The sequence below is a fragment of the Lactuca virosa genome, chromosome 7, assembly GCF_052849685.1.
Source record: "Lactuca virosa cultivar CGN04683 chromosome 7, Lactuca_virosa_CGN04683_v6, whole genome shotgun sequence".
Taxonomy (NCBI): Eukaryota; Viridiplantae; Streptophyta; class Magnoliopsida; order Asterales; family Asteraceae; genus Lactuca; species Lactuca virosa.
The window spans coordinates 30,513,293-30,569,395 of record NC_136432.1 but is presented as its reverse complement, the minus strand read 5'-3'; the positions used below and the strand labels follow the sequence as shown (position 1 = coordinate 30,569,395).

General features: G+C 39.2%; 4 protein-coding genes across 4 annotated transcripts; all 4 read left to right on the top strand.

Moving 5' to 3' along the window:
- The first annotated feature begins 25,961 nt into the window (after positions 1-25,961).
- LOC145126501 (uncharacterized) lies at positions 25,962-26,741 on the top strand. The gene has a single exon (XM_079061859.1). It carries the CDS (start codon positions 25,962-25,964, stop codon positions 26,739-26,741), a length of 780 nt encoding a protein of 259 aa, XP_078917985.1.
- A 911-nt stretch (positions 26,742-27,652) lies between these two features.
- Positions 27,653-30,987, top strand: LOC145124528 (O-Glycosyl hydrolases family 17 protein). Its single transcript, XM_079059917.1, has 4 exons — positions 27,653-27,859; positions 28,099-29,379; positions 30,493-30,520; positions 30,835-30,987. Exons 1-4 carry the CDS (start codon positions 27,793-27,795, stop codon positions 30,977-30,979), a joined length of 1,521 nt encoding a protein of 506 aa, XP_078916043.1. The 5' UTR covers positions 27,653-27,792; the 3' UTR covers positions 30,980-30,987.
- A 5,518-nt stretch (positions 30,988-36,505) lies between these two features.
- LOC145126500 (uncharacterized) lies at positions 36,506-37,147 on the top strand. Its single transcript, XM_079061858.1, has one exon. It carries the CDS (start codon positions 36,506-36,508, stop codon positions 37,145-37,147), a length of 642 nt encoding a protein of 213 aa, XP_078917984.1.
- Positions 37,148-45,721: 8,574 nt separating this feature from the next.
- LOC145123683 (endonuclease/exonuclease/phosphatase family protein) lies at positions 45,722-47,779 on the top strand. The gene is made up of 4 exons (XM_079058884.1): positions 45,722-46,274; positions 46,472-46,623; positions 46,810-46,920; positions 47,037-47,779. The coding sequence occupies exons 1-4, from the start codon at positions 45,749-45,751 to the stop codon at positions 47,613-47,615; spliced, it is 1,368 nt and encodes a 455-aa protein (XP_078915010.1). The 5' UTR covers positions 45,722-45,748; the 3' UTR covers positions 47,616-47,779.
- The last annotated feature ends 8,324 nt before the right edge of the window (positions 47,780-56,103 follow it).

The window sequence follows — 56,103 nt, the reverse complement described above, 5'->3', positions numbered from 1 at the left end:
TATTAATAGTTCTACCTTTTATAATAAAAGAAATTGAGATGATACCACCCCTACTAAAACCTCCCTGGATACCACCCTTTTCTTTTCCTTTCACTAATTCTTCATCTCCACGCTCATCTCTCTCTCCCTCTCTCACACACACACACACACAATAATGCTTCATCTTTGCCTCTCACCTCCATCTAACCCATCAACACCAAACGTCGCCGCTAATCCTGATGACGATCTCCAATCCAAGTCACCCAATCCCTCATGAAAACAGGCCCAAGCAAACGGTGATCGCAGAGAAAAGAATCTTGGACGAAGGTTGTTACCATCAGTTATGCAAGTTTGACAGTTCCCACAGTTTGGATGGTTTTCCAATTTTAGATATAAGTTTTTGATCTATTTAATGTCCCTGAAGAATAACAGTTCCAAAATTTAGACCAACCACAATCATTGTTACTTCCATCCCTTCATACCTAAACAAACAGCCCGAACGACGTTGGAGTTTAAGCCAATTTTTCCTCAGATCCTTTCCAACTTCGAACAGTCATATCTTCTTCGTTTTAACTCCGTTTCGACGATCCTTATATCCACGGAAAGGTAATGAGAAGCTCTACAATCCTATAAACTCTCATTTTCCTTAGAACTTCCAAAATTAAAATCCAATATTCAAAGAAGCCCGAACTGCCACTTTATAGATATACCCTTGGGCTCTGCAACACCATCCAACTCTTGGATCATCTAATCTATAATACCCACATCTAAAAAGGGCCAAATCCTTTCTTCCCCAAGACCCTAAGCCTTATGATAATTGATGATCAGCCACAACCCCGAATAATGAAACGATTCGAAACCGAGTGTTACAATTAAGCATAAAGATAAAAGTTTCTCCAATATGAAAGGAAAAGAGAGTACTTTAGTATCATGTTTTATGACCATCTCAATGATTGTGGATTTATATCATAATTGATCCTTGAAGAACATCTTAGTGCAATTGTATGACTGAGAAGAGGAATCATATATTATTGGAAATAGTTCGATCAAGATATGAGTCATACTTCATTCCAAATGAAGTTGAAGAGTCATGCTCTAGTAACTATGAATCATATCTTGAAACTCTTTTCAAACTAAGAAGGTTGAAAACACCTCGAAATATGTGGAGTAATTTTTTTTCTTACTCTAGCACATATATAATTGGAGTTGTGATGTTTTCGTTAATCGAGAAACAAAAGATAAAATGAGACTTATTATATGAAGTGTTTTCTCGTCGGTAATAGACACAAACTTTTGAATATTTGTTTTTGCTCGTCAAGGAATGTTCCTTGAGAGAAAACTCATATGTCAATAAGTCAGTGGGAGTCGTATTGATCTTGAGAGTTTCAAGAGTCAACCGATAATAAACCTTTTAGTTATCACTAGCAAGCGATTTGAGGTTGATAACCTTCGTGTTTGGTTGACACATTCTTATTTATGTGCACTTCTAGTTGAGTTGGCAAGCTTATGAGTTCTATATTTTTCATTTAACTACAAAAGCAAAGCACGTTGGTCAATAAAAGTGCATTGATCAATATGGGTGACTTGCTAACAACATGGAAGCACTAGTAGGCCCTTGAGCCACCATAGGGCAAGAAATTTAGAATAGAGAAGTTTAATCCATAAAGGAAAGCTAAATTTAAATTTGGTTTTGTCTTAAACCTTGTCTTATGATTGTAGGTTGGAAATTATAGATTCACATGGATGGGAACGTATGCACCATAAAATCTAGGTGGCAAAGTTTTCGCTCTAATTCATGAGAATGATTATGAGGAAAAACTTTGGCTGATGGATTTTAAAGATCTGATAAAGATCAATATGGATGTTGGTTGTGTTAATTGCAATCTCAAATTCACAATATGATTACGACATCCGTCTTTATATTTCAAATTTTGAGGAATGGCAAGGAATTGTTTGAATTTTCATGACATATATCTACAAGTTCTAAAAGGCTTTAAACACACACAAATGCTATCCAATGAAGGTGTATAAGCTTAAGAATTCTAGTTGGAGACTTATCGAAGCATCGTGTAACAAAAATTGTACTTCAGTAAGAAAGTCAAGAGTATTGATTCCTAGAAGTCCAGTTGATTTCTGGGTACATGTCAAAGCTAGTGGGAGCATAATTATTATGCTAGTATTGCATATTGACAATATTGTTCGTTGGGAACAATGTCTCTAATTTGCAAATTGCAAAGTTTGGGAATTGTTTCACTATAGTAGACTTAAGGGAGAAGACAGTCACACTTCTTTTCGGTTCTAAAGGTTTAGATCATATAATTTAATAGAACATAGTTATGTACGTGTATGAATATCGTGTTGAAATGGTTCAACATAGGAAATTCCATATATGGAATATTATAACAAGAGATTGAACATATATCAGATCCTTATATAAGATATTGATAATGTCTATTTTATGCATATATTTATGATGTATTATTATTATTTTATACTATGTTTTTATGTTATTTAGAACTAAAAGATACTTAATATGTTTTGAAATATTCAATTAGAGTTAAAATGGGAGCTGGAATGCAAAAGAAAGAGAATGGAGCTGAAAAGATGCGAAAAGGATATTGTTGGCAGATTGACCCATCTTCAGTGTTTCGGGTATATCTGATGACTCGTAAGTCCAATTGACGAGAATCAAAATGTTCTGAAAACTAGACGAAATTTCCTACGACTTATGTGAGAGGGTATTTATGCTAATTCGGCATTTATGTTATCCAAAATCGGCCTTGAAGATGAAGCATAAAAGCTGGACGGAAATTCCCTCCAAGTTACTTATTCTACAAGCACCACTTACCTTATTTTTATTTGCTTAATCCATAAGCCAACATTATTTTCCTTATTCCTATCCAACTCTAATATTCCATATTAAGTCCATCTCCATTCAACTATAAATACCCCATATCATTCACCCATTTTCATAATCTATGATATCCCACTTCGACTTGTGCGACAAGAAATCTTCATAGCTGCCGTTTTGAGGGTCTAGAAGGAGGCCGGAGGGCCGTTAAGCTGATATGGAGCAAATATCTAAGGGATTGGAGATCGGATTCGTGTCGGTAATCATGTGGTTTGTTATCGTGACCATGTTTAGCATTCCATTGTGATGCCACTATGTGTTTACTTTTTTATTTTGGTGTTAAAACCATTTGCTTTGTGTTTATGATTAGATGAAACATTGATTTATGGATTAATTTCTATTTGGATTGTTTTATTCGTGTTTAATTTATCTTGTTAAGCTTGTTAAAGATCCTTATGTATTGATGATAATTATTTTCTGATAAATATTAAGTTATTGAGTTGCATGAACATCTTCTTAATTCCTTGAATCATATAGTTTTGTGAACATAAGATTATATGCCTAGGAATAGTGAACATGAAACTAGGGTTAACTAGAAAATAAGTAAATTAATCTGTGTGAGCAAGTGTGATGACCAACCACATATAAGTTGATTGAATTGACAAATTTAATTAACTATTATTACAAGTCTTGCTTGATACGAACTGAACACTAGGAAACATGTTAGTTTAATCAATTGATCACTGCTTGAATTGACTTGTTTGCTAAAGGATTAGTAGTAGTGAACATGAATCTAATCATTTTAGAAATCGGTGAACATGAATAAACAAATCTGTGTGTGCAATTATCTATGATTTTAAGATGTAATCTATCTAAACCAAGGTACCTAAAGAGATTTGTCTTCTATCAGTTTATCGAGATTTACTATTTAATTGTTTGGTTGAGATTTAATTTAATAAAACTTTTCTTATTACTTTTGTGCCTTTTTATATAACCTATAATCAAACATTCTAATATTAATTCACTACCGTTCCCCTTGAGTTCGACACCCTTGCTTATCAAAGCTATACTATACCCGATCGGGTTCACTGCCTGTAAGGTGTGGTTTAAATGCGATAAAATAGGAATTATAAATAAAAAACTAGTGCATTAAAAATACACATCAGATATAATGAGTCTAGTCCCATATTCTTCGGATATAGGATCGATTATATATGCTATAATATTCACTTATTCTAATGCTCAGAGCATTATGAGAAAAAGGACTAAAATTTGTATGACTAAAGTTGTTAAACAACTGTCAAGAACATTCTAAGGTTATACCAAAAGACTGGTTACTTGTGGACAGTTAGAAATATGATATTAATTTGCATGGACCATAGTGACATAATTCTGGATTGAGATGGTTCTTGATCAGAACTGATGGTCCTATGGAAATATGGAAATGTTTCCATAATAGGAGATAATTGAAAAGTCTACATGTGAGTTGAAAACTTTAATGCAAGAGAAGTATTCAAGGAATGTACCTTGAATTTGAACATTCATTACCATGGAATTGTTTCTAGTAACAAAGTTCCAATAGGGTATTCTGTAATATCAAAGAATCAGTGTTTGAGACTTTGGAATCTTGATATCACAAGAGATTGATGCATGTTAATGTGGAATTCCATCACATCTTGGATAATGATAAGAATTTGGAATTATAAAATGAGCATCATTGGAATAATGTCTACTTGATATGTTCACAAAGGAAGGACCATAGAGAGACATGGTATGCATGACATGACTGATGTTTAATTCAAGTGGTTAGTTGATTACTCGAAACATTATACAATGAATAAATTCGTAATTATTTTGGATATTAAATAATAGATATTATTTATATTCAATAGTTTTGAGACCATATTTAATTAGTTTATTATTGTGTTTCACTCTGCATGTTTTACTTCTTGAATGATTTGATTATTCGAAATTTCACAGTCGCTCATACTTTTGGAAGTAAGTAGTGAATTAAGACGGTCATTAATTGGATTGTAGATTGCCTATGGAGATTAGACATTGCAATGGTTGCTACAATATTCATGAGTATTTAGAAAAAATGGAGATTTTGAGTATTAGATGAACCCACACTCAGAGAATTACTTCATGGATTTTATCATGAGTGATTTTGAGAAGATAATATCTTATATTCTTGAAATGGATATATATGAGTTGTAATTTACAAGTCGGTTGTGCATTGGTGTTACAAAAACGCATCAGTAACATGATGTTATAAAACATAGTGTCATGCATGATTTGATGAGTAAAAGATACAAGCATATAAGTCGAAGTTTATTCGTTCCTTTTGCCCTAACAGGAAAAGAAATATCTTTGGTCCCCTCGATGATTTGATGTTGACATCTGATGTGCTTGGCCGAGCCCGGACTGAACTGATGTGTTTAATTAGTAGTCTGAATTCAGTTGTCATAAATCGGGAAATCGAGAAATAAAATCTTGGACTATGAGATTGATTATGATCCATGTCTCATGTTCATACGATATCTTGAAGAATGAAGGAATATTTGATCACTTATCTTAGGTCCAATGTCTGATTAATTCAGAGTTCGGCAGTGGCCTTGGAAATTACTATTTGTTGTTTGGTTATACTTGTAATTGTAGTCCTTTTAGGTTGAAAATAGAAGGAATATTTATTGTGGGATATTGGTGTCTAACTCATAACTAAATTGGTATAAACTTGAACATAGAAGAAAAGTCCTTTTAGGTTGACTTCATAACCGGAAATAGCTAAAAAATGATATTGGGAGAGAGACAAAGAAATGTTTTGTTAATATATATTATGTGATTAATATATTAATTGGGAATAGATAATTGATATGTTAATTTGTCACGTGATTAATAATGTAACATGAGATCAATAGTTAAATAATTGATTTGTTAATTTATATGGTTAATATATTAAAAAGAAATCAATTAGAATTAATTAATTATTAATCAGAATTAATCTGGAATTAATTGGAATTGATTAAAGGTGGAAGGGGTGAATTATAATTTTTCAATAGTTGAACAAAAGATGCAATTGTAGAATCATCCAAGGGGTGAACTAAATTGGAGTCTTTCTAGGGTTTCCAGAAGCCTCCTGGTTGCATAAAAGGAAGAGATTTGAATAAGGATTAAATCTATTATTTAATCAATTCAGATTCTGCTTTGCTTGTGAAACCTCCCAAAAATACAGTCCAAAAATTTCTTTTTAAATTCATTAATAAAACCAGAATTCAACCATCATCATATAGAAAAATCCATAAATAGTGTATCTCAAAAACATCATATCGAATATTGTATCAAAATCATGTAAAAATATCAGAGTCAATTTCCTAGGCTAGAAATATGTGGTGTGTGTCATGCGATTATCCCGAGCCCTTCCCTTTGCTAGCTGAAGTACCTGAAACCAAACTGAAAACTGTAAGCACGAAACTTAGTGAGTTTCCCCCAAGCTACCACATACCATATAGATAATCATATACTGGGCCTAGCCTACTGCATCGGGCCCCGCCACACATTGGACGAATCCGCCATCGGGCCCCGCCCGACATTGGACCGAGGTCCGGCATAACTTGGGCCTATCCCCTGCATCGGGCCCCCCTGCATCGGACCGAAGTCCCGTATACATAACATATCAAAAAGCATAACGTAAACATAAGCATAAACATAACATGAAAGCTAACATTCCTCGGGCTTGCCCCGACATCGGACCAAAATCTGGAACATAAAATCTACATCGGGCTAGCCCCGGCACATACAATCATACATAAATGGGTCGGCTTTGGTGCCTTAGACCCGTTCCTATAGGAGAAGACTCACCTCTCAAACTGAATGTTGAACTCGTGCGTGAGGAATCTCTGTTGGCTGCTCCTACAACTCCTCGGCTACCACTATATAATAATACTTAGTTAGAAATCTGGCAAATCTTGCTTAGGGTAAAATGACCATTTTACCCCTGGTCAAAGTCAACGTTTTTGGTCAAAGTCAACCTTCCAGGTTGACCTAACTCGCCGAGTCAACCTATTGACTCGTCAAGTTATAAAACTCAGAAACCCTAAATTCGCGACTCGGCTCACCGAGTCACCCTATGACTCGTCGAGTTCCCAGGATACCCATCATCGCGACTGGACGAACTGACTCGTTGAGTCGTCCTCAGACTCGTCGAGTCCTAGCATAGTCAGAAAAGGGACAAGATACTCCAACTCGTCGAGTTCCTTGACAACTCGCCGAGTTTCATGAACATCATCGAGGATCGTTGATCAGACTCGCCGAGTTCCCATATGAACTCGTCGAGTCCCTTGCAGATCTAACCTAAACAGCTGATTTCACACTTCTAAGGCTCCAAAACACATATCCAGATCGTTTCCATGGCCCATTTCTATAAAGTTGGAGAGTTTATGGCTTTGCACACCTCAAATGGACCCAAACTCAAGTTACATCAACCTACTTCCATGAACATGACCATTGCTTGGACAAAAACGGGTTCAAGACCTCTTTTATGGTTCTAGAGGCTGAATATCACAGGAAAAAGGGATTGCTTGGCATACAACCCATGGAGAGTAACTTATCCTTCTCAAAGGGATCAAAAAGACCCATAAATCAACACTAAAAGAGATCTAAGTAATGGGTTTTCAAGCTAAGAGCTTTTTACCTCAGAAGGTTGCCAAAGATGGATGAAATCCTGGATCTTGATATTCTCCACAAGCTTGATGGCTCCAAGCTCTTCCAAATCTCTTCTATATCACAAAAGCACACTCAAAACCTCAATAATCTCTCAAGGATGAAGCTCACAACGAATTAGGGTTTTGGAGGACAGGGAGGCTGGTAAGGGAGGCCCAAAAGGGGGTTAAGTATCTTAAATAGGGTGCAAGACCCCGAAAATAGGGTTTCGTCCTGACAGATCTACTCGTCGAGTCATGGCTTCGACTCGCCAAGTAGATCATTTAAATCTCGCGACCAAGCTGGCATCTACTCGACGAGTTAGGGCATCCCAACTCGTCGAGTAGCTCTTACAAAATAAATACTTTAATAGATTAAATGTGTACCAGGAACGGGGTGTTATAGCTTGCAAGTTACCTAAACTATAAATAGGACCCCAAGGCCATCAATTTTCGTTCATGACATTCCTAAGAGTATTAGGAACGAAATTTCCTACTTCTCCTTCTCTCTCCTCTTCATTCTAGGGTTTCTAGGGTTTTGGGTGTGATCCATCAAATGCATGAGATTTCTGGTGCTTGCTTTCTAGAGCTTGTTCAAGAAGGATTTTATTGATTATTTATAACAATAATCAAAAGGTATGTAAACCCTAATTCCTTTATTAATTTTAAAAATAGTAGGGTATTCCTAGGGTTCTTGATGTTCAATTGTTTGTTGCAATCAATAGAGAAAACTTAGATCCAATAGGTTGCATGTGAACTTAGGATTAATTTTTTTCCGCCACCTATTTTTTTTTTGGAACCTATAAAACCTATCATTACCATCACTTGGAATTAATTCACAAATTGAATGGATAACACAAGAGGGATGGCTTGGACGAAGGTGCGACGGGGACGAAATTCCTTTCCGTCCGGTCGTTTCAAGGACGAAGATTGGAGAAAAAGTTGTCCTTCCATTACTTCAATATATGTCTCCAACCTTCCTGGAGATGTATTGAATACATAGATTTGGAAGCCATGTTCATTTCTAGGCAAGTTGGTTGACGTGTACATTGCTGGTAGGAGGGATGCCTCTGGTGCTTTTTTTTTTGCTTTCGTTCGATTCTCTGAGGTAACTCATCCTGGCACCATTGAAAGAAGCATGAATGAAGTAATTTGCAGGGGAAGATGACTAAAGGCGAATTGTGCAAATCATCCTCGCACTGATGTGAAATCCATTCCCATCAGAAATCCATTTGTTGCTCCTATTTATCTTAACAATGAAACTAGAGACTCTAGGTCTTTTGCTGACGTTGCTATGGGGAAGATGAAGAATGATGCTATTCCAAAAATAACCCTTTCCCCATTCATGAGGTGCAGAATTGGACTTCCTGATCAGTTCTTGTTGGAGAAGCAAAGAACTTTGACATGCTCTATAATTTCCTGTCATTGTTGGACTTATAAGGATTTGACGTGGTGGAGTCTGAATACCTTGGAGGCATGAAAATCATCATCAAATTCAAATTAGATGGGGCAGCTCAAGTGTTCATGGAAAATAAAAGCATTTGGTTGAAATGTTTTAACTAATTGGATCATATAGGGAAGAAAACGGTTCGTTTTGAGAGAATTTCGTGGGTCAAGATCACTGGCATTCCACTTCAAGCTTGGATGAGTCTAATTTTGAAGATGTCGCTTGTAATTTTGGGAAGGTGTTGGTAAACATAGGTTCATTTTGGAATCATAATGATGTTTCTTATGGAAAACTCTGTATTCTAACTGTTGCTAGGAAGAGGATAAACGAAGAGGTGAATGTTGCCTTTGATGGACTTGCTTACACAATTGGCATAATTGAAATTTAGGATAATTGGAGTCCATTAAATTATTCTCACAAGAATCAAATGAGGAGTCGGATGACGAGTCTGATGATGATGTTGACGGAGTTTCTGACACTTGGATATAGGGTAATATAGACCTTGAAGCTGGTGAGATCGATCCAAAAGAAAACGATCAAATAGGAGGGTGTCAGGTAACTCCGATGGCCGCGAATTCTCCGGTGAGTATTGGAATGGACGAGACCATGCATGTTCATGCGGAAAACGAAGAGATGCAGTTTAATAAGTCTCCATGCATTGATGATGGGGGCCATACAACGCATTCCAACGACTCTAAAGGTGATGAAAATAATTTCGTAGGGTTTAATCTAATGGGGTCCACTCAGGATGGGTGGGGATGTCAACTTGGTGGTATTAGTGTTGGGCCGAACTCGCCTGGACCTAATTCTAGTCAGCAGTCCACTGGAGCACAAAGCAACCCAAAGTTTGATATTGGTACTTCTGCCCTTAAACGACGTCGTAGGACGAAAAAGAATGGAATCAGTGCTCATGACCAGTGTATGTCTCCAATTTCCTGATCCGTTGACTTAAATCGATTTGTTGGATGTCCATCTGGTGATCAAAAAAATGATGATCCTGTTGATTCACCCTCAAAATCTTTGTCTTTTTCTTCATGCGAGTTAGATGCACCATTGATGTCGGTATTTAAGTGGGGTTTCAAATTGACAGTGGAAATCTAGTTTTCTTGGAAGCTCTCAATGGAGATGGTGTTATTAGGAATTCCTCATGAATCTTCTTTCTCTAAACATTATGGGGGTGAGTGAATCACATAAAATTGATTGGCTCAAGAGATTGAAAATGGAGAATAAGGTCTCTTTTTGTGGTCATCAAGAATCGAGATTGGCTGTTCTTCATTTTGATTTTGGAGTCTGGTGGGGTAGCTATGATTATGGGTTCGATTTTGTGGAATCTTTTGGCAAATCTGGTGGCTTAGTTAGTTTTTGGGATAAAAGCATTTTTGATGCTATCACAATAATGACGTCTAGATTTTTCCTGGCTGTTGTTGGTTGTTGGAAAAGCATCATTGGGGAGACTATTTTTGTTAATGTCTATGCTCCGCAAGCGCCAGCTGAGAAGAAAACTCTTTGGGGAAAACTTCTTAATCTAATGAACTCGAGGACCAGGAGTTGGGTTATTTTCGGTGACTTTAATGCTTTCAGAAGACCGGAAGAAAGGCTTAATTCTTTTTCTACCCTAAAATTACAGCTGCCTTCAACAAGTTTATTCCTGATGATGGGCTTCTCGATCTTAACATGGGAGGTAGACGTTTTACTTATTTCTGTGATGATGGTTGCAAATTCAGCAAGCTTGATCATATTTTTATATGTTCGAATTTCATGTATGCTTTCCCCAACACTTTTATGATTGCCCTTCCTAGGGAATTTTCGAATCACTCCCATATCCTACTGCGTACTCATTACATGAACTTTGGTGCTCCCTCGTTTAGATTCTACAGTTCTTGGTTATGTCGTGATGAATGTGACTCAATTGTTATGCAAGCTTGGAAAATTTTCAATGGTGGTCGAGCTCCTGACAAATATCTTTCTGATAAGTTTCATTTTGTCAAAAATGATATTAAACTTTGGAGAAAGGCTGAATTTGAGAAGGAAAATTAGGCTTTGCTTAAGCTTAAAAAGTGGTGAACGACTTGGATATGAAGGTCGAAAGGAGGCTATTAACCTCGCTGGAGATAGCTAAATTAAAAGAAAATAGAATCAGAATCATCGATATGGAGAAACTAAAAAAGGATGATTTAATTCAAAAATGAAAAACTAAATGGATAAGTGATGGAGATGAGAACTCTAGCTTTTTCCATAATTCGCTCAAGATAAAAAAAACAAGAGAACTTGGATGAATGGGCAAATGATCAATGACAATTGGGTCACCGATGTCGAATGCATTAAGAAGGAAGATTGAAATTGTTTTGGATATAAATTTCATGAGAGTCAATCTACCATACCTTCTTTCATCAATCAGAATTTTGTGAGGCTTTCTGATGAGGATATAATTTGTCTGGAAGTCCCATTTGAACTTGAAGAGATAAAAACTGCTATTTAGATAAAAACTGCTATTTGGAACTGCATGAACGAGAAGGCACCTGGACCCAATGGCTTTTCTTTTAAATTCTTAAAACATTATTGGTCTATTATGAAAGATGATATCATGCAGTTTGTTAAACACTTTGAATCGGTTGGGAGTATTTATAGAGGAAGCAACTCTTCTTTCATTACCTTGATTACTAAGGTAAATGACCCTCTTTGTCTAAATGATTATCAGCCCATTAGCCTCGTCGGGTGTGTCTATAAAATTGTAACACCGTAAATTTTCAAACAAATTTTTCGTTTTCAAAATCACATAATTCTCCATATCACATTTCAAAAACCCCAATTGTTAGATTGTCAAAAACACAAATTCATAAATTGTTTGATAAAATCTAGGATCCTCAAAACATAAACTCCATCTTGTGTGTACAATCAAGTCGGCGTCTTCCCGCGATCCTGAGAAGTACCTGAAACACATATCACATAACACGGTAAGCACAAAACTTAGTGAGTTCCCCAAAATACCACACACATCTCATTAGCCTCTCATGGATATGTCTTGATAAAGACTCTCCGGTCAATGTGTCTCAGTGGAGACCCTCCAGTCCCACAACTCGGGTTGGACCCTCCAGTCCTAACTCAATAAAGTTCGGGATAATACACAGCATAAATCACAAAGACATAATACATGATATCACATAACTCAGAATAAGCATACAAGACCCTCCGGTCACACAATGTTACCACTCAGGTAAGTATAGTGAGAAGACTCACCTCGTAAGTAAGCAAGTAAGCCTCGTACCCCTCGAACAGTCTAATCTCCACCTACATGCCATAATCATCTCTAATTAACACTTATAACCACAAATCTAAATAAATTAAGCTAACCCCTCACTCTAACTCTTGGAATGGGTAAAATACCATTCTAACCTTCCATGGTCTCCATAATCCATGTCTTCACCAACCCTAAAGTCAACAGAAGTCAACAGTCCATGTTGACCCAACTCGTCGAGTGCATCTATGCGACTTGGTGAGTTCCCTCGTTTCCTCAGAAATGTCGTGAAAATCCAACTTAACTTGTCTAGTTGTCTCGTTAACTCGCTGAGCTACAACGCGTCCAGACTCATCGGGGAAAACCCTAACCGACTCGTCGAGTTGGTTCACCAACTCGTCGAGTCCCTTCAGTCCGTTTTCTTATTCAGACGATTTCAGGCAGAAATAAGGTCTCATACTCTGGATCTAGCCTTTTAAGACCGAATCATCACGTAAAGTTGCAAGCTTTACGTTCATGCATGGCATCTAGGGCTCAAAATGCCAACACAAGCTCCATAAAGGTTTTCATGCATGGAAACTTGCCCAAAGCTTGATAAAGCTTGGATCTTTGGGCTCATGGGACCTCATTTTGTCCAGCTATGGAGTCTCAACCGCATGGCAAGCTCCAGCAACTCAAGAACCACAAGATAAGGGGGGAAAGCCCTAAAACTCCCTAGAAAGTGATCTATCAAAGACATGATCAATGTGGTAGCTTTTTACCTCCAAATTGAAGCTAGCACAGAAAAACACTTGATCCACATGCCTCTTCTCGCTCCAAGGCTTGATGCTTTTCACTCCTTTTCCAAATATGCACTAAAACACCCAAAGTTATCTCCTCTCTCTCTCACAAATGGATACACACGATTAGGGTTTCTCACAGAGGGTTGGGATGATAAGGGAGGCGGAAATGAGGGCTTAAGGTCCTTTAAATAGGACACAAACCCTGAAAATTAAGGTTTTTTCACCCAGCTCCTACTCGTCGAGTCGGGGTCCTCCGATTCGTCGAGTAGACTCTAAAATCCCGCGGCCATTACACTCTCTACTCGGCGAGTTGGTGCTCCCAACTCGTCGAGTTGCCATGTCAAAATGAATGAAATTAATTAAATAATATATTGGGACTCGGGATGTTACAATTCTCCCCCACTAGAATCAGACTTCGTCCTCGAAGTCATCTTCCGGAAACAACTCGGGGTACTGTTCTCTCATCTCGGACTCCGGCTCCCAAGTCCACTCGGATCCCTTCCGATGCTGCCAATGAACCTGGACCAATGACACCTCTTTGTTCCTCAAGACTTTCACCTTCCTATCCACGATTGCTATCGGTCTCTCAATGTAATTCAAGCTTTCCTCAACCTGAATGTCCTATAAAGGGACCACTGTCATCTCATCGGCTACACACTTCCTCAGCTGGGATACGCGGAAGGTGTTATGAATTTGGATCAACTCTGCAGGCAGCTCTAACCAATAAGCTACCTTCCCCACGTGACCGATCACTCTGAATGGACTGATATATCTAGGACCCAACTTTCCTCGTTTCTTGAATCAGATCACCCCTTTCCATAGGGATACCTTCAGGAGGACAAAATCTCCGACCTGGAACTCCAGTTTGGATCGACGCCGGTCTGCGTAACTATTCAGACGACTCTGGGCCGTCAGTAACCTCAGTGCTCCCCATCACCCTCTGCCCTACCTCTCCCCAACAAATGGGAGTTTGGCATCTCCTCCCGTATAAAATCTCGAAGGGAGGCATACCGATACTGGAGTGATGGTTGTTGTTGTATGAAAACTCAGCCAAGGGCAAATATGTGTCCCAACATCCATCAAAGTCCATAACACATGCATACAGCATGTCCTTGAGCGACTGTATCGTCTGCTTACTCTGCCCGTCTGTCTGTGGGTGATAGGCTGTACTGAAGTGCAGCCGGGTATCCAAATCCTCATGAAATTTCTTCCAGAACCTGGAAGTAAATCGCACGTCCCGATCTGACACTATCGATGTTGGCACCCCATGTCGTGCCACCACCTCTCGAACATAGATCCCGACTAATTTTTTAGCAGAAGAGCTCTCACTAATCGCCAGAAAGTGAGCACTCTTCGTCAACCGGTCTACAATCACCCATATCGCATCAACGCCTCGTGCAGTCCTCAATAATTTGGTGATAAATTCCATAGAAATTTGCTCCCACTTACACTGGGGAACCTCTAAGGGCTATAACTTGCCATGAGGACGTTGATGCTCCGCCTTGACCTGACGACAAGTCAAGCACCTCTCGACTACCTAAGCCACATCTTTCTTCATACATGTCCACCAATAATCCCTTTTCAAGTCCAAATACACCTTGGTGGGCCCCGGATGGATCGAGAATCTCGACCGATGGGCCTCCTCCATCAAAATACGTCGAGCTCCACCTGTATATGGCACCCATATCCGCCCACGAAAGGTCATAAGCCCTCGACCATCAATCTCAAACTCAGAAACCTGCCCAATCATCCGCTCTCTCTTATAGTTCTTTGGTCTCATGGCCTCCACCTGGTCCTCTCGAATGGTATCTAAGACTGGAGTCATCAACGTCATCCTCATGCACACGTCTCGGATCGGAGCACTCACTGTTCTGCGACTCAGGGCATCGGCTACCACATTAGCCTTGCCAGGGTGATACAAAATCTCACAGTCGTAGTCTTTCACCACATCCAACCACCTCCTCTGTCTCATATTCAGATTGGGCTGATCCATAAGGTACTTCAGGCTCTTATGGTCCGTATATATGGTACACCGGTCACCATAAAGATAGTGGCGCCAAATCTTGAGGGCGAACACCACCGCCCCCAACTCCAAATCGTGGGTGGGATACCTCGTCTCGTGAGGCTTCAACTGCCTCAATGCATATGCTATCATGTGCCCCCTCTGCATCAACACGACACCCATTCCTGATATCGATGCGTCACAATAAACTACAAAGTCTTACACTCCCTCGGGGAGAGCTAACACTGGAGCTTCGCACAGTCTCTAGCGAAGAGTCTCGAATGATGCCTGCTGCTCAGGCCCCCAAACAAAAGTAACACCCTTCCTGATCAATCTGGTAAGAGGAACGACAATCTTGGAGAAATCTCTTATAAATCTCCGGTAGTAGCCTGCCAGGCCAAGAAATCTCCTGATCTCGGATGGGGACCTCGACACCTCCCATCACATAACTGCCTCAATGTTGGCCGGGTCGACCAAAATCCCATTCTGGTTAACGAGGTGTCCTAAGAACTGGACCTCTCATAACCATAAATCACACTTGGAGAATTTGGCATAAAGCCTCTCTGGACCTCGAGTACACCAAAATGTCGTCGATAAACACGATCACCGACCTGTCCAACATGGGCCTGCACACCCGGTTCATGAGATCCATGAACGCTGCCGGTGCGTTGGTGAGCCTGAAAGGCATCACACAAACTCGTAGTGCCCCTAACGAGTCCTAAAGGCCGTCTTCTGGATATCCTCCTCGTAAACTCTCATCTGATGATACCCAGATCTCAAATAAATCTTAGAAAACCAAGATACCCCCTGTAACTGATCGAATAAATCGTCAATCCTCAGTAATGGATATCGGTTCTTGACCGTCAGCTTGTTCAACTCCCGGTAGTCGATGCACATCCGGTGTGAACCATCTTTTTTCTTGACAAAAAGGATCGGCGCTCCCCATGGTGAGCTACTTAGTCTGATAAATCCCTTCCGCAACAGCTCCTGAAGCTGTGAGGATAACTCCTGCATCTCGGGCGGTGCAAGGCGATAAGGTGCCTTGGCAATAGGCGCCGCACCCGGAATCAAATCGATCCAGAACTCCACCTGCCTCTTGGGAGGCACACCCGGTAACACCGCAGGAAAAACATTTGGGAACTCGCACACTACCGGAACATCGGAGATAGAATCGGCCTCTCAGTGGCAACCCTCGTATCCATCCCATATGTTAAAAAACCCATACATCCCTACCGTAAACTCTGTCTCGCCCTGGCAGCAGAACAGAAAGCTGACCCAGATCTGGTCCCTTCGCCATACACTGTAAGTACTCCCCTACTAGGGTCTCGTATGGTCACCATCTGACGCTCACAGTCAATCACAGCTCCAAACTGACTCAACCAATCCATGCCCACTATGACACAAACATCACCCATCGCTATCGGTACCAGATCTATCGGGAAATCAACACCAAAAATCTCTAATACACACCCCCGGAATACATCAATGGCAATAATCGCATGCTCATCGGCTATAGAAACCCTCAGAGGTCAACTCAACGCCTCACGTCTGAGACTAATGTGACGACTAAAAGACAAGGACACGAAGGATCGACTCGCACCCGAGTTAAATAACACCAAAGCAGGCACATAATTCAAAAGAAAAGTACCTATATATAACACAGTATAAGCATAAACAAATCTCAAAATAACAGGAATAAGGAAATATGTACCAGCCACGACATCAGGTGCTGCGCGAACCTACTCTGCTGTCAGCTGGAAAGCTCTCCCACGAGCCCTTGGGGTCTCGGCCTTCACCGGCCGACTATCAGTAGCACGTAAAGCAGCAGGAGCAGAACCCTGGGCCAATCCCTGAGTGAGCTGAGGGCACTCGGCCTTCCGAAGGCCAGTCTGGTTGCAGTGAAAGCAAATTGCAAATCCCTTAGGACAATCCTTCGCCACATGTCCCTCTTTGTCACACTTGTAGCAAATTGTAACATCCCAAGTTCGGAAGCAAGAAGTTGAAGGGTGCTAAGTGAAAATAAAGGAAGGGACTCGGCGAGTAGGTCTCTTGACTCGCCGAGTCGAAGCGGGTGCGTGGCACGGGGTTAAGTGGCCTGACTCGGCGAGTCGGCGGCTGGACTCGACGAGTCAGTGCTGGTCGAGGAAAAACCCTAATCTTCGGGGTTGCACCCTATTTAAAGGACTTAATGTCCTCCCCTCAGCTCCCTTAGCCCCCTTTGAGACCCAGAAACCCTAGAATCGTGAGTGAGAGCCATTGGAAGAAAATTGGAGCATTGTTAAGTGTTTTGTGAAGAGATCTTGAAGATCAAGAAGCTTGGATCAAGGAGATTTATGGAGATTCAGATTACTCTTCAGCAGGAGGTCGTTTTGGAGGTAATGAATCGTTATCCTTGGCTTTCCCCTTTCTAGATCCATTTTCATGGAAGTTTTAGGGCTTGTTTGGAGATGATATGATGAGATCTTGGTGTATAAGTTAGATCTGGAGTTGAAACTCCAGATCTGAGCTCTATTTGGATCAAAGATGCAGAAAGCCCTTTTGGTTGCTATGCAAAAGCCTTTCCCCAAGAGTTAAGTCCCTTTCTAGCTTGGTTTTTGGTATTATGGGGCAAGAAGCACGTAAAGGTAGCAACTTTATGTTGTTAATGGACTCTAGAGACCCCGATCTATTGTTTGGAGCAAAGGAGTAGCTCTGTGTCTCGAGATTTTGGGAATGCACGTATGGACTCTACGAGTCTGGGAGATGACTCAGCGAGTCGGGCTAGAGATCAGACTTTGAGTCACGTAGTAACTCGGCGAGTCGCATGGGTGACTCGGCGAGTCTTATGATGATGAGCTTGGACTCGACGAGTTGGAAGAACAACTCGGCGAGTCTGTTAAAGATTGCCTTGGACTCGACGAGTCTGTTCTTGGACTCGGCGAGTCTGGTCGCAGAACCCCTAACCTCTTTTGGTTAAGATGCAGATCAGTGAGTCGAGGGGTGACTCAGTGAGTTGGACAGGATGGGACTCGGAGATCGTTGGACTCGACGAGTCTTGGGGTGACTCGGCGAGTAGACTCGGGTTATGGGAATTTCTGAGTATAGGGACTCGACGAGTCGACGGGTCGACTCGGCGAGTAGAGTCAGTCAGGGAGGTTGACTTTGACTGAGGACTTTGACTTTGACCAAGAGTTGACCAGTTTGACTTCCAAGGGTATTTTGGTGATTTTGGTGTTTATGGAATTGGTTCTTTGGTAGTGTTCGGTGGTGGAGTTCGTGTCGGTGATCGGAGCAGCTGATCTTATCCTTTCAGTCGGCAATTGCGAGGTAAGTTATCCTCACTATATCGACAGAGTCTACGGCACCAAGGTCGGCCCTTTATCGGATGGAAATCCGGGTATTGTTGTTATGTTATTGTTTTGCTAGATCTGCATCCTGGTATTTAGTATGGTGTTATGTTAGTGACCTGGTTAAGGTCGGTACCCGGGATATAGGGTAATGTTATGCTAGTGACCGGTTAGGTCGGAATCCTGGTTAGGATGTTGATATGTTATGTGATCTGTTAGACTATTTGTCTGGTTGAGGATTGTTATGTGATTGATTGTTTTATGTGCACATGGTTGTTTGACGGGGGTTGGGTTGAGGTGGGTCCTGCTTTGTGCTGAAGGCCAACATACCCAGGGCGGACCGGATATTCCGAAGGCCCAGCGAGTGGTCCGGATAGGCTGAAGGCCCCAAGAGGGCGGACCAGATATGCCGAGGCTCGGGGAGTGGACCAGGCCGACTGAAGGCCCGGTGCGGGCGGACCAGTCATACTGTAGACTCAGAGAGTGGACCAGGTGGATTGAAGGCCCGGTGCGGGCGGACCAATCACACTGTAGACTCGACGTACATGGCTAGACTCGGAGGGTGGACCAGGTGGACTGAAGGCCCGGTGCGGGCGGACCAGTCACACAGTAGACCCGATGTGCATGGTTGTTCTATTTATGATATGTTATGAGTATGATATGTGTGGTTGGTATTTTGGGGGTAACTCACTAAGCTTTCGGGCTTACAGTTTCAGTGTATTGTTTCAGGTACTTCAGGAGATCGTGGCAAGGCGAAGGCGTGATCGTACCGCTCCTCATGTTTTATGATTTATATGATATGGTTCTGGGGATACTCTGATGTTTAAACTATTTTGAAAACGAGTTGTATGAACGTAATGGTTTTTGAATGATTAAAATGTCTTAATTTGGCTTAAATTTTATGGGTGTTACACAAATACATGCCCGGCATGATCCCTCATGACTCTTGCCGCACTTGCCACAAGTGCGGCCCTTCTGGCCCCCAACTCTCCTATCAGCGGGCTTAGCCCGCTTCGTCGCCGGCTGCGATTGCATTGGTCTCCGGTCCTTCCCCTGAGACTCTCCCTCCTCTCTAGCCTGTAGCTCTAGCTCAATCTCCCTCCTCCTGGCATTGGTCTGAAGCTCAGTCAAAGTCTGGTATGACGAGTTCGCCACGGACTCCCGTATATCCCTCCTCAATATGCTCAAATACCGGCGCACACATACCTGCTCAGTAGACACGTGCTCAGGGCAAAACAGCGCCCTTTCATGAAACATCCTCGAAATCTCTGTCACAGTTTTTGTCTTCTACTTAAGAGACAGAAACTCCTGGGCTAACCGTTCTCTCTCCACCTAGGGAACATACTCATCTCGGAACAATCGTTTAAACCTCTCCCATGTCGCTGCAACATGGTCTCCAGGAGTAAAGCTAGCAGTCATGAACTTCCACCAGTCCTTTGCTCCCAAGCGAAGCTGGTTCAGCGTAAACCGAACTCTCAGGTGCTCTGGGCATGAACACATATAGAAACACCCCTCAATGTCAGAGATCCATATCATGGCAGCAATTGGATCCTGTTTCCCATCAAACTCTGGTGGCTTCGTGTTGCTGAAATCCGGTAACAACATCGAGTCATCTCCATGTGGTCTAGCAGCAGCCAAGGCTGCGGTGGCTGCAGCAGTAGCATCCTCAGTAACAGCAGCGTATCGCTCATCGAATGTCTCAATCAACATGGTCTTAATACACCCAAACATATTTGGTATAGCCTCCCTGATAGTTGCGGCCACCTCCTCATGTATGATCATGCAGATCTCCTCGTCACTGTTCCCACTGCTCCTGGAGTTGTGGCGAGTAACCACCATAATGTCTCTGAAACACAACACAAAAATCATTAGAGACTAGCTCAAGCACACACACTCGATTACCTGACCCTACATGATCCTTAGCATCCTAAGGACTCTCACTTGGGTCGCATACGGATCGGGTGCTTTTAGTAGTACGGGCCCAATACTACCTTCCACACCAACCCGTAGTCGTCCCAAGTCCTCCTCCTAGGATCCTAATTCACAGTACTCTATCCCTCACTGATCTCAAACTACTCTATCGGTAGATTCCTTACTGATCTTCTAGGTATCTCTCCTAGATTACTCAAAGCTCTCCCTAAAGATTCCTACTATGTTTCTCCCTACTCAGTACACACATAGAGCAATTAGCAGATAAGATCAATCAATAGCATACCCTAGGCTAAGGCATCATGAATCACGCAACTCTAGTCCTAATTTCTGAAATACTTAGCCTATCCCCTAGCATGCAACTCTAACATCTCATAAGTATCTCATAATATAACAAGTGATTGTATTTTGGGAAATCACCGTTCGGGCTCTGGCTGATTGTACACACTGCTCCGTCTCGTTTTCTCTTTAAAACTCATACTCATTTTTATAAAAAAAGATCATTTATTTTCAGAAAAATCGTCTTAAGCCCTCAGTTTGAGTCCAGACATACCCGAGGGTACGTACGAATCCCTCAAACCAAGGCTCTGATACCAACTTATAACACCGTAAATTTTCAAACAAATTTTTCGTTTTCAAAATCACATAATTCTCCATATCACATTTCAAAAATACCAATTGTCAAATTGTCAAAAACACAAATTCATAAATTGTTTGATAAAATCCAGGATCCTCAAAACATAAACTCCATCTCATATGTACAATCAAGTCGGCGCCTTCCCACGATCCTGAGAAGTACCTGAAACACATATCACATAACACGGTAAGCACAAAGCTTAGTGAGTTCCTCTACCACACACATCTTATTAGCCTCTCATGGCTATGTCTCGATAAAGACCCTCCGGTCAATGTGTCTCAGTGGAGACCCTCCAGTCCCACAACTCGGGTTGGACCCTCCGGTCCTAACTCAATAAAGCTCGGGATAATACACAACATAAATCACAAAGACATAATGCTTGATATCACATAACTCAGAATAAGTGTATAAGACCCTCCGGTCACACAATGTTACCACTCAGGTAAGTATAGTAAGAAGACTCACCTCGTAAGTAAGCAAATAAGCCTCGTACCCCTCGAAGAGTCTAATCTCCGCCTACATGCCATAATCATCTCTAATTAGAACTTATAACCACAAATATAAATAAATTAAGCTAACCCCTCAATCTAACTCTTGAAATGTGTAAAATACCATTCTACCCTTCTATGGTCTCCATAATCCATGTCTTGACCAACCCTAAAGTCAACAGAAGTCAACACTCGAGTCAACAGTCCATGTTGACCCAACTCGTCGAGTGCATCTATGCGACTCGTCGAGTTCCCTCGTTTCCTTAGAAATATCGTGAAAATCCAACTTAACTCGTCGAGTTGTCTCGTCAACTCGCCGAGTTACAACGCGTCCAGACTCATCGGGGAAAACCCTAACCGACTCGTCGAGCCGGCTCACCAACTCGTCGAGTCCCTTCAGTCCATTTTCTTATTCAAATGATTTCGGGCAGAAATAAGGTCTCATACTCTGGATCTAGCCTTTTAAGACCGAATCATCACGTAAAACTACAGGCTTTACGTTCATGCATGGCATCTAGGGCTCAAATGTTCTTATTGAATGTTGATTTTGATAAAGCTTTCGATTTCATTAACTGGAATTATTTGGATTCGGTGATGACGCAAATGGGTTTCGGTGATAAATGGTGATTATGGATTAAGGAATGCCTCTCATCTTCACGTGCTTCGGTCCTCTTAAATGGATCGGCTACAAAGGAATTTCCCATTACAAGGGGTGTTAGCTAAGACGACCCTCTCTCTCCATTCTTGTTTATCATTGCCATGGAGGGTTTAAATTGTAACATTCCGTCTAAATTAATTAAAATAAATAATAAAACTGGTACCCCAAGATGTAAATTTATAATTTATATTATTTTATAGTGGCCCTAAAATCAATAATATTTAGCCGGGTGTTGGTTTCGGGGAGCCAAAGGATATAATTTTGATTTCTGAGGGTTAAAACTTAAATTCCGGATTACTTTGTAAGGAATTTTGAAGGTTGAGGGTTGTTTAGTAAATTATGGGTTTAATTTGAAAGGATTTTTGAAGACAGGGGTTGTTTGGTAACTATTAGGACTTAAAATGAAAGGAATTATGGAAGAGAGGGGCTGAATGGTAAATATTGGGCTTAATTTGGAAAAGATCTTATGGGGAGGGACCAGAAATGTAAAATGTGCCAAACATTGAGTGGACACGGGATTAAACTCGTTCCTTCCCCCTCGTCGCATAGGAAAACCCTAACCCTAATACTATTATACTCAGCCGCCACCTTATGCCCCCATCCCTCCAGCCGTCGTCACCACCCAACTCCCTCTAGTCCTTCCGATTAGTCGAAGCTCCAAGCCATCGAACATCCACCGCCAGCCCATGTTGCCGACAATGACGAAGATTGCTAGGAACTCGGGGACGTCGCAACAGTGGAAGATCGATCATTTGCGGTTGTTTCCGGTGACGGATAACCACCACCTCCCCGCCGTAGTCACTTATTTTTCTTCTTCTTCTGTTCCATCGACCATCGGTACCATTCGACGCCTCGTCACCATGGTGAGCCGTCGTCTTGCTCATCGTATTTTTCGTGGCCGACGACGACTAGGACGCAAGTGAGCAGAGGTTCTTCCATGTCGCCGCTACTGCTGCACTCGCAAGGAAGTTATCGTACCCTTGCCAATGTTGCCGCCCCGAGCGGTCGCCGATAGTGGTTGCCAACCGCCATGTCCGCCGTACGCCACCATATAGGAGTGGATGAGTTCGTAGGTCGAAAGCGGGTGTGTATGCTGCTGTATTGTGCTAATCTTGTGGGTGTATTTATGTACGAGTATGTGTTGTGTGTGGTGTTTATTTGGCCGGAAAAGCCACCACCACCGCCTTGAGGTGGTGGCTGCCACCACGTACCACCGCCGACCACCACGAGGGTGGTTGTGTGTGTGTGTGTGTGTTTATCTTAGTATGTGTGTGTGTGTTTAATTGGGTTTTTGTGTTGTATATTGTAATCGAGATGAAATAATGAAAGGAAAACTCGTAACCACCACCGTGAGGTGGTGGCTGTCGCCTCCTACCGCCACCAGCCGCCGTGTTGGGTGGCAGTGTGCTTTGTTGTGCTTAGACTTCGTTTAGGATGCTTGGACAAAAATGGACTAAAACCATGACCACCACCGTGAGGTGGTGGCCGCCGGCGTGTGCCGCCGTTGACCACTACTACCCGAGGTGGTAGTGGGTGGTGCCCGACTTAGGAAAACCCTAATTGTCCTAATGAAACCCTAATGGGCCTAAGGACTTAGCGTTTGGGTCTAATGGGATTGTAATGGGTTGGAAACCCTAATTAGGGTTTAGAAAACCCTAATTTTGGAATTAGTGGTTTGGACTTATCGGGACCCGCATTTTGGACCATTGGAGTGAAGATATGACTTAAGCCTGATTTCATTGTATGTTTGGACTTAATAGATTAAGTCTTTAATGGGTTAAGTGGGAACACTTAACCCTAATCATCATTTTATGTGAAAAACCCTAATTGGATTTGAGTTCTTATCGGGATATTTATTGGACTAAGCTGCTATGGGCCTTTGTGGGCTAATGGGGAACACATTTATGGACTAAGGAGATTATTGGGCTTTAGGATAAGACCCATTAGAGAGGCTTGGGCCCAATTTGGAAAATTGGACCATAAGTGGGCCATAATTGGGCCTTAAAGATTATTAGCTATTGGGCCATCAGAATGCCAATTGTTTGGACTAGAATAATTGGTTGGGCCTTAAAATAAGTCAATGTAGAGGTTTGGGCCCAATTTGGAAAATTGGGCCATATGTTGGGCCTTAGTTGATTATTGGGCTTTTGGGCTTTCCGAGTTTGAGTTTGGGCCTTGGTTTTGAACCAAGCTAGGTTAGGGGTAAAATGGTCCATTTACCCCAAGTGTAGATTATGGTTAGGTATTGGAACCCAATTATTAATTGGGTGTCGTTTCGATGATTGGCAGTTCGGGAACCTGTCAACCAGCAGCTACAGTTTTATCCGCAGGACTTCAGCAGTTTCAGGTGAGTCTCCTCACCATACCAATGGGTCTAAGGCACCAAGGCTGGCCCATTCAGTTAGTTGTAGTGTTTATTGTAGATTCACTACTGATATGTCTGGTATGCATGTATATGTGGTATGCTAGTGATTATGTGGTATGTTATTGACTATGTGGTATGTGTTATGCTAGTTGTCTTTGTGATATTTGCATGGAAGACCATGGGGGAGCCCATGGCACCGGATGTAAGATCATGTGGAGAGCCCATGGCTTTCCTATTAAAGACCATGGGGGAGCCCATGACACTTGGATGTAAGACCATGTGGAGATCCCATGGCTTTCCTATTGAAGACCATGGGGGGAGCCCATGGCACTTGGATGTAAGACCATGTGGAGAGCCCATGGCTTTCCTTTTGAAGACCATGGGGAGCCCATGGCACTTAGGTGTAAGACCATGGGGGGAGCCCATGTCATCCTGGAGTAAGACCCTGGGGGAGCCCACAACATTCGTATATGTTTATATGCATGGTTATGTGATTGATATGGTTATCTGATTGATATGGTTTATGTAGTTGTTATAGCTAATGTGGATTATGTGGTTATGTGGATTGTGTGGGGTATGCTCTGGGGAACTCATTAAGCTTCGTGCTTACAGTTTTGTTTATTATTTCAGGTATCATCGGTTTGGAAAAAAGGGCCCAGATTGATCGCAGTGCACACACCCATGTTTTCCGCATTGAATGATTTTGGGATGGACTCTGATAAATGTTTTAATTAATAATGTTTTGGATGTTTGGAATAAATGATATCTATGTTTTGACTATATAAAAAAATGAAATTTTTAACATTGATTTTTGGGTCGTTACATAAATGTTGCATTGAGATCGGCTCGTCAAAATTCTTTATTTCATGGTATTCAAACTCCTAATGGTGGTCATCTGATATCTCACCTCTTTTATGCCGATGATGTCCTATTTGTTGGTGAATGGAAAAGTTCAAACTTTGCCAACTTAGCCCGTATTTTATGTTGTTTTCATGCAACTTCCGATATAAAAGTTAACTTTCACAAGTCAAATGTCTATGGAATTGGTGTCTCGGCAAATGAGGTTTTGAGTTGTGCTTGTATCCTTGGATGCGATGTGGGCGCGTTCCCCTTCAAGTACTTGGGGGTGCCGGTTGGTGCTAATATGACCCTTAAAAGGAATTTGATGTCTATTGTTGGTAGGGTCCATAATCGCCTTTCGTCTTGAAAAGCCAAGACTCTATCCTTTGGTGTACGTTTAACACTTGTGAAGTCGGTTCTTCGCAGCCTTTCCTCTGTACTATTTCTCTCTATTTAAAGCTCCAAGGTCTATTATTGATATCCTTGAGAAGATGTGGAGACGATTCTTATGGGGCGGTAATGACAAAATAAATAAATTTAATTGGGTTGCACGAAAAGTAATACTTGGATCTAAAGAGAAGGGATGTCTTGGAGTCAGATCGTGACAATCGTTGAACTGGGCTCTTCTTACCAAATGGTTTTGGCGTTTCAAGACGAATCCTCTATCTTTTTGAAGGTGTGTTATCAGCTGGATTCATAATCTTGATAGAAAACCTATCAAGTCCATGGCTAAAAAATCTTTCCCTGGTGTGTGGTACAATATTTCTACGGTGATTCGTGATTTGGATGACATCGAAATTGATTATTATTCCGTTTTTGATATCCGCATAAAGTCGGGCACGAGTACTCTCTTCTGGTGTGATAAATGGATTGGTGTAAACAATCTCGCCACCCTCTTCCCATCTCGTTTTGAAGTGGACAAGAAAAAATCATGTCTGGTTTCAGAGAGAATGGACCCAAATTCGATTAACTGGGCTTGGAAACGAGCTCCCAGCAGCCTCGTGGAGATCATTGAATTTTCTGATATCACTGATTGCTTGGATTCAGTGGTTATGATTGATGGCAGTGATTTGTGGAAATGCTCCTTATCCTCCGAAGGGAATTTTTATGTTTGTGACCTCCGAAAGTTGATTGATTCTAAATTGACTGTTCTGGTGGACACTCCTACTGTTTGGTGCAGATTAGTTCCTCTTAAAGTCATTATTCTCACTTGGCGGGATTGTATGGATCGTGTTCCTTCTACGACTGCCCTCTCCCGTTGTGGGATTAACATTCCTACCACCACCTGTTATAGTTGCACATCGGGGCTTGATGATACACATCACAGTCTTTTGGGCTGCTTGTTTGCTCAAGATACTTTGCTCAAAATCTTGAAACGGTGCAAGTTCTCGTTCCAACAATTATCTTTTGTCGCTGAGATGGTTAATTTTGCAGCTAATTTGGGAAACTGCCCTAAAAAAAAGCTCCTTTTAGCCATCTTCTATGGCAACCTTTGGTGTGTCTGACGTGCCCGAAATGAGAAAGTTTTCACCAACACGTGTGTCTCTTCCTTGAAACTGGCGGACAATATTATTGCTGTGGTATTTAATTGGGTTAAACAAATGGAAAAGTACAGATGGACTAATTGGTGTGATTCTCGTTTTTGTATTATGTATTCGTTTTGTACTTTTCTTTTTTCGCCATGCCTTTCCTTTTGGCGGCAGCATTAATGTCTTGCAAATCTTAACCTCCATTTAAAGCCCTAAACTAGATAGGTTTTGTATTTATTTAATATTAATGTCTTGCAAATCTTAACCTCCATTTAAAGCCCTTATTGTCTGTATCGATGACATTTATGAATGAAATGTAGTCTTTTGTCGACTATATTGATGGCATGGATATCTTTTGTATTGTTTCTAGGTTTTTGTTAATTTATGCAACAAATTATATAAGTCTATAAGATAATAAGATGATGTATAAGCCAATAAAAAAAATTAAAAAATAATCACACATATTAATTCAATAATTCTATAATGTTACGTGTTTTTTTCAAAAAAATTTCCCAAGTGTCACACTTGTTTTTACACAAATGAGTTGCAGAGTTGGCACCCAATGCTAATGCCATTGAGGGTATAAGAGCCATTTACTATCAAGTCCAATACATTTCCCTTGGTTACCAACAGATGCTAGTTAAAGTAAAACCACTACAATTTTTTCTTAAAGATTTTCTTGCCCAAAAGATGTTTATTTGATAAAATATAAAAAGAATGTTATATTTTAACCTTATTTTTACGCAAATGAGTTCACACTTCACACCTTTCTTGCCTCATCCCAAAAGAAAAACCGAGGAACAACGTGCAAAGGGCCAAAAGCTCCAAAAAGAGTGGGCACCCAATGCTACCGAGGGTATAATAGTAAACTACTACAAGCTCCAAGTTCTTCAATTACTTTCTAGAATCTAGATCTCACTAGTCAAAACTACTATCAAAGATTTCCTGCCCAAGTTGCTAGGATGCAAGCTCTTGTTCAACTGCCACTCATAGAACATGAAACTTGCAGACCTTAAGCTTCTCTTTAATGGCGGTTCTTAGTCTCCCTTCTTTCTTGCTCATCTTCTTCTTCGTCTTCTCTGCTGCATTACCAGGTACTTACACAACTCAAATTTCCACTTTACAGCTTCAGAAAACCTAGTTTAATCAATCCCTTTTATTCCAAGATTATAAATTTACAGTACCCAATCAACAAACACAGCTTCTCGACACAAAATTCAAGAAACTCACCTTAAACACAATCAAATCCACACACCCCACTTCGAAATTTCAAAATTTTACACTCTTATGCACAAATTGAAGAACCCTAATGGCATTTTCTATTTATATGCAGAGGTTAAAGCACAACAAGCTAAAGACGAACCTTATGTGGGAGTTAACATAGGAACAGATGTCTCAAATTTACTTCCACCTGCAAAATTAGTGTCATTCTTGCAACAACAAAAGGTAACCCATATCCGTATCTATGATTCCGACCCGGAAATCCTCAAAGCCCTATCAAAAACCAAGATTCGGGTCATCGTTTCAGTACCCAATAACCAAATCCTCGGTATCGGGTCATCCAACACCACCGCAGCAAACTGGATCAACAAGAATGTCGCCGCATTCTACCCGGACACCCTCATCACCACCGTGGCAGTCGGCGATGAGGTGTTAACCACCGTCCCTTCGTTATCTTCCATGTTAATGCCCGCCATTGAATCGCTTTACAGTGCTTTAGTCGCATCAAATTTACATACCCAGATCAAAATCTCCACCCCGCATGCTGCCAATATCATTCTCGATCCATTCCCACCTTCACAAGCTTATTTCAATCAAACCATTTCGCCTGTTGTCGTCCAGCTTCTTAAGTTTCTTTCAAGGACTAGTTCGCCATTGATGATGAACATGTACCCGTACTATGTGTTTATGCAAAACAAAGGAGTCGTCCCTCTTGATAATTCGTTGTTTAAACCATTAACACCTTCGAAAGAGATGGTCGATCCGAATACATTATTGCATTACACAAACGTTCTTGACGCCATGATCGATTCCGCTTATAACTCAATGAAGAATCTAAACGTTTCCGATGTTTTGGTTCTTGTAACTGAAACTGGTTGGCCTTCAAAGGGAGACTCAAAAGAACCATACGCAACAATCGATAATGCGGATACATATAATTCGAATTTAATCAAACATATTCTTGATCGAAGTGGGACACCTTTGCATCCTGAATACACTTCTAGTGTTTACATATACGAATTGTTTAACGAAGATTTGAGGTCGACTCCTGTTTCTGAAGCGAATTGGGGGCTTTTTTATGCAAATTCGACTCCTGTTTACTTGCTTCATGTATCTGGAAGAGGTGAATTTTTAGCGAATGATACTACGAATCAAACGTTTTGTGTTGCAATGGAAGGGGTTGATGGTAAAACATTGCAAACTGCTTTGGATTGGGCTTGTGGGCCCGGAAGAGCAAATTGTTCAGAAATTCAACCAGGGGAAACTTGTTATTCACCTAATAATGTTCAAAATCATGCTTCATATGCATTTGATAGTTACTATGAAAAAGAAGGAAGGTCTACAAGTTCTTGTGATTTCAAAGGTGTTGCCATGATCACAACTACTGATCCAAGTAAGTACTTCTTTCATTGCACAATGTACATCATTTTATGCTAGTATGATAATTCTTGAATCTTGTCAACTTAAAAAGGTTCAAACTTTATAGCTATAATCACTTCATTTGCCATAAAAAAGCTATAGTATGAATCTTTTTTAGTCATTTGTTGAAGATATAGGACATTCTTGAAATCCTTTGAAAATTTCAAGATTCATAAGTCATAGGATGCTTCTACTGTTTGACACTGTATATGAGTATGTGTTTGCAGTGTTGTGTCCACTTATAAGACAGAAGGACAAACACTTGTCATCTTTTTTTGACAGATTTGAGTGAAAACAGTAGAACGTATAGAATGTAACCAAGAAAGTTGCAGATTATGACTGTTTTAGCCCTGAAAAAGGGTCATTCTCTTGTCAAGAAGAACTAGGGTTATTCTTTTGTCAAGAACTAGGGTTATTCTCTTGTCAAGAAAGTTGTAGATTTTAAAGAGCATATACACTTATTATTATTATTTTTGTCATATCATTTTTCCAATAATTTTATATACCAAAAACTTACACCTACAAACTTTCTCCAATGCGTTCACTTTTTTCAAGAGCTTCTTTTATAAGTTAATAATTCGGTCTCATCTATCTTAAATGTTTGTAAACTCCCCTCAAAATTTGTTGTTTTTTGAAGCACGTGCCATATTTCAATACCCGATATTTAAAAAAATATAAAAGACAAGTATTTTTCGAAAATATAAAAGATGATAATATTACTATGCATGTAGCTATAAAAAACTATAGAAAATATTTAATATTCGACATTGGGGAGTAAAATGAAACATTATTAAATATTTAATACAATAGATTAGTTAGTGACAAATAATGAAAATGTGAATTTCAAATATAATTAGGGGACTAAAATGAAACCTTATTGAATTAAAGGGGTTAGAAATTTACCAAAAGATACATCCCATTACAGCTTCTATACTCAGACTCAAATCTTTGTAAAGTTTGGTCTTTTTTAGTACATTTAAATTATTTAGAAATGGGTATGAAAATAAATAGAAATTTAAGGGCCCCAACTGTTATAAATTATGTAAATAACTTTCTTTTTTTGCTCTGATTTATGTACCCACTGCAGGTCACGGGGTCTGTGTATTTCCAGGAAGGTTAGCTACATTTTTCTGCCATCTTTTGTACCTTTATTTGTCCCATTTCTCATTTCCCAAAAATAATTCATTAAAACTTACAAAAAAAGAATATTTCTTTTTTATTAAACAACACTTTAGTATGATACTTTTAGTAATAAAGGAGTGTAATGACTGTAATCATGCTACTAATTATTGCAAAGATCTTTTTGAGTTTATTTATGATTAACGTATTTGTAAAAAGACCAGTTTCATAATTCGATCCCATTATCTTTCTAGTAATTGTTTATTTATTTATATATAATATATAATATCTTTATTTAATGTATTTGCAGTAAGATAATAAGCAATAGAACGAACACAGTGGTGAACTCGACCAATGCAACAAGTGGCATGGAAACATCAAGATTCGTTGGGGACAATTTACGTGTTTTTTGGGGACTGATTATTGGTGTCATCTTCTGTTTATTTATTTTGTGACCTCAAAGGTGAACTTATGAACTTAAAACAGAATTGAAACTTTTCTTGAATATTTTATATTGATACAGTTTTCTGTTTTTGTAGAAAAAAGAAAGAGGAAGATGGAGCTTTTGATTCTTTTTTATGGGTTTAAATATTTTGTATAATGTTGTATTTAGTGTTTAGGGTAATTCATGGTGGAAGTCGAGAATAAATAGATGAGTTTGAGCATGTTTTATCCTCCATAAAAATGGTTTTGCTCAACATTTTGGTTGTGTAAGATGTTGAAAATTCAAGCATTAGTAGCCTAGTGTTGTTTTGTTTCGTTATCCAAGGGCTTGAAGGAATAAATTGTTGAAAAATTTGCTGTATGCTTCCGTCGGCTTATTTTTGTTAAGTATTCATTTATTCTAGATTTTTTTTCAAGCAAAAAAATTAGAGTGTAAGTATGTATATTTAAACTTGACTAATCCTATTTAAAAGTAGGGACGAGCATAGGCGGGTACCCACCTCACTTCATCGGAACCGGAACTGGCCTAGGCGGTTATTAAATTTTTGGAACCGACGGTTCTGGTTCCGGGAGCGGGTAACCCGGTTACACTATTTTTTTTTAGTTTCATTAATGCAAAATAATTCTTAACCATTTAAACAAAAAGTAAATACTATAACTAGTTCATTATTATATAATGATGTACCAGACCGGTAATCCGAGGAAATCCATTACCGGCCCAGTACTTAACAGATTGGCGTTACAAACACCGCGACTTATTACGAACGAATATAAATTCGAATACATCGTACACAAGTATCGAAACCATATCACAGGAAACATGCAAAAGAAACGGTACGGAACAATAAAGAAAACAAGGAAAGGACAAGGGACCTGCTTGCGTGTAGACCGACCAAGGATATAAACTCTTTTAACAATGAACAACCTATAAATACCCCCAAATACATGATATCTGAGGAGCAAGGTAAGGCCAAAAAGAGACATCATACATAGCATTAAGGCAACACCAGAAACCGCAATCTAATTTAGGCATCGGAGAGCTATGTCGGGAGCCAGCCCTCAGTATGACTGTCAGACCTAGCACTTGTTTATCTTATGCAGAGCGGATTCCCAGACGCTTATTAGACTGAGACATTTGGGTGAAAGAGCTAAGCATGCGCCTGGAGTTCGCCGTAACAACATTGGCACCATCCGTATTATGAGGGTACCAGAGTGACAAACAAAGGGAACACCCCACAAGCAGATCAAAATTTAAACACCACGGGCAGGGCAACATGTCAAATAGTAAAGCAAAAGAAATAAACTACCCAATGCATGTAGGAAAAAAAGACACTGAGCATCTACAAGGTATGTTTAATGGAGAAAAAGAACATATTACTCACCACCAAGAAGACGGTTCGATACTTATAATGGACAAATATACGATATAGGCATTCATAGGATATACTGCAATAGTGGGAGTTCGCCTGAAATTATGTACGACAACTACTTTTCACAGTTACCAGAGCAAACACGAAAAAAAAAAAAAAACAACCAGCAGGGCATGTAACAAGCTTTGCGGGACATTCTGTGTGGCCGAAAGGGATATTTTCCGTCCCACTAACTTTAACAGATCGGTTAACACAAGCCAAGAATATACAAATAATAGCTTTCACGATCGTGCAATCAACGTCACCATACAATATCATATCCGGGAGAAGCGCAATGAGAAAGTTCGAAGCAATCGTGTCAAGAATCCACGACGCGATCCGGTTCCGAACGACAAATGGATATGAAACGGTCCACAATAAACCACCAACGGGACATGTAGCGATGGTGGTAGAGAACGGAGCAAGTATGACGATTCGGAAAAAATGCATGCAAATAATGGATTAGAAGAAACTATAATCAATACCAGATATGCAGACCAAGGAGTGCGGATCGGAGTAGGGTTACCATGCAAGTTAAGAGACGGATTGACGACACTCTTAAAAGAAAATGTTGACGTATTCACGTGGGAGGCAGCAGACATGACCGGTATGCCCAGACAACTGGTCGAACACAAACTGGATGAAAGACCAGGAAGCATGCCAATCCGACAGAAAAAAGAGGGGGCCGAAAGACATGAATAAAGCAATAAATGACGAAGTCGATAAATTGGTGAAAGTATGCGTAGTACAGGAATCGCTTTTCCCATCCTCGATAGCGAACCCAGTCTTAGTAAAAAAAAGAGATGGACAATGGAGGATGTTCATAGACTTCAAGGAAAAAAACACGGAATGCCCAAAAGACTGCTACCCGTTACCGTCTGTAACACCCGCAGATTCGGGTAGTCAATTAGAGATAATAAGCGTTAAGAATTACTTTTTGATAAAAAATTATTTAGGATAAATAATGTTAACCATAGTTATAGTATATGTCACAAGGATTCCGTACATATAAAGAACGATGAAATCTGACTTCGTATGAAGAAGTTATGCTTCTTCGAAGTTTCACGATTAAACCGACACGACTCTGCGTATCGTAAAAAGTGAGATTTGATAAAGTACTTTTTATCCTTAATAATCTAAACGAAAGTCATAGTATTAGTTAAACCGAGAGTGTGCATATAGAGAACGTCAAAATCTGACTTCAGTAGAGGAAGTTATGATTCAACGTAGCAGTATACAGCTCAGAAATCGAATTTTAGATCGGTAGATTTTTAGCCGAAACAATCTAAACGATAATTGAAGATCTCATTAATAGGAGTTCAACGATATAAAGACAGTTGAAAACAAACGTCAGATGACAAAGTGATGAATTTTTAATAGACTTTAATTGTTTAAGCCTATTAAAATATAACTTTAAAAATAAAATCGAAATTAGCCGACCGAGTCTAAACAAAAGTTGTAGATCTCGTCGGTAGTTACGTGTGGATATAAATAACGTCAAAAACGAAAAATGTATGCGAAATTTATGGATTTTACAAGATAATTAATTTTCGGATTAACAAGAGTGCGGCACGTGTCGCGATCTGGTACGCCCCTTTCTCCTCACGGGTTGCCACCAGATGACGACACGTGGCCCCAGTACGCCCAACATAAGTTGAGTACACCAAACGTACCCAATACACCCAGCGTAATATGAGTACGCCCAGCATACTGGATCTCTTGGCAACCTATAAATAGAAGGCGATTTTCACTCTTTTCTTCATACCTTTTCATCCAATCTTTTCCAAAACCCTCCCAAGGTCCCTAGGCCTTTCTCTAGCACTTCCTAATTGTTATTAGCGAAGCTCCGGAGCATCAGAAAGCCACGAGAAATAGAATTTTCGGTTTAGAATTCTGCCCACGTAAAGTCTGGTTTTTCGCTAAACCACCTGTAAGTTGAGTTATACTTACCATGCTTTAAGTATAACTTATGTTTAAGTTCATTATCGTTATTATGAACCTATAAACAAGATTTATCAGTGATTCCAATTCCTTATACTGATTGATCTACTTACAGGGATGATGACAAGGTTCGATTTAGTGAGGTGTTTAAAGCGGGCTTTCCAAACAGTATACTCTATATACAAAAAAGACCATACCTCCGATATGATCTTACATGGTTGTCTCTTATCAGTTATAGATCAGTAAGCTTTGAATTAGTAATAAATCTAAACTAATAATTAATCGCAAGAAATATTAGACTAAGACTTAGTGATAATGATACTAGGTTACGTCAAAGGAAAAGACAATTGCTAGAAGCAAAGTGTTGTCCGAGTTTCGAGTCATCACTTTATCAAGTGAGTGCATAGTTACTTTCATCTTACACATAGATATGAAATATCTAATTAAAGAACTGCTATATATGCTTATGTGAAATGATGTTATGTGTTAGATGAAATGTTATAAAGATAAGTTTATTTGATTTATACCGTATATGTATTTTTATAAATATCATACATTGGGTAACGAAGGGTAATGAAAGATACCAGAGTATGATGAAAGATAGGGTGTCATAGTATGACAAAAGAATTAGACAATGATAGAATGCCATTACTTTGGAATTGTTATTTTACCAACGATTTAGTCACTTAGCAAAGTATAGGTGACAACTACCGGACTAATTGATGATAGTCCCGTAGAACACTGACAGCTATGGACGTAGTACATATTAGATAAACACTGGTAGCTATGGACTTAGTGTCTATTAGATAGATATTGGCAGCTATGGACTTAGTGCATATTAGATAAACACTGGCAGCTATGCACTTGGTGCCTATTAGATAGATACTGGCAGCTATGGACTTAGTCCCTATAAGATAAACACTGGCAGCGATGGACTTCGTGCATAAACGCCGACAACGATGGACTTCGTGCCTAAACGCTGGCAACGATGGACTTCGTGCTTATTCCTTTGGACAAATCCTTAGGAATAAAAATAGAAAGAAACCTACTGACATGTGTTGCAGAGAAATCCCTGTAATAGTATTGTCAGCAACGATGATTAAGATGACCCTTAGGATAAATCCTTAGAGAAGAATAAATAGTAAACCGGGGATGGGTAATTGGGTTAATTTTTTGATAATTAAACACATTGATTATATTAATGTGGGTTGAAAAACCTATGTACTCACCACGTTTCCCAACCTGACCCACTCAACTTATTTGTATCACATGTATCGATGTGAAGATACATTACACAGAGAAATTAAAGGAGATGTAGATCATTAGTGTAAATTAATCTAAGGTTTGTTTATGCTTATGTTTTGTATCAGTTATGACATCTCAAGTTTTGAAAATATATCAATATCGAATGTTTCTTCAAAAATGTTTAATGTTAATATTATCTCACATTGAAATAATATTTTTGGGACCAATTTCGCAACAAAAGAAATACTTTGTTTTAAAAATAAGCATAAATAAAAGTTCTAAAATGACCGTAAATTTGGGATGTCACACCGTCCATCGATGAAAAGATAGAGTCCCTACAATGACATAAATGGAAGAGTTTTCTGGATGCTTACAAAGGATACCACCAAATACACATGCACCATGGGGATGAAGAAAAAAACGTCTTTCCATACGGATAGAGTAACATTTTGCTACATAAAAATGTCATTTGGACTAAGGAATGCAGGGCAACGTACCAAAGATTAGCTGATAAAGTTTTTGAGCCACAAGTTGGGAGAAACATTGAAGTCTATGTGGATAACATGGTTGTCAAAAGCAAAAACGACAGTTATGTCTTGCAAGACATAGCGAAAACCTTTGCCAACTTAAGAGTTGCAAATGTGAAATTGAACCCCAAAAGTGTATCTTTGGGACGGAAGAAGGAAAATTCTTAGGACACGCCATCACAAAGGATGGAATAAAAGTGAACCCTAAAAAGATAGAAGTATTACTAGAAATGCGATCACCAAAGACAATAAAAGAGGTGCAAGCACTAAACGGTAAATTGGCAGCATTCAGATGTTTCCTGGCCAAATTTGCAGAGAAAACAAACCCTTTCTACAAAACGCTAAGAAGTGTATTAGAAAAAAAAAGACTTTCCGATGGACGGAAGAAGCTGAAAGCGCATTCCGCAAACTCAAAATGGCGTTAGTTGAGCTACCCACTCTAACATCGCCGATCCTGGGTGAGGTTTTAACCATGTACTTGGCGGCATCAAGAACACAACCCAATACAATACTAGTGGCAAACAGAGAAGACAAACAAGTACCCATATATTTTGTAAGCCGTATACTACAAGGAGCGGAGATGGGATACTCAGATATGGAAAAACTAGCGTTATGCTTAGTCAACGCGACGAGAAGACTAAGAAGGTACTTCTTGGCACATACCATCGAAGTACTCACAAATATTCCATTGCGTCAAGTGCTCTTAGAATCAGAGAAGTTATGGAGACTAGCTAAATGGGTCATGGAGTTGGGAGAACACGAAATCATTTTTAAACCACGAACCAGCATAAAAGCACAGACACTGGTAGACTTCATCAATGAAATAACAAGCCAAAGGGAAGTGTCATCGGTACATGGATTAGATGACAATATCGAAAGCACAAACGTAATGCAAGAAAATCAATGGAAATTGTTTTCGGATGGGTCCTCCTGTACAGAAGGTGTAGGATCTGGCTTGATATTAACGAGCCCAACTGGAGAAGAGGTAACCTACGCGTTAAGATTTGATTTTCAAACATCAAACAACGAATCGGAATACGAAGCACTCATCGCATGATTGCAACTAGCTATCAAGATGGGGTGTGAACAAATACACGCCTCTATAGACACGATGGTAATCACTAACCAAACAAATGACTTAAACGGAATTTGTCACACCCCAAAACCGGAACGGCGGAAACGTTCTGGGGTGGAGGACGTCATGTTTAGTATCACAAGTCATGCATCATAGTAAGCAAAGTAATAAACAACCATTTCATTAGAAAGAAAGTGTTTACAAAGTATGTGATTCACATAATATAGAATACATAGCAAATAACAAAAAGACATGAAGCTATACTGCTCCATCTTCTGAATCCCAGTGCACGTACCTGTCTACTGGTCTCCTGAGAATACAAGTTATTTTGAAAGAGTAGATCAACATTTAAGCTGGTGAGTTCATAAGATTTTAGTGATGTAAGTAAGTTGTAAGAAAGTTGTAGTAAGTTGTAAGTTTTGTTTAGAAAAGTTCGCATGTTCCTCCAGAAAATCCTATATTTCCTGCTTTGATGAAAGATAAGTAAAATAACTCTACAATCCTGTCTATGAGTACTAAATGGATACAAGTTATATAAAACTCAGAGTAACCCAACAATCGATTGTGTGTATCTGCCCTAAGCCCACAACCAAACAAGGAACAGGAAATGAGGCGGAAGGCACACATCCCATTGTTTGTTAGATCATCGTTGTATATAACCCTGACGTATTCACTTGGTACTCACGGAGTTAACTGTAATAGTTACTTTATATTTTGATGAAAATATTCTTTAAGAAAACCCTTATTTCTTTTAATAAAAATGGTAACCACAGTGGTTCCTTCTATAATCACTTAGTTTATACTAGCTATATATAATCTAATATCAAACAGATAGTTAATTATGTGAATCTGCCCTAAGCCCACAACCAAACAAGGAACAGGGAATGAGGCGGAAAGCACACATCCAACTACCTATCAGATATTAATTATATATAACCTTGGTGTATAAACTAATGTATTATAGAATTAACCACCTAAGGTCCTTTAAGTTATACTGGTTTAATAAAATGGATTAAACCCTTTACTGGGTAAATTTCTAGTCTTGTATACCAAAAGTTCTTATTTGAAAAGTATGTTTTGTACTAGAAAACGGTGCATTGAATTAGTGTCCTATGACCTGGCCCATACATGGTACCCCTTATGATTACTTGGTCTATACTGAACATATATATAGCTAAGATCGGATATATAGTAGGCTGGGTGAATCTGCTCTAAGCCCACAACCAAACAAGGAACAGGAAATGAAGCAGAAAGCACACATCCTACTACCTGTCGGACCCGATTAATATATATCCATGAATGCATACACTAAGGGATCATAAAGTTAGCATTATAGGCCCCTTTCTACTGAATGTACTAGAATCGACTGTTCTGATTGTCGATTGTAAAATGTAAGTTTTCCCTAGTTTATAACTATCTTGTCTCGAAAATAGTTTGCATTAACTTTCAAGTGGAACTGTCACAAAATGAAAGTAATGGGAAAATTATAAGTACACAGTTGTCTTTTGAATTGACATCCTGTAGTACTGATTACCTTAAAACATGTTTGTTTTATTATGGTCATAATGTGATGAATAGTCCCCATACTATACGCTCTCCCTGCAAGAGATTCTGGGAACCAAACGCGACTTCAGCAAACCTGTTGCTGAGCCGAGAAGTAGGCTCACATTAAAGTTATATGATCATGTATACCCAATTTTACTATCACATTTTGTTTAGAACAATGAGTTAGTGATTCATTAGTATACTTAGATCCTGTAGTTGTTCTTATGTTATAGCATCTTAGTATGTCGTTCTGTTATAGTATCTTAGTATGTTCTCTTTGTTATAGTATATAGTATGTCTCTCTGATGCATTGTATCTACCTCCCTGTTTCTCTTTATAGTATGTTCTCTATATTATCGTGTATTGTATCTACCTCCCTATTTCTCTTTATAGTATGTTCTAGCATCTAGTATGAACTGAACCTCTAAACTATACCCCTTATAGTTTACTAGTGTTTTACTTGAACTGTTACTGAAAAGACTCATTTTCCTACTAAGTTATGATTGTACTTTAAAAACGGAGTTTTGTTAAACTATAAAGTAACATAACTTTAAAAGAGTTTTTGAAATGTTTTGTTCACTTATAACAGACATAAGCAATATTTGAAAGATGTTTTATAACAAACATTTACACAATTATCATTGTGTTCAACTTGTATTCCCCCCTTAAAAGCATTTAAAACAGTTAAAAGATTCATTATGGGGGTATGAACTCACCTTATGTGGGTGATTCAAACGAATATGCGCGTAAGGATGATAAGTTCCACGAATGAAGTCCCGAGACACAACGACTCCTAAATGACATATAATGGCATATATTGGCATAAATATAGGGTTTAGAAGCAACCATATGCAACGAAACACCTTTAGGGACTAGGAAACACTTGGACCAAGTGTTAGAATCACATGTGATTCATCTAAGGGGAGTGTACGGCCACAATGAGGAGTGTGCGGCCATGGGTGTACGGCCATGGAGTGTGCGGCCGTACACTCATGGTAATAAGTGCACAAAAGTGTTTTCTAAGGAAAGGGAAGCTTGTGGGACAATTGCTCATCAAGTGTTGAAGCTAGAAATCCACTTTGAAGGCCCTTTAGGGGTGTTTTGAGGGGTGTACGGCCACACATGGGTGTACGGCCGTACACTCCTTATGCTCTTGAAATTCTGGACATTTTTAGGGTGTTAATCTAGTGTTCTTATCAAGTTCTAAGCATAGGGAAGGAGTACTTACGATCTGGAGGCTTGAAAAGGTTCACAATCACCAAGAACAAGTGTGTGTTCTTGGTGTTCTTGGTGAAATGGATGAAGATTTGAAGATCTAGTCAAAAGATGATTTCAAATGGATGAAATCAAAGGGTGTCACTAGGGAAAAAAGGATAACAACAAATCAAAACGGAAGAAAGGCTTACATTCTTGAAGATCGGGTGAAAGGCTCGATGATAGTTGAGAGAGAAATCGATGTTCTTGACTTGGAAACTGAAGAAATGGCTTAAGAATGGAAGGATATCACTCTTATGGAGGGGGTGTACGACCAACATGGGTGTACGGCCGCACACACATGTGTGTATGGCCGCACACTCATGTGTACGGCCGTACACTCCCTCAAATGGGGTGTAGGGCTTGATTTCAAGGCTAGGAACTTACGCGACCTAATCCTATACTCAATGCTTGAATGTACTGAGCTTTGAACCCTTAAACAGACTCTAAACAAGGCTAACTGATAGCAGAAACGAGTCTGACACTCGGTTAAGTTGAATGGCTGAACTTACAAGGAAAATTTTTTCGGGTTGTCACAGAATTTCTGGAAAAAATCTAGCACAATATGCAGACAAAGTGAAAGCACTGACAAAGCACTTCAAAAGCTTTAGGCTAGAGCATGTGCCAAGGTAAAAAAACTAACGTGCAGACGCGCTAATTAAGCTCGCATCATCAAATTTTCCCCATTTAGCCAAGAAAGTGTTGGTAGAATTAGTACAAGAAAAATCAATAGAAGCAAAGCACATAATGTTAATAACAGCAGACACAAATAACTGGAGGAGATCAATAACTGAATACCTAACAGAGGGCAAGCTACTTTCGGACGACAAGGAAGTTAGGAAACTAAGGGTCAAGGCACCATATGTTGTAGTGGAAAAATGAGTATTGTACAAAAAAAGGTACTTAACACCTCGTTTACGTTGTGTAAATGGAAAGGAGGCAGAATACCTCATAAGGGAGATGCACGAAGGAGTGGCCGGAGCACACGAAGGGGCACAAACAAGAATACGCAATATATCGAGGATAGGGTATTATTGGCCGACCTTGTACCAAAATACATAAGGTGTAATCTACAATTGTGAGAAGTGCCAGAATCATGCACCAATCCTAAGAAAATTGGCGACACCAATGATTAGCATCAGTAGCCCCTGTCCTTTCATTCAGTGGGGAATAGACATGGTCGGACCATTCCCAGAGGCACCGGGGAAAGTAAAATTACTAGTAGTAGCAATAGACTATCTCACCAAATGGGTCGAGGCAGAACCATTAGCTATAATAATAGGCCAAAACATGGTCAGATTCTTTTGGAAAGAAATCATTTGCCGCTTCGGGGTACCACATACACTAATTTCAAACAATGGAACACAGTTTGCAAATAATCCTTTTCGAGAATGGTGCGAAGAACTCAGAATCAATCAAAGATTTACTTTAGTAGCACACCTAGAGGCAAACGGGCAAACCGAGGTCACCAATATGAAAATTGTGCACAGCTTGGCAACAAGACTAAACGAAGCCAAAGGACGATGGGTTGATGAATTACAAAGCCTTTTATGAGCATACCGAACAACAACACGAACGACAACAAAATAAGATACTTATAGTTTAGTTTACGGGTCGGAAGCAGTACTACCACTAGAATTGATTATCCTAACAATTATAATGGCAAATATGGACATGGTCAATAATGATGACAATCTAAGGGGAAACCTATATGTTTCCATGAAACGAAGAAATGTAGATGCAATACGACAAGAACTTTATAAGAAGAAAACATAAAGCTATTATAACCAATGGGTCAAGGGCCATTGTTTCAAGGTAGGCGAGAAGGCGTTACGAAACAATGAGGCCAGTATACAGGAGCCACGGGGAAAATTACGTCCAACATGGGAAGGTCCATACATAATACATGAAGCAGAAAAAGGGATGGATCATATGTCCTACAGACAATGGAATGCGAGACGATACCAAGAATGTGGCATGTCAAAAACCTTAGGAAGTTCTATGTTTGAATATGCTAGGAAAAGCATACCAGTCGGAACAAGAACGAGATGAGTAGAACAAGTTATCATTAGACCCCATATGTACCATGTGGACGATAACACAAACCATGGAAGGTCTAGTCGCTTTATGACAAAATAAGCACATGTTACCCGCTTAGCCTAAGAATACACTTATTCTTCATAACATGTAGCTCGGTCTTCCGACTACACTTGTGTATACATCGAGTATCATTACTCTGATACAAGCTACCTGCTTAGCCTAAGAATACACTTATTATTCACAACATGTAGCTTGGTCCGCCGACTACACTTGTGTATACATCTAGTATCATTACTCCAATACATGCTACCTGCTTAGCCTAAGAATACACTTATTCTTCAAAACATGTAGCTCGATCCACCGACTACACTTAGGTATACATCGAGTATCATTACTCCGATACAAGCTACCTGCTTAGCCTAAGAATACACTTATTCTTCACAATATGTAACTCGGTCCGCTGACTACACTTGTGTATACATCGAGTATCATTACTCCGATACAGGCTACCCGCTTAGCCTAAGAATACACTTATTCTTCAAAACATGTTGCTCGGTCCGCCGACTACACTTGTGTAAACATCGAGTATCATTACTACGACACATGCCACCCGTTTAGACTAATAATACACTAATTCTTCACAACATGTAGCTCGGTCCGTAGAATACACTAATTCTTCACAACATGTACCTTGGCCATAGCGTCTCGGTAACATATTGACAGGTCGACATACATCTCCCCGACCTTCACCAACATCTCTTCACTTGCAAGCTTCATACCCTCGAAAACCCGCAAATTCACCTCCGCATCCAAAAAACGATATTGTAAGGTTAACAACCCGTCAAAAAACTTGAGATCCCGCCCAAGTACGGTAGAAATTTATTTTTTCAGCACGGGCTATAAAGCGACATGCATCGTCCAATTCTTCCTCAAAGAGTACGCAAGAAGGGCACCCATCTACATGAACCAGAAAAATGGCATTAGCGGAAAAAAAATACTATATTAAAACCTAAAACATAGGTGCGAGCACATAAATCATAGGAAAAGTATCTACGTACCAATTGGTTTAAGGGCAACATGATCCAAAGATAAAGGAGAAGCACAACGATGGCCCACCTGGTAAATTTCATGTAAAAACTGCTTAAACTGATCGGGCAAAAGGAGCCGCCTATGCTTCCGATCAGGAGAGCCAATTTCTAGGGGCACCACTCCTACTGAGCTGGAAGAACCAACATGAGAAGAACCAATCACAAGACAAGAAATATCCAGAAGTTGATCAATGGAAAACACATTCGGCCCAAACCCTGGAAGTGTAACGAGAGACTCGGGTATCGAAATCATCGGGTCCACATCTTGGTCCGGAACCACACCATATACTACAATGGACTCGGGAGAAATGTCACCAACCAAATATGATGTCAGCTGAAAGGAGCATTTACCCCAATCTTCAACAATAAATGAGCATAGAGAAAACACCCGAAGACAACATTTATATCAGGAGATTACCCAAGACCAAGGAAAAAAGAAATTATACCAAATCTAGCAAAAGGTTAGACAAACCTGTACGACATACAAATAACACAGGCAGTTGACATCGAGCCTTCCAAAATGGGTTCATATGACACAAAGAAAGGACAATTTCCAGCAGAAATGCTCTTTTCACACATAAATGAGAAAATAAAGGCACAAAAGCACGTAGATCGGCAGACAAAGATACCGAATCATCACCAAGCGGAACACAACAAAGAAAAAAATGGTAGACACAAGCTATGCATATCCACCCAACAAAACTTACTTTTCCAGTTAATATTGGAGCGAGATAAATCTGGGGAAATGGGAAAATGACGACTGCTGAAAGAAAACCAATCACCATACTTCTTTAAGCGGGCCCAATCATGCAAATGGGTCCAACCCAACATATAATAAATGGGACCAGCCGAACATGTAATAAATGGGCCCAACCCAACATATAATAAATGGCCCTAACCCAACATACACATGCAAGAGTCACAAAGACAGCTAACATCCTACATAGTATAGTGAGAAGACGCATCTGTCTCACAAAATCGGCCACACCATAGCTCAAAGCCACGCTACCGGTGCGAAAGCACACCTATCGAATCAAACAAGGTCCAACCTTAGTCTATGCTCTAAAACTGGTACATGACCATAAGTCAACTTAAGATAAAGTCAACACCCAAAGTTAATGATCAAAGTCAATTGTCCAAAGTTTACTTCAGAGGGTCGCCACGTCGTGGCCTAATAAAGACAAAACAGTCGCCTGATACCCCCAACCGCCACGTGGTGGCACCTAATCGCCACGTCGTGGGAACTGGGCCAAAACAACTTAAAGGGTTAATCTATTTTCCATCGATCCAATGATCTCCAAAGCTCATATCTGTTTTTTCCCATGGTCTTAATTGATAAAGTTTACAACTTTATCTATTGAGACATCCCACTAAGCCCATATCTCAATTCTAAGGTCCAAAAGGCAACTTAATGCATGTGATTTAACCAACAAACACTTAATCCATGAAGTCCTCAGTCCACAACTTCCAGAAGGACTTTAGGGACCCTAATGATCCCTAAAAATGCAAAATTTATGGACATGCATACCCCATGCATGTCCTCTCCGAAATTTAGGTAAAAAAACGCAATATAATTTAGAATTCATGCAAGGTTCCCAAAGCACCACCACTTCTTAGATCTATGAGATATAATGCTCTTAGAAAATAGAGAAATCATAAAGTTGCAAACTTTATCTCTTCAATCCATACAAACCACATAAAAAGGACCACAATATGACATAAAACCTAGATCTATAGAGGAAAACATCAAAAGATGGAAACTTGAGGACTTACAAAGAGTCCATAAGATACATATAAGTGAAGGGGAATTTTTTTTGCTGAATCAAGGCACCAACTCTTCTCCTTCTTCCTTCAAAACCACCAAGAACTTGCAAAATGAGCACAAAAGCTTCAAAAGGGTTAAGGTTTGGACAAGGAGTCGTTTAAAGGTGATGGAGACTGAGAGTGGAGGAAACCCTAGCCTTTACTTCCTTTAAATAGGGGTTAAAGTCTGGAAATTATGGTTTGACAAAAATGGTCGCCACGCCGTGACCAACTTAGTGCTACGTCGTGACACCCATTTAAGATGTGCGGTTCCAAACCAATTTGCCACGTTGTGGCCAATCAGGTTTTCACGCATAAATAAAATTCATGAATTTTACATTTACAAATATAAAATAGTATAAAAAAAAGAATTACAAACACAATTTCTAGGATGTTTGAGAGTGCTTTTTATTCTCTAAAGTGTGTTTGAAAAAAACGATTTAAAAAAAAACCACTTATCACTAACTTTTTAAAAGTTCCATATTTTGTTTTGCCAAAAATCCAATTAAATTTAAAAAAAACTCAAACATTATTTTTATTAGTTTAAAAAAAATTTAATAAATTAATAAGTCATATTGTAACAGGTAACATTAAACAACACTCTCAAACGCGACTACATATTTTTTATTATAATTTTATTGCGATATGTTTCAATTTGCTACAAGTTATAACATAATCTTACAAAACCGGTGGAATAAACTGATAACAAATTTAAATGATTATGTAAATTTAATAATAATAAAAAAAACTCATTTTATCATTAATTTGTTAAAAAAAGCATTTTATTTGCCAAAAGATGGAATTGATTTATGAACAAAAGATGGAATTGATTTCAAACGAGAGACGCGGGCAAATGTTATCTTTCAAAATCGCACTCTCATTCTCAATCCCACTAACCAAAACCCTTTCGTTGCCGTTTCTCTTCAAGAACCCTAGAAAAACCCTAAACCCTCTTTTAATTTCAATCAAATCCATGGCTTCTTCATGGACCTGCTCTAAATGCACGTTCATCAATACCGATTCGCTAAAACCCAATTGCCAGATTTGCTCATCCTCACAGTCCCCACCGCCATTTTCGTCGTCATCAAACCAAGAAAAATGGTCTTGCAAAGCTTGCACTTTTTTAAACGTATATAAAGTGTCGAGCTGTGAAATCTGTGGGACTAGGAACTCATCGTTTTCGTCGAATTTGGGGCTTGACGATGAAGAACTGGAGGTGGGTTCCTCCGCTGTTGGCAATGTTTTCTTGCCTCTGTTACAAAGATGTAATAACGCTAAGAGGAAGATTCGCGATGACCCAGTTGAGATTGCTGATAATTCTATCGATTTGAGTGTGTCTCGTGGGCTAAAATCGGCTGATAAAAAGGTGGTTGATTCTGGTGAGTTCAAACTTCAAACTATTGTTGTTTATGATTTTTACTGGTAGGATTTTTATCTATGTAAATGTGTAGTAGCTACTATGGAGTTAATTCCTTGTTATCTCATTTGTTTGTGTTTTCTTTTCATACCATAAAAAAGTAACCACAAAATATTGAAATGTGAAATGACTAAAAGGTCCAAAATTCTGTATTTCCAGATGAAATTCAACCAAAAGTGGATCCAAGTCCAAGGAAGTTGAAGATCTTGAGTTACAATGTTTGGTTTGCAGAAGATATTGAGCTTCGAATAAGAATGAGAGCCATAGGTGACATTATACAATTGCATACCCCAGATGTCATATGTTTGCAGGTATCCTCTTGCCATATAATCTATAAAGGCCAAAGCCCCTTTTTGGGAAATCCTCAAAGCTAAAATGACCTATTTGCCCATTGTCATTGTTACTTACATAGTAGTACTCATATGGTATTTCTTTTGGTCCATAACGTTTGAAGGGTATTATAGGTATTTGATAAAAAAAGAAAATATATCTTGTAGGAAGTCACTCCCGATATATATGCTATCTTTCAAAGATCCAATTGGTGGAAGTCGTATAAATGCTCACTTTCTTTTGAGAAGGCGATCACAAGGCCTTACTTTTGCATGCAGGTTAGCTTCATTCGTATCATATCGCATTTTTGTTTTATATTTTAGTTTAGTTTATTAAATATCAAATTGTCTGTATTACCCTTCACACATATTCTAATAGAATTCACACTTCACAGCTTAGCAAATTACCCGTGAAATCCTTCAATTGTAAGCAATTCAGTTATTCTGCAATGGGAAGAGAGTTATGCATCACAGAAGTTTCCCTCCAAGAAAACAACACCCCTTTAGTAATTGCCACCACCCATCTTGAAAGCCCATGCCCGGGCCCACCAAAGTGGGACCAAATGTACAGCAAAGAACGGGTCAAACAAGCAAATGAAGCCGTTGACTTTCTAAAGTCAAACCCGAACGTCATCTTTTGCGGTGATATGAATTGGGACGATAAATTGGACGGTGAGTTTCCGCTTCCGGATGGATGGAATGACGCGTGGACGGAATTGAATCCTAAAGAAATCGGGTGGACTTATGACACAAAGTCAAACCCCATGTTGACTGCTAATCGGAAACTGCAAAAAAGGCTCGATAGGTTTTTGATTTGTTTGAGGGATTTGAAGGCTGAGAGTGTTGTGATGGTTGGGACTAAACCGATTCCGGATGTGACTTATTTGAAACAGAAGAAAGGCGGAAAGGAATTGGAGCTTCCGGTTTTGCCGAGTGATCATTTCGGTTTGTTGTTGACGATGTCGGCTCGGTGAAAGTGAATGTGAAAAGACTATTTTGTCCTTATGGTTTTTGATGGTATCGTTTCTTTGTTTTTGTGTCGATTAGTAATCTTTGGGTGTCTAGGGTTTTTGTGGATGGATTTTTTTCACGGGTTTTGTGAAAATTTTGATGTGAATACGAATGCGTATTGATATTAGTAGTAATTCGTAACTAAATGTTGTGAAATTATAAAACCAATGACTAATACTTTGTTATCAAAGACAAATAGGAATAGGATAACTAAAAACTTTGTTAATCAATTTAATCAGGAAACAGCGTACCAAAGTACCAAACTTCATAGTGCTTGTTTACCAGATTGCTATATGGACTTGGACTTATCTTATCCGAGTGCAACTCAAACTTGACTCTGATGTAAACCTGAGTTGACACAAGCAAATTGCCCCATTTGGCATTAAACTTGTTAAATGAAATTCCATTTGACAACAAAATGTCTACCATAGTTTGGTAGCCTAATCATAAGTCATACTATGTGTACCTATAAACTAAATATCTTATTTAATAACAATATTTAAAAATGTAATTAGTATGGTTAAAAACTCATCAACTCCATTCAATGTTAGATGTTGAAAGTATATATAACAATTTTTATGCGATGTTAATTAAAACGTATAAATAAAAATTATATAATGTGAAACGTTTGGGTAAATTTGGGTTTGATTTATTAAACTACTGTGATTTGTTATTTTTAAAGAATATTCTAAAGATCTATTGAAAAAAAAAAAACTTTCATTCGTATATATATATTTTTTCAGAATGACGTAAACTTTTTCCTTGTAATTGAAAAAGTATATGTTAAAGATTTAGTTGATGATTAACCTTTTCGCTAATGGGTTTTGTATGAATAGGGAGTTTAATTGTTTTGGGACTAAATGAGTATAATTTTCTACAAGAACCTAACTTTCATTGTAGCGCATTAGATATATGACCACCCCACTACACATAATATGAACACATTTATGAAGAAATTTAGCCGATCAGTTCAATGCTCATCAATGCCTATAAATATCCTTTATCAGTACCACATCAAATTCATCTCAACTGATTATCAAACCCTAATATCCCCTAAACTTGCAACAACATGATGAATCATTCAAAGTTCATAAAGATAGCCATGCTTCTTGCTTTAGTGTTCATGATACAAGCAACTAAAGAAGAATCATTGATCATTGATGATGAAAATCTAGATACTGAAAACATGGAAACCCCAACATCAGAACCAGATCAACAAGTCTTTCTAAGGACTAGTCGTTTTCTTGCCCAGAAACCACAAGCCACCAAAATAACATGTGACAAAAACCCTAGACTTTGTAGGGCAAAAGGAAGTCCAGGACCTGATTGTTGCAAGAAGAAATGTGTTAATGTGATGAGTGACAATATGAATTGTGGGTTATGTGGGAAGAAATGTAAGTATTCAGAAATTTGTTGCAAAGGGAAGTGTGTCAACCCAAGATCGGATAAGAAGCATTGTGGGAGTTGTGGTAACAAGTGCACGAAAGGGAATGTATGCATGCATGGGATGTGTAGCTATGCCACTTAAAATATTAGTATTGTTCTTGTTATAATTTTTTAATTTACATTTATGTTGTATTTATTTATTATCTTGATTTATGTTGTATTTATTTGTTATCTTGATATTATGAATTACGTTTTTCTATGCCCAACTTTGTAATCACTTTATTTGGTATATGAAGATAAGAGTAAACGTGTTTTGATATGTTTATGCCGTGATAAGGCAATATTCTCCAGGAAGAGGAGAATTACAAGTGGGGGGAAACCTCCATACACCCATTGTCATGTTGCCCCTTGGTCTTGACGAAAGTTAAAAATCACTTATAGAATACATTCAGATTATTAGTTTGAAGTCAGAATTAAGATAGAAAAAAAAAAAAAAAAAACAAAAACAAAAGATGATTAACTTATAAAACAAAAAATTTAATTACCAACCTACTTAATTACATGTTATTACTTGATATTTGAACACAACTTTTACCATTTCAAACAATAATGTATTTTTTTTATAATCACAACATGCTTAAAATGACTATGATTCCACATGTTGTCTTATTTGTTGTAGAATTTAGATATAGGTGCTTAAACTTAAGGACGAGCATTTAGATCAGATAACCAGTCTGAAATTGCCTGCGTAACCAAAACCCGTGTAATTGGTTTTGATTCCGGTTCTTAAAGTTTTTAAAAAACGGATTAGAATTAGTGATTCTCTTCTCATTTAAGGTAAATTTTCAGCATGATTGGGCCTTAACCGGGCCTATGTAAAAGAATGTACTAGTATAGTACACTGTCATCGGGCCTATAGTTGATTGTTACTTACAGCTTTTATTGCTTTTATTGATCTTGGCTGGCAACCGATTTGTGTACAAATTTATTTGATGGGACTTATTAATTCATAAAATTGTTAACAAGTTTGTTATTCTAATCAAACAATCTATTTATCTGAATTTAAAATACAAAAACCTCATCGTCTTTATATTTGATATTATAATACAAAAACCGACTTATGTATGTATAATGTGTAAGTATATATACGAATGTGTTTTTTGTTTGTGAAAAAGAATATATAAAAACAATTTTTTATATTTTTTTTCAACCTTACATGAATGAAAATAAAAATGTAAAATGTTGGAAAACAAATTTGTAAAAGAAATATATTTCATAAAAGAAGGATAAGAAATTAACCCAAAATCTGTATTTTGGTGATATTTTGTTTAAGAAAAATTATGTATAATTTTGATTGAATTAGACAACTTATGATGATTACAACAATGTAATTAGTTTTGAAATGAGACGATATTTAAAGTATCAGGTTCAATAGAAAATGACATATAGTTTATTAAACTTACGTAATTTCGACCGCTCTTAGAATATCATATTTCAACAATATAAAGTACGAAAACGTAAAACACTGATTTTGAGATCGAAAATATGTTATGTCAAATATATGTTAGATTGACACAATTTTATATCGTTATGTACTTATGTAGATAAAAATTAGACGGTTTAATAATATATTTAGCTTAATATTGATTATCACGTAACAAATGTTATGATTAGTGGCAGAACTAATCTATTTCCATGGGTAGCACGTTGTCACGGACGCAAGTTCGACATTACTTTTTGCCCGTGCGGCGTACCGAGGTCCCCCATAAAACCCCGATACCAGCCCTCCCAGATTACGCATGGCAACTGGTTTCGTCCTGTCACAGGCTCATTAGGGAAGCGACACTGGCCCCCGACCAGTTGTATCTCTAGAATGCTACAGTCTCTTTCATTGTCACACATTTCTGCGACTCGGACAGACAACGACGACTAGCATAACAACGCCCTTGATCTAGGACACCCCCTTTTGAACCCAATCTAAGCATTGTCACACATTTCTGCGACCCGGACAGACAACAGCGACTAGTATAACAACACCCTTGATCTAGGAAACCTCCTTTTGAACCCAATCTAAGCTAATCCAGTGGCATGGTCTTCATCTTCTTGGTCGACACGATCACGGGATATTCGGCCCGTGACACTCTCCTGCCGCAAAATTGTCGCACGTCCTTGTGCGATGGATGATGAACTTTTATCCCTTCAAAATGGCCTTCCTTCAGATGCCATGTACGATCACACACCGCAACACTGGATCCCAACCATTATACTTCAAGTCGGAATCCTCGGCAAGTAGCCACCCCCCGACACTTCCTTCCAGGGAGGCAGAGCATTCATTGGCAAGTCGCCTTTACTTCGCGGCAACCCACCAGCTAGTTTGTACTTCTACGACCATATCGGCATGTCCCTTCGTCGTTTGGATCTGATACCACTTGTCACGAACGTAAGTTCAACATTACTTCTTGCCTATGCGACGTACCAAGGTCCACCATAAACCCCGATACCATCCCTCTTAGATTACACATGCCAACTAGTTTCACCCTGTCGTGGGCTCATCAGGGAAGCAACACTAGCCCACGGCCAGTTGTATCTCTAGAACTCTACGACCCCCTTCATTGTCACACACTTTCGCGACTCATCTAGACAACAACGACTAGCATAACAAGGTCCTGTGGGCTAGGCTGCCCCCTTTTGAACCCAATGACAAGTTAATACCGTGGAATGGTCTTTGTCTTCTCGGTCAACACAATCACGGGATATCGCCTCACGACACTCTTTTACCGCAAAATTGTCACACGTCTTTGTGCGATGGAAGAGGAACTTTTATCCCTTCAAAATAGCCTTCCTTCAGATGCCAAGTACGCTCGCACACTGCAACACTGGATCCCAACCCTTGTATTTCAAGTCGGAATCCTTGGCATGTGGCCACCCCTTGATACTTCCCTCCAGGGAGGCAGAGCATTCAGTGATAGGTCGCCCTTTACTTCGCAGCAACCCACCAGCTAGCTTGTACTTCTACAAACCCCACGAAAATGTGCGACCATACCGGCATGTCCCTTCATCAACCAGATCTGATACCACTTGTCGCGGACTGATGTTCAGTATTACTTCTTGCCCGTGCGGTGTACCGAGGTCCCCCATAAAATTATGATACCAACCCTCCCAGATTACACATACTAACTGGTTTCGCCCTGCCATGGGCTCATCAAGGAAGTGGCACTAGCCCCCTTCATTGTCACACATTTCCACGACTCGGCCAGACAACAATGAATAGCATACCAACGCCCTTGAGCTAGGACGCCCCCTTTTGAACCCAATATAAGCTAATCCAATGGCATGGCCTTCATCTTCTTGGCCATCACGACCACAGACGCAAGTTTAACATTACTTCTTGTGTGTGCGGTATACCGAGGTCCTCCCCATAAAACCCTGATACCAACCCTCCCTAATAACGCATGCCAACTAGTTTCCCTCTGCCTTGGGCTCATCGGGGAAGCAACACTAGCCCCCGACCAGTTGTATCTCTAGAACGCTACAACCCCCTTCATTGTCACAAACTTCCGCGACTCGGACATACAACAACGACTAGCATAAGAACGTCACTTAGGCTAGGACGCCCCCTTTTAAACCCAATGATAAGCTAATCCAGTGGCATGGTCTTTGTCTTCTCGGTCAATACAGTCACGGGATATCGGCCCGTGATACTCTCCCACCATAAAATTATCGTACATCCTCGTGCGATGGAAGAGGACTTTTGTCCCTTCTAGATGGCCTTCCTTCAGATGCCAAGTACGATCGCACACCGCAACACTGGATCCCAACCCTTGTACTTCAAGTCGAATCCTTGGCATGTGGTCATCCCTGATACTTCCTTCCAGGGAGGCAGAGCATTCATCGACATGTCTCCCTTTACTTCGTGAAAATCCACCAGCTAGTTTGTCCTTCTACGAACCCCATGAAAATGTATGACCATATTGGTACGTCCTTTCGTCGTTTGGCTCTGATACCACTTGTCACGGACGCAAGTTCAACATTACTTTTTGCCCGTGCGGCGTACCGAGGTCCCCCTTAAAACCTCTATATCAGCCCTCCCAGATAACACATGTCAACTGGTTTCGCCCTGCCATGGGCTCGACTCATCACGGAAGCGACATTAGCCCCCAACCACTTGTATCTCTAGAACGTTACGACCCTCTTCATTGTCACACACTTCCGCGACTTGGCCATACAACAACGTCCCTTGGGCTAGGACGTCCATTTTTGAACCCAATGACAATCTAATACAGTGGCATAGTCTTCGTCTTCTCGGTCAACACGATCATGGGATATCTGCCCGTGACTACGTGCTACCCTTTGTTTTCTTCCCACAGGTATTAGATATTTTGGGATTTTCTTTATTTATATATATAGACTTAATAAAAAGTCATAATATCTAAATTTTAGTTCATTAAAATCCCACTAAATAAATTAAGTAGCCACAGGGCCATTCTTCTATTTCCCTTTGTTAATATTCATGATACAGGTGCTATTAAAAACTTTGTTTAGTTCATAGAGAGTAGTACCAATTTTCTCTTTTGTTCGAAATTATAATTATATTTGTAAATATGCAATTTACCATATACCTAAATCCCTATTTACGACATATCTTTTTTTTTTCTCAAATATTTGACATTATTACCAAATGGCTTCTAGCCCAACGGTATCAGGTGGTGTCATCCCTTTTTGAGGTCGAGGGTTCAAGTCCCGTTGTGGACATAAGTGAAATTAGGAATTAGTTTAGATGTAGATTATATATTTGTATTTGCCGGTTAAAAATTAGGAATTAGTTTAGATGTAGATTATATATTTGTATTTGCCGGTTAAAAAAAACATTTCCTTACATGCATCGCACGCACACACCACACCAACTCCGTATTGTGGATATTTTATAAACAACTTAATATATTTTTGTAGATTATATACAAAATAAAATTTGGTAAAAACACACTAGCCATGTAAAGGAATCCCTTCATTAAGTTAATCTTCCTTGTTATTATTTTAATTTCATTTCACACCTTATTTTTACAACAGGTAAGAAAATAATCTAACAACCAACCAAAAATTTGAAATAGATAAAAGATAAAAAAAAAATAATAAATAAATAAATAAATAAATAAATAATCCAGGTGAACCAAACCATACTCGCTTAACCCGAAAATTGTTTAATCCAAAATTAATACGGTTCGGTTATCGGTCGGTTTGGTGGCCACAACAAACCAACAAATTTTCCTTTGGTCAACTTTAAAATATAAGACTTTTGCACTATTTTTTATATCTAATGAAATGGTAATTTTTTTTAAAAAGTTATCTTCATATCCTTTATCGAGAATTTTTTTGTGCTGTCTTTTGCAAAAAAATTTGGTCCCGCCTTTGGTTATGAAACAAAATTAAAATAACTTATTTTGATTTATTATAAAAAAACTATTAAACTTAAGCAAAGGACAATTTGAGGCGTGAAAAGGTTTTCGAGAAAAAGTTATGGCCTGTGGAACTGGTTGATTAAGCACGTGAGAACAAAATGAATAAAACATATATATGGAAGACCGAGATTAATTTGATGGAATGAGTTATGGAATCATTGTTAAGTTTATGTTAGATTTTAGAGGGTTCATGGTAAGTTTATGTTAGGTTTTTAGTGGATCCAGTAGGTTCGCTTTACAAACTGAAATTTCTATTTATGTTTGGTTACAATAAATCTAGTCTATGATAATACAAAAAATACACTTACGAATCTAAGCATAGAAACGTAAGTCAAAATATCAGAAGAATTTTGAGTTCGTTAGAAAAAAAGGAGAGCTGAGAAAAATGGTGAGACGGATGAAGAGAAGAGTTATATTTATATTTGACAATTAGGGTTGCGTTTTAGGGTTATCGTATTCTGAATTAGTCAAGTAATCCCGGAATTAATTGCATGATCGATGTTTTCTAAAACTGACGAGATTTGTCAATTTTACCATAATCATCTACTAGAGTTTGAAATTTTTTACTATTATCCTAATTCACATTTCCTAGCAGGGCCACCGCCAGGGGCTCTGCCCCTTGGACCCTACTAGGGGAGCTGCCCCAAATTCATATAAGGGGCGCGATCCCTTTGACCCCCACCATTTTGTCGTGCTAACTTATAATTTGATCTTATATATGCGTGCAAAGTAAAAATTGTAAACTCATTAGCTCACATATTAGCTTTAATTACACAAAATGTTTGATGACAGTAAAATCACCAACGGTTTATTGCTCTGAAATAGTGAAATTAATCATTCTAACATGTTATTTGTTATCTATAAATAGAAAACTGAGTAAATTACATGAATCGTTCCTGATGCAGGTGTCAAAAGGCACGTTTAGTCCCAATTTTCAAAAAGTAACACGGGCCATCCCTTGTTTGTGTAAAACTTACACGCCCTCATATGCAATTTTATTGCGATTTTAGTCCATGTCAGATATAAAATGACCATAATGTCATTTGTGTAAATATTTTCTAATTAATTAATGTTGTTATTATTATTATTATTAGTTTAAAAAAATATATGACCCTAACCCTTTACTAATCTCTCTCTGCTTATCTCTTCACTAAAATAACACCTCCTTAAACCACCATTTCTTCTATGGTCCATCACCATCTTGAGCCACTTGTCAATACGTTCGCCAAAAATCTGCACAACCACCACTGGAAAATGTATACAACCATCGGAAATTTTCACTCATCTCACCCCGCATAGTCACCGGTTTGAAGCTAAAGACCTTCACCATCCTTTCATCGAGCCACCTGATGCACCACCTCCTAATACCACCCATTTCCTAGAAAATAACCACAAACCATCGCATCCTTTACCATCACCACCCTCTTGTACAAACACCAACCGAAAATCTCTATTTCCTTGATGTCTGAATAGATGGAAGCCGCCAATGGTTTCGAAACTCCACCTAGCGTTTCGTACCACCGCCTAGGGTTTCAGATCGGGAAAATGTCATATTAGCCCATCAAACTTTTCGTGTTTGTTTTAAAAGGTCATCCAACTTTTTTTTGCA

What these genes read in the sequence shown, in the direction of transcription:
- LOC145126500 (XM_079061858.1), top strand. Translation starts at nt 36,506, where the DNA reads ATGGCGTTAGTTGAGCTACCCACTCTAACATCGCCGATCCTGGGTGAG.
- LOC145126501 (XM_079061859.1), top strand. Translation starts at nt 25,962, where the DNA reads ATGGCTAAAAAATCTTTCCCTGGTGTGTGGTACAATATTTCTACGGTG.
- LOC145124528 (XM_079059917.1), top strand. Translation starts at nt 27,793, where the DNA reads ATGGCGGTTCTTAGTCTCCCTTCTTTCTTGCTCATCTTCTTCTTCGTC. An exon ending in GATCACAACTACTGATCCAA is followed by an intron (nt 29,380 to 30,492) that starts GTAAGTACTTCT and finishes TACCCACTGCAG; the next exon opens with GTCACGGGGTCTGTGTATTT. An exon ending in GTCTGTGTATTTCCAGGAAG is followed by an intron (nt 30,521 to 30,834) that starts GTTAGCTACATT and finishes ATGTATTTGCAG; the next exon opens with TAAGATAATAAGCAATAGAA.
- LOC145123683 (XM_079058884.1), top strand. Translation starts at nt 45,749, where the DNA reads ATGTTATCTTTCAAAATCGCACTCTCATTCTCAATCCCACTAACCAAA. An exon ending in TAAAAAGGTGGTTGATTCTG is followed by an intron (nt 46,275 to 46,471) that starts GTGAGTTCAAAC and finishes CTGTATTTCCAG; the next exon opens with ATGAAATTCAACCAAAAGTG. An exon ending in CAGATGTCATATGTTTGCAG is followed by an intron (nt 46,624 to 46,809) that starts GTATCCTCTTGC and finishes TATATCTTGTAG; the next exon opens with GAAGTCACTCCCGATATATA.